The sequence below is a fragment of the Chiroxiphia lanceolata genome, chromosome 14, assembly GCF_009829145.1.
Source record: "Chiroxiphia lanceolata isolate bChiLan1 chromosome 14, bChiLan1.pri, whole genome shotgun sequence".
Classification (NCBI taxonomy): Eukaryota; Metazoa; Chordata; class Aves; order Passeriformes; family Pipridae; genus Chiroxiphia; species Chiroxiphia lanceolata.
This window is the reverse complement of record NC_045650.1, coordinates 15,993,669-16,065,439: the sequence shown is the minus strand read 5'-3', so window position 1 is coordinate 16,065,439 and position 71,771 is coordinate 15,993,669. Positions and strand designations below refer to the sequence as shown.

The 71,771-nt window shown below is 39.2% G+C and overlaps 2 protein-coding genes across 5 annotated transcripts; both read left to right on the top strand.

The window, feature by feature from the left end:
* Positions 1–21,916: 21,916 nt before the first annotated feature.
* Positions 21,917–50,029, top strand: FMR1 (FMRP translational regulator 1). Of its 3 annotated transcripts, none has more exons than XM_032701892.1 (15): positions 21,917–22,155; positions 29,896–29,948; positions 30,761–30,854; positions 31,902–31,973; positions 32,247–32,395; positions 33,397–33,490; positions 33,599–33,715; positions 37,179–37,349; positions 37,471–37,549; positions 38,455–38,564; positions 41,518–41,604; positions 42,936–43,131; positions 44,500–44,643; positions 45,646–45,728; positions 47,471–49,450. In XM_032701892.1, exons 1-15 carry the CDS (start codon positions 22,105–22,107, stop codon positions 47,630–47,632), a joined length of 1,662 nt encoding a protein of 553 aa, XP_032557783.1. In that variant the 5' UTR covers positions 21,917–22,104; the 3' UTR covers positions 47,633–49,450. The 3 variants fall into 3 exon arrangements, with proteins under 3 accessions (XP_032557783.1, XP_032557782.1, XP_032557784.1); XM_032701891.1 differs by having other exon boundaries at positions 21,919–22,155; positions 44,464–44,643; XM_032701893.1 differs by having other exon boundaries at positions 21,925–22,155; positions 44,464–44,643; positions 47,522–50,029.
* Positions 50,030–53,043: 3,014 nt separating this feature from the next.
* On the top strand, positions 53,044–62,674 carry FMR1NB (FMR1 neighbor). 2 transcript variants are annotated; one of them, XM_032701984.1, is made up of 7 exons: positions 53,044–53,169; positions 54,229–54,300; positions 56,253–56,366; positions 57,865–57,999; positions 59,447–59,543; positions 61,690–61,835; positions 62,513–62,674. In XM_032701984.1, the coding sequence occupies exons 2-6, from the start codon at positions 54,231–54,233 to the stop codon at positions 61,799–61,801; spliced, it is 528 nt and encodes a 175-aa protein (XP_032557875.1). In that variant the 5' UTR covers positions 53,044–53,169; positions 54,229–54,230; the 3' UTR covers positions 61,802–61,835; positions 62,513–62,674. The 2 variants fall into 2 exon arrangements, with proteins under 2 accessions (XP_032557875.1, XP_032557876.1); XM_032701985.1 differs by having other exon boundaries at positions 53,051–53,166.
* The last annotated feature ends 9,097 nt before the right edge of the window (positions 62,675–71,771 follow it).

Genomic DNA, 71,771 nt, shown 5'->3' with positions numbered 1-71,771 from the left:
GAAAGCCTGTCTGCTATTTCTGATTTAACAGTTGATTACCTGCGTTTGGAAACTTTCAAAGGTTCACTAATAGTAACAGGCTACATCAAGTTGTTGGTTTTCAACTGCTTAAAAGCAAAACTCATGGTTTAAGAACTCGTTCAAGCAATTATTTGGCGTGAGTTGGTCTGATAATAAGTAGCAATTACCCAAACCAAACTTTTCCACAGGGGAAAGAGGAGCTGCTTAGGAGCACATAGAGCAGCTGAAAGAAGTTGTGTGTTTTCTGTTAACAAAACCTGTCTCTGAAGAGAAGCAATGGTTGAACACTAAATACTAAAGTGCAAAATATTTCTCATTCTATGGATGTACTCCACAAGAAATATGATAGTATTTTTCAGGGAATGAAGAGATAGTGGATTAAGAAAAAGGAGATAAGGAATGAAAGAAGTAAACAACAAAATTCCCATGTTGAGCTTTTGCAGACAGATAAGAATCTAAGGGGTTTGAATGATACATATTTTCTATGGGCTGTGTTAAAAACACTAAATGTAGAGTCTCTTGTGGTTTATACCAACGTTTGGAAGAAGCACAAGATAATGTTTATGAATAACTGGATTTGAGAGGCTTGTGAACACTGCTGAGACACAAAGAAACACTGATGCATTTTCCCCAGACTTTATCAGCTTTATTGCAGAAGTGATGAACTTGCCATGGAGCAAAGGGAATTTTTTTCATTTCTAGGAAAAAAGGCATCTTTAATTTATAGCAGCGTTTCTCGAAAAGGTTGTCAATCTGCCCAGGTTAAATCCACATCCTTCAATGGAATTCTTCAGTGTTTCTGTGGTCTGGTATGTGATGTTTATACTTACGTTCACTCTTCTGCTTTTTTGAGAGACTAGTAACCACTGATCTAGGCTTATTAATATTCATTCCATTTTCAGGGTATCTTTTTCCTACTTCCACAACCCCCCTATTTGAATTCTGCTATGCAACAACAGTTTTTACATTGCTGGGAAGACCACTGAGGCCCAAAATGAAAAATCAGAGCATCAGGTGATATGGATTCCCCTATCCTTCACCCCTGTTCTAACAGTCTTGTATCCTTTGCACTTTAATTGCTTCTCTGTGGTGTTCTGCACCAATCAAATTTCCCATAGAACCAATTCCAAAGCACATGAGGGCTGATCCCTGTACTGAGCTCCTGTTGCACCACTGAATCATGCACTACATTAATGTACACAAACTGAATTAGCTCTGTTAGAGACTGGGAGGAGGACATACCAAACAAGCAACGTGTTTCATCATTCCAAAGAGCCTGAAACTCTCTTGTTCCATTAATGAGGGCTAATTCCATATAGTGATTTTTCCAAATGTGCCCTTATGCTCTTTCACATAACAAAAAAGAAGAGGAAGGATCCCATGGGGATGCTCATTAGCTCTCCTCAAAGAGAAATGCCTGTGTGGCAGGTGTTTGTGGAGGTGTTGCCATCTGCAGCTAAACAAGCACAGGTAGCTGGGGTTCCAGGTAATGTCAAGTTCTGGCAGGACAAAGTGCTGTAGTAGACTGAGAAACTGAATTTCAAGGTAGAAACCAACAGTTGCTGTTGTGTTACAATTCCTAATGCACGAAGCTGTAGTCCAAAAAACCCACACACTTGAAACTATAAAGGAAATGTCACACTAGGAGCAGCACCCAAGAGAATTATTTGGAGAAAATGAGGACTAGGATTTGGGGTAATATGAGATATATAGTGTGATGCCTTTAAGGGGACTCGGGCTCAACTGAAGGTAGATCATGGAAAAAGAAGATTTATTCCTCAAAGCCCTAAGTTTGTCTTACAGGTAAGATGCATTCTGTTGCTTTTGCAAGCTGTTTACCATTCCAGTGGTAATAATACCTTTTTAATAAATCTGCTGTTATACAGCAAAAGTAGCACCAATTGTCTGGGGGAAAAAAAAACATGGCCAGGTCTTGTCTTTAATTCCTGGAGCATTTCAGAAAGCAAGGAACTTATTTTCTCCAATTAATGTACATTTCATTAAATTACAAGTTACAGGCACTCAAAATCCGGTAAGTTTAAAGCCTGAGAAGGAGAAAGTTTGAGAGGGTACAGGTAATACTTTCCTAAACAAAGTCTGATTTTCAGGCTAAATGTTTAAACTTTGTTTAACTGCTCAATTTGCTTCTGAGTTTCTGGGAGAACAGAAACCCTAATTTTTATTGTGTTGGCTACCTGGACTTCTGTTCATAGACCAGACCTGCACACAGCAGAAATGATTGGAAGGCTCTAAGTGGGGTTGTATCTGCTTTGTTGCCACTTATCAGTTCTCAGGTAAAGCACTGCAGACACTGTGACTTGCCCTTTGACACCCGAAGCAATGACCTGCACCCACAAGGGCCATCCCAGAGACCATCTGAAGCCCTGGTGTTTTCAGACAGAAGACACTGGATAACACAAGCCCCTAGACAGATCACAAAACCAAATATTTTTTTTTCAGGATGGAGGTGCTGGGTGTTTTTTTCACATGCACATCAACCACTTCAAGTCCTCGTCCTAATCAGGTCTTCTTCTTATTTTCCAGGTGCTTGACCAAGGCCTGTCATGATAATCTACCTTTGAAAAATGATCATCAAAATGCCACCTGATTGCCAACCTTTAAGTCTCAGCTGGGCCAAGGTGGGCAGACATAGCTGTGGGTGGGGTGATCCTTTCTCTGACAGGAAGATCTCTCCAAACTCCAGGTGGGTCACTGCATGATCACTTTATTTCCACCCTGTGATCAGTGTTGTTTTTCACTGTACTCTTCCTCACTGGGCACACAGTCATGGGACCTGTCTCTGCTGAGACAGATGACTCCTTATTTTTAGTCTGAATGTCTGTTTTCACTAAAAATTCGGTGCAAGTGTATTTACACAAATAAAATTTCTCACTATATTTGCTGGTTATGACAGTAACAAAGCTTTTCAGAATGTGCTGATAGCTACACATCACACACTAGGAATAATAAAAGCCCAGAGCTAACACAGTCCATGGCCCAGCCTGGTCTGTAGTGAGGAGCCTATAACCCAGCACAGAGAAAAGACACCAGAGAGGTGAGAACTGGTTGCACAACATGGGTTAAATTCAGTGTTTTGCCTCAGAATTGCTCTTTGACACAGCTCCCCATCCACAGGCTCTTTAACTTATATATGTTGAGAATTTAGACCCAAAGTTCAATGGTGTCAGGTAGATTCAGATTAGTTTTGTTTTTTTCTTGACAAACAATAAATCTATTGAAATTGGGGAATCTGAGCTCAGGTTTTCCTGGTTTTGGTTTGCCCTGAGCAGCATGGTCTGACCTTACAACTGACCCTGCTTTCAGCTAGAGGCTGGACTAGATGAGTTCCAGAGATCCCTTCCAACCTGAAATACCTTGTGATCCCATGGTATTGGGCTTTGAGGGATCAAAAGTATTTATGAATTCCAATTGAACTCAGTAAATAATTCTGCCTGGAAAATGGACAAAAGCATTTTCCAGTTTCTGTTAATACTGCATTTTCAAATTATGTGTTTGAAAAGCTTAAATTGCTTCACTCCTATATTTTCTAAATTACGGTTCTTATCAAAAACATGTTCTTTCTATTTGCATGTTTTTCTCTGTGAAGTTGAGGAATTTCTTCATGACTTTGCCTTGTTCCTTTGAGTAAGGTCTTTACCTGTCACAGTAGCAGCCTGAAACCAGCAGCTTTTCTCTCTCAGGCTGCTGAGGGAGAATGTAAAGGAAGCCCTTGTGACATGACAGAAGCAGCAAGATATTATTTTCTGTTTAAAATCTTAGGAAGCGCTTTGAATGAAACATAAATTTCTCTTCCTAATTTCAAAGAGCAATTCTTAACTACACATCAGCCCTGGAATGTTTTTTCCTCACTCAGTCAGAGGTGAGCAGCAAACAACAAAAAATGAGTGACAGTTGTACAAAGACCTATACAATCTCATTTTCCTCTAAATATAAACCCAGTTTTCTGTTTGTTTGTTTTTTTTATTCTGAAGTATCTAAGTTATTTTTTGAGACTTCTAATGAATTCACCCTGGGAATTGAAAGTTCAGACTCAAATGGTAAGATTTTCAGAAAACTAGAAGGATTCAAGTGAAAGAATAGACCAAGCCTTTACTGCAGATTTCTTGAAGCAAAAAAATATAGTTCCCAATCTATAGAGCTCTCCAGCTTTGAGCACGAGTACACTGCTGATTGGCACATATATTAAAACCAGATAAATATTGTCATTGATGTATCTGCTTGTAGGTTTAAGGTCCAGAGCATACTTGCACCTTTTCCTTCTAATGGGAGGCAAACCTGTAACTTACACAGGTATTCTTAGTCTCTTTCTGGTGCTTTGAAGATTTAAAATGTCTTAAGAATTGTTACTGTGACTTACTTCTTATGAATTATCACAAAAACAGAAGAAAACTATGGGTCACTTGGGAAAAGATGGGAAAATACTTCAAATAATGTGCTAAATAGGTACAATCAAAGCCAGTTTTGGCTTCCTATTTTGTGAAGCTGGATGCTAATCACAAAAGAGACATAAATCTTTATTAACTTCTCTGAAATCTGCTAAAACTATTTACCTTGGTATAATTTAGAAAAGATCATTTATTGAAGCATGCATTTGTCTTTGACCTGAGGAAGCTTTTCACCTATATGTAGAAAGGTGCTGCTTTATTCTGAAAGAAAAAAAAATCTATTTTTTATTTGAAGATTTCTTTGGCAGGAGAGAAACTCGGTTGTAGAGTTGCTCTTAGAATCCTGTGGGAAATAAAGGAACAGGGTATGTTGAAGAGGGCTGGGGGGAAGGAAAGGAAATGTCTTCAAATATGTGCCACTATATTATTCTGATCTATAGAGCCCTTTCACAGTGTAATGCAGTGCAATTTATTTTAGGTAGGACAGCACCCCCACAAGGCACAATTTTGAACTGAGAGACGTCAGAATTGGGAGAGGAAGCACGACGAGCCTAGCAGGGAAGTGCTGCTTCCTTCTGGCACGTGTTTATATAAAAATCCATTTGCTGTGAATAATAGTGGCTTTGGAAGCAAGGTAGAGTGAAGTGTGCAATAAAGGGTGAAACCGTGCAGTGATTTTTGCTGCTCTCTTCACATATCTGTGTGTGTAGTCATGTCAGGAGAAGATTGTAATTCAGGTAAATAAGTGTTTTAATGAAGATAAGGATTAATGCTATTAAATTGAGAGTTTTTCCGAATTCCAGGGGTGTGTGAATACCAAAGCCTGCTCATATTAGGAAGGGAATTAAGAAGAGTTTTTTTCAATGATCACCTAGCCCTTCAGTGAATAATCAGTAAGGAGCAATGCACACTGATTAAAATTAACAGCTTTAGCTCTCTTTCCTAAGATGAAACTAAAACCCAGCAGCAGGAAACTCAGGATGATATGCAATTTCTATGCATAAAGCCATGTACATAAAGGCTAGGGATAAACATCCCTAGCTTGGATCACCCTGAAGTCCACAATGCCCCTACTGCCTTGGAAAAGAGCTGCACATTTGTTCCACATAGCGTGGCAGTCAGTCACTGAGACCTATTTAACTTTATACTTCTGAACATGTTGCTACTTTCTGCCTTCCAGGACGTGCCCAACATTTCATGTAGTAGAAGATATTTTGGATTTGCAGATAAGCAAGGCATTTAGTGCCTGAAACATCTCTGCATTATAGGTCAATAGGAACTCTTTAGTCAGCTTTTTCCATTTTCTGTGTACGGAGGAAATTTCAAAACATGTCACTCAGCCCAAGAAACAAGCTGATGCTCAGACTAGTTATTTTTAAATTTGGATCTTCACAAACAGAATATCTAACAGACTTCTTAATTTGTTATGCCACTCACTGGCTTTAAATCTACAGCACCACTTAGCAGCAAGCCCAGTTTTGCTGTCAGTCTTGCTACCTGCTCTGTTGTACCACCCTAATACCTGCAACCTGCACTACTTGGTGACAGACTGTATGTTTTAACTAGAAGCAGCTCCAATTATAGCTTATGCAAATTCAGGGGGTTGTGATCTAGTGGATTAGAATGCTTACACTGCATTCTGTTTTCCTACCTACCACATACGAGCTGAGGAGTTCTTGGTTTTGGTACTGCTCTAGTTTGATTCCACACAAACATGAGGTCCTCTCTCTCTATTACAGGGGAGATGTAGGACTTACAGCTACGTGGCAAAACAGTAACAGTAGATGAGTTCTAGCCCTCACTTTCCAGTACATATCTTGGGTTACCCATTGGAAATTCTCTATTATGCTCAAAAGGGGCTCCTTAAGTCTTGAACTGCTCAGATGAATATGCCAGTACTGTAATCTTTGTGACACTGCCAATAACTATCTGAAGTGGAGCCTAAGGTATTGAGACCGCCTTAAAACTTTGACTCCATGTGCCTCAAACTTGGCCTCAGTATTTATTACAAACTTCAAGGCAGACATTAGCCTAACAATGCCTCTGTCTGCCTATGTCCTCCTGTTGAGAAAACACCAAATACTGCCTTGGTGAATGCTGACAACGATGTGGAAAGCATTAAGGTGGATTCTAGTTTTTGTTCTTTTCCATCTGCCTTTTCTGATGAAATATCCTGCTTCTACTCAATGATTTCCACAAGTACCATACTCAGCCTCAAGGTCTTTTCATGCATGCCTTGCTCTCTGTAAAACACTTTAACTGTGAAAAGTGATAAAAAGGTTTTCTATTATCTGCCTCCATTAGCAGCTCCTTTTTTTTCTCCACTTTCTATTTAATTTAACTTAACAGACTCAGAACTCCTTTTTTTCAAGTGATGGTTTAAATTTAATAGATACTGAAATCATGTGCATGTGTCCTACACCCTGTCTCTGAAACCATTTTACCTACTCACACTGTCAATGGTTTGGAGCAAGGACAAACCTACTATTCTAACTTTACTACACCAACCAAGTGAGCTCTTGCTCCAGGCTCTGTTCTGTGCAATAAGGCAGCAAATGTAGTGAGAGGAAACTGCAGGGAATGTCACTGAGAAGCTGGTTCAGAAAGAATGTAAAGGAAAATAAAGGCAGTATATTTTGCAGAGAAATTTTAAAGTCTGAAATAGGGAGTAGAAATATGAAATAAAAATACAAATAGAAAATCTAATAGAAAAGTAAATTTGGAATGGTAGACCAAAGAAAACACCAGAAATCAAGAACCTGAAGAAGACATCTGGGAAGTCAGCATGTTAAACCAGATGTATTTGCTAAAATACAGATGTATTTTAGACTCAGTCCAGTACTGATTATTTCTGTTTCTTTGATTTTATTGATAATTTTATTTCTTTGGCTTTTACATTCCTTCTAGCAAGAAGTGCTTGTTGTTTTATCCTGAGGTCATCTTTCTCTTTTCTAAGCCACAACCTCAAACATGCACTCTGAAAACTAAGTTGGTACCTGGTAAAATGAATTATTTTGGTGTTATCAGCACAGCAAAGGACCACCACACATACCCACCTATCTCCCATGTATTCCACAGGAATGACAGCAGACTCAAGCCTTCAGGTGAGATCAAAGAGGTCAACCAACACTGCCCTTAAACCAAAAGAATTTTAGCTATGGATGGAGTTGGCAAAGAGAAATCTCAAACTTTGTGTCTCTCAAAAAGTACCTGCAATGCAAACTTAGGATAAAAAGGGAAGAAATCTTGATTATTTCTTCCAATGGCAAAATCTAAATATAAGTAGTTTAAAAGAGCTGGGCTTTTTCAGTGTATGTCAAATCCCAACAATACAGGCTGCCTGCAACAATGCTATTAATATAACCATTCTTATTAGCACATTTTTACCACAGGAAACATGTTATTGTTTCTAATCTCTAACATATTGAATAATATTTTCAACAAGATAATTCCAAACATGTTTCCTCTTGTAGCTATTTTATTACATTTCCTACAGATAATGCTTACAAAATTATCTCACTTCTTGATATTACTGGAGCCTCTGGCTCAGGAGCCAAATTCTAATAAAAAGAAAAATTCTATTTTACATTTCTTAGTCCTAACAGGGATAAAATCTTCCTGTGTTTAGCCTCTATTATCAAAGCTCACAGTGGAAAATGACCAAAAATCCATAAATTAATCCAACTTCTAAAAAATCCCCAAACCTCCAAGTGTCTATCACCTCTAGCCTACCAACAGGGACAAAATGCCTTCAGCAATGCTTCTAAAGAAGTTATAATTATTCTGTTTCATGTGAGTGAAAGATTAGAAGGCTCATGCCATATTTTAGGGGAAAAAAAGGAAAAGTAAATTGAATAATCATTTGTTAATGACAGGCTTTCACACTGAGATAGGAAAACCAATGTTTTTATACTGTGGTGCACCTGAAACTATGGTGAGATAAGGGGAAAAGGAAACTAATGTAAGCTGTTCTGTTTCATGGTACTGACCAAAAAGAAAATCTAATCCTATTTTCTAGCTGAAAAGCTTTTCTTCTCTTTGCACAAAAATAGCTGGACAAGCAAGCAGTTCTAGGAGATAGCAAACAACTGTAATGCAAATGGTTTCCTGGGAAATTTGAATTTTTAACCTTCTGTATAGTAGCTAGAGAGTTTAAAATGAGTACCTATTATTCTTCCATTAAGAATGTCACGTGATAAGCACCCATTTTCCAAGAGACCAAGAATACGAGTTAGGAACCAAGGCTTCATGTTTTGACAGACACACTGCTGCAATTACTCAGTTTGGATAAATTCTAAACGGTCATTAATTTGACATAGGCCAAGGAGAGTAAAGTTTTCAGGGAGCCCAGATTTTTATTAATACATCTCACTAGTAATAGCTATTGAAGAATATCATACTGATTTTCTTCTATCTACATAGATTTGGATCCTGAAAAAAAAAAAATCCCCCCAAAACCCTTACAGGTGAAGTTCTGGTTTTTTATGTGGTAAAGTTTGAGTATTTTTCTACCTTTTCTCTCAGAGTCTTTCTAGTTTCCACCAAAACCACTGGGAAACTTGTCTTCATGTCTGTAGAAACCAAAGATCTTTAGTTGTTGAAAGTGTTGAAGGGCTTGCACAGCGTGTGCTTCAGGCTCTGAGAGAGCTGGGAAATGTCCCTCCCTGATGGACGGACCAAGAAGGATGCTACTCTGATCACTGTTTACTTAGTTTAGGCTGAAAACAGACTTAAAAAGAGATATCTCAGTTGTGGTTCCTTATTTTTCTTCCTAACACCCTATATAATTTTATTTACACTTTTCTCCTCAGAAAATTCTTGATCTGTTCTGATGTACAGTTTTGTTACCCACAGGGGAACATACAGCTCCTCACCTTTTATTCATTAAATAGAATCTCTGAATGACTTATTTTAGTAACTCCTTTTCATGCTGGGAAGCTGCCAAAGTTAAGACCAAATCACGTGAACATACCAGCAATAACTAATTGCTCCATACCCAAGGAGTGCTGGGCTTTGACAGACCTGTTTCACACACATTGTTGGGTCTGCCCTGCTCCTATTCAGGCAAAAAACAAAACTTGTTCTTGACTTTACTAGGAATCATTCTTACTTGATATTTGTCTTACTGGAGTGATAGACCTGAGAGACAAATGAGGAAGATGCTGTGCCACACAGCCTGCCCACGTCCTTCTGTCCTCCATCAGGACCACACTTGGTGCCTTCTCCTCCTGTCTTCTCCCACAGTCTTGCAGGACATGGGGCAGGAAGAAGGAGGAAACAGGCTTTATGCCAATGTTTTTTTCAGTGAGTATCTTGGCTTTTTCAGTTCATACAACTTCACCATCCACAAACTGTTGGCTCACAGAGCTGCTTGCTCACCAGTGTGTAATTCTCTTCACACTCAGGATCAGATTTTCATCTGTTTCAGTGACATCTCCTCTTTGGCCTTTCGTTCTCCTCTCAACTGCAACATCCAGAGATTTCTTCCTGTCTTCTCTATAAAACTCTTACTATCATATTGGTAATAGAGTCATCTTACCTAATGCTTTAGCCCTGGGGTTGAGACTTATTTATTCTTTGTCCAGTCAGTAACAAATAGTTGAGAAACTACCTGATGAGCAATACTGTTTCATATCCTCTCAAGGAACCACAGTCCTGCTGCTCTTCCTCGGGCTATTGTAAAGCACATAATGGGTTTCCAATGGACCAAAAGCTTTGACTACCTTAATTTTATTCTCTTTTATAAGTGACATAACTAAAGCCTTTGGAAGAATTTACAGTTTACTATAGAAGGATTTCTGTTCACAGAGATTGGTAAAATAATTTGTGTTTATACTGTTTAGAACCTGCTTTACACAAAACTGCCACACTACTTCATTATGATAAATTCCTTCAGGGATTAAGATGCCTATCATCATGATGACATATAAGAACAATTGGTCCCTTGTGATTCTGACTGATAATGCTTGTCTCTTCCCGGGAAATGTTAGACAGCTATCTCAGAGACATTTTTCTTCTCTTCAGAGATATTTTTCTCAGCTGTTGGTTAACTGTGTCTTCTGTTATTTCATCCTTCTAAGTTCATCAGCTACCTTTTGGCAACATCTGACATCCCTCTAAATCCTGGTTAGCAGAACCTGTACCCACATTACAACCTTTCTGTGGTATAGTTTCCAACTCAGACATCTGCTACAATGTCCTTAGCAGGTGAGCTTTAACAAGGCACTGAAAGAGTTAATAAAGGAGAAAAATATTGCCTCTTAAGGTTTATTTTTAACCACAGATGTGACATTTTAATATTTAATGAAAACCGGACATGGACATCACTTCTTGTTCCATCAAATAGCATGAACATCTGAACATGACTGAAATGCAGAATTACTGCACCATTACAGAATCAGAGAATAATTTATGTTGGAAAGCATGTCTGAAGGTCATGCAGTGCAACTCTGTTCATAGCTGGGCAGCTTAGATCCTGAAGACTGAAGCAGTAGATGACAGGAGGAATCTTGACCTCCCTGGAACAGTAGCACAGCTCTGGGGTACTTCTGCTCAGCAGAGCACTGCACCACAGTGAATCTTATCATAGGACCTCAATATTTATGGTGTGGTTTAGTTGGTGGCACAGAGGCAGAAGAATAACCTGTGATTTCTACTGATGACTTTTTGCATGTCACCAACCCAGGCTGTTGTTTTGCAGCCCAGGTGATGCCGAGCAGTCTGTGCTCTCAGGCAGCCAACAGAAAAACAGCTACTGCAGCTGTTTGGTTTTTTCTCTGCAACAGGAACCGTGTCTTTCACTCACTGAAATCTCCACTTCTCCTTCCACAGTTGTAACATTTCTTCCACCATCTCCCAAGTTCAGCGACGTCTTTTATTCCAAGAGATTCAGAGAGCACTCATAAAATAAACATGCTTTGCCTTTTTCCCACCTCTTCTGAAAAATGTTATGTGTACAAAAGGAAAACTGATGCCTTGAGTGAATGACACCTCTTCAAAATACAAATCAATAATCACAACTGACATCAAAACATTGGAGTTCTGCCAAATCTTTTGTAAAGGTGTGAATTGCTAATCTAACTACTACTAACATCTAGTACAGGACTAGATGTTTTGACAATAATGTGAACAAAAGCAGAAGATGTATACAGTGGGGAGACAAACGAGTTCTGCCACAATTCTACAAAAATTTGTGATGGTAATCACAAGCTAAAAGACTACAAAATCATCTATTTAGTCTCATGATTTTTCAATTATTTTTTTTTTTTAGGATAGGAGGTGGGTGTGGGAACAAACACCATGTTGTGTCCGTGGCATTGAATACCTGTCACACAATTTGTGATGCAAGAGCCTTTCAAACTGTATTTTCAAAACCAGAACAAAACATTTGCAGGTTTTCACCTCTGTAGAATATGTAAATAGAGAGATGAGTTAGAAGTTAACTTATATTTTCTTATTGGTGAATATATCATATAAAATTGAGGCTGAATTCCCTTCAGGTACAATACCATCATTTATAAAGGAAATAATTTTAATTACATTAAATTTGGTCCAGCAGTGTTTCTGCTGGCTGTCTGCTACTTTCATTGTGGCAAAGAAAAGACCAGTCAATGGAGTCAAATACTTTATTGACATTTACACATACAAGAACCTGGCTTCCTAATAACACAATGATACATCTGCACAAGATTTATGCTAAGCTTCCAGGTACTTTACTATTGACGAAGTACTGATTAGTACTGGATAATCTATCCAGATGTATCTTTGTGAATAAAAGCAGACTGATTACAGTACTAATAATTAAACTAAACTCAAGCTTATTCAAGTCTAAAGCCAAAGATATGTGATCAATATTTTCATACACAGATTAAGAGATCTGAAGAAAACGTTCCCTATAGCACTTCAGTAAAACTAGTTTCTTACTGGTTTTAAGAAAATCTAAGTGTTGCTTTTCTTGGACATGGGCCTGGAGCCTTTGTTACATGATCTGAAGTGATTGTACAACTTGATGCAGAATGGTAGGAATATTTGTGGCAATTAATTGCCATTGTAAGTAGAATATCACCTTCTTCTACAGTAGCAATATGTGTCTTACTTTCTGTGAAACTATATTTGGTTGAACCATCATAAACTATTTGCACTTTTTGGTTTTTTCTAAAAAGTCATGGGGAAACTTTCTGGTTGTCTGTCTATAAAGACAGGGTCTTGACTTTTACCGTATAACTTGACTTTTATAACAGAGACTCACCTCTTCTGTAGTCAAAATTAGACCATTCTAAGGGTTTACTGACTTTATTTTCTACACGTGTATCCATTTATCTAAGTATTCTGATTTAAAATTTTCTGAACACTACATTTCTAAAGTTGTGACCTTAATTTTTCTGTTGTTTTGTAAAGATAGGCTATTCTAACTTGCCATTAAGAACTTAAAAATTATTAATAACTTTCCATTCCTTCTTTGATACTCCCTGTTTTGGGGGGGGGGGGGTTGAGATTTAATTAGAGGCTATGTTCCTTTAGCAACCTTCCTTTTAATATTGTGACGGTTTTGCTGAAAATCTCATTTTGATTTGGTTCAGCAATACATTATTGAAGTGGAGCTTTTTAAAGAGTAAAGAGTATAGCACCAAAATCCTTCCTGTAGAATGAGAACATTTAGCTGACTTTTCATTACAACCCAAGAGAGCACAACCTCACTCTCCACTTTCAGTAAATACGATTTTCTTTGAAAGGCTGTGAAAATGAAAAAGAACCCTAAGCTGTAAGGAACAGGACCATTAGAGTAGAAGTATAGTCCAGTTAAATGGTTCATAAGGGAACTTCAGGATTCAACACATGTGCTGCACAAATGTTTGATAGTCTTCTGACTGCATGAAAGTAATGGAAGAACATTCTAGATCATGGTATACAAGACAGTTCTCAAAATTAAAATACATTAAGCAATAGTAAAAATAATCCTTTATAAGAGTCTAACTTTACTACTAACAAAAATAAAACAAAAGGCATTGTAAGTTCTTAGTGTTTAATTCGGTTCAAGCATGTTTCCTGGGCTATATGAAATATTTTGAGTCCAAATGCAGCCCGGAGTCAGCATTTAAGAAGCTAATATTATGTCTTCTTTCCAAATTACAGTCAAATGCACGAGCTATCATTGAATACACGGCACACTCAGCATTCCCGACCCAAACTTGGACCATCGCCTGCTCCGCACCGCAGGACACGTTGTCTTTGGGGGCCCTCTTGTGCTGAGACTTTATTACTGCGCCTGAAATCTGTGGGTGGTCAGGAAACTTCGACGCCGGGCTGTCTTCAAACTGTATTTTCTGAAGGTTTTGAAGCCACAGAAAATGCAAGTTCGTATGAAGTGATTTTTTTAAAAGACACAGGGGGGAAAAAAAGGTAAAAGCATAGCTATGTCCAGTATATAAACCTATGAATGGTATGTCAAAGACTGGGTTTCAAACTAGTAAAGGATAAAATATTAGCTATTGGGACAAAAATGTCAGCTACGTTAGCTGGGAAAAAAAAAAAAAACACTAACAGAACAGAAAGTAGAACTAAAAGACTATTATTACTGATTATTATTACAGACTAACTGCCTCTTTTGCTTTTTTTTCCACACTATTCACCTGTTGCTACAGCATAAGACTACAGCTTTGGTTTCTATAATAATTTAGTGGAGAAAATACAAATCATTTAAGTTATATATGCTTCCAATAGGAAGTTAAATATCACAGTCTGGCAGGAGAATGACATTTTATATAGTACTTCCATAGCAGTCCCCATCAGGGTCAATACAAATAATGTTAAGGCCATATAAAAGTACTGGCATATACAGCCTTTGAAATACAGACCCATTGCTGCCTGACATCACTGGGAATTCTGCTATGGATTGAGAAGAGTCATGTGATCTTTTCAGATTAATCTCAACTAGAAGTGCCCTAAGTTCAAGAGAGGCAGTAATCAACCTCCATAGATCTCTGTACCAGCCTCAGGACTGAAGTGTCCTGCTCGTGCTCACAACAAAACAAAGGCACTGCCAGCATCAGTGCCTGATGGTCACTCAATTGATTTACCATGGGTGGTAGAAAAACATGCCTGTGTTCTTAAGTCTTACAGACTTAGATGAGGATTCTAGAAATGTCTATCCATTGTACAAATAACTTTCTGGTTTAGATGGACTAGAAATGTAGACACGATAAGCTCACGAGTTCCAACTTTATCATTGATGCTAATTGTGGTGGTTTGACCCTGACAGGACTTCAGGTCCATCAGTCACTCTATCTCTCCCTTCCTCAGCTGGACAGGGGAGAGAAAATATAGCAAAAGGCACATGGGATAAGGACAAGGAGGGATCACTCAGCAGTTACCATCACAGGCAAAACAGGCTTGACTTAGGGAAATTAGCTAAATGTGTTACCAATCAAAATCAGAGCAGGATAATGAGAAGCAAACAAATCCTAAAAACACCTTTGCCCCACCCTTCCTCCTTCCCAGGCTTAACTTCATTCTTAAATCTCCACCTCCTCCCTCTCAGTATCACAGGGAATGGGGATTATGGTCAGTTTGTGTTTTGTTGTTTCTGCTGCTGCTCTTTCCTCAGAGGCAGAACTTCTTCCCCTGCTCCAGTGTGGAGTCCCTGCCATGAGAGACAGCCCTCCATGAACTTCTCTAAGGTGAGTCCTTCTCACAGGCTACAGTTCCTCAGAAACTGCTCCCTCTCACAGGATACAGTCCTTCAGGAACAAGCTGCTCCAGCGTGGGCTCCTCAGTTCCCTGCCAGGAGTCTGCTCCAGAGTGGGCTTCCCACAGGGTCACAACCTTCTTTTGGGCATCCACCTGCTCCAGCATGGTATCTTCCATGGAGTGCAAGGGGATGGATTTGAGCTGCAGAGGCAGAGCTGCCTCACCTTGGGCTGCACCAGTGCCTGGAGCACCTCCTGCCCCTTCTCCTGCACTGACCTGAGTGTCACAGGGTTGTTTCTCTCACATATTCTCACTCCTCTCCTCTCTGTCTGCAGTTACTTCTGCCCAATAATTTTTTTCCCTTCCAAATCTGTTATCCCAGGAGCGTTACTGTCACTCCTGATGGGCTCAGCCTTGGCCAGTGGCAGGTCCATCCTGGAGGCAGCTGGCATTGGCTCTGTGGGACATAGGGGAAGCTTCTGGAAACTTCTCACGGAAGCCACTCCTGTAGTTCCCTCCCCACACACTCTACCAAAACCTGGCCATGCAAACCCAATACCCTGATGAATATACTGCACTTGAACATATGTACAGGGGCTGGTTGAAAGCTTAGCAAAGACTTATGTAGAATTATCTAAGCACAGCTGCCTACAGTGTAGCTCTCTTCATTTGAATTGCTAAGGTTCTACTTATGGCCACTGAAATGCAGGGCTGCACTTGCCTCCAATACTTAATTCTATGAACCAAAGCCATCCCTGGTAGGTTCCTTTTCTAAATTAATGCCTCCATTCATGATGATAATAGAATATTAAGGTTTATAGTTTCCAGAGATACACATAGTTCAGGGAATCTTTTCACTTTCATCTCATGTGTTAGTTGGTTAGTGATTAAAAATGAAAAGAATTAGCTGAATAAACTAACATGCAGTTTTACACATGAATGTGAGTGTTGTCTACTCACACAGATGGTTGACAGTACCAATATGCTTCTGCAGAGGAAACAACATGTAGGCTTAACATACTAATAAATGCATTTGTGGGGTTACAAGAGAAGTGGATGGAAACTCCTGAGTGGGAGATGAAACTGAGAATTAAGCAGCAAAATGCTACATGGTATGTTTTCAAATAGACTGATGATTTTCAAAAGGATAAAAGGAAATCAGTTACTGAGAGTTGTAGACCAACAACATTGCTCTAGAAGAATGCAGAGATTACTATTAATTTTAAATGAGACCTGTTATTACAACAAATAACACAGCATGGAGCAAATAAGAAAGAGATTACCCACCAAGACAATTATTTCACAGGTGCACTGAATGACAGTGTTGTATTCTCAATGACCAAACTGAGCTAGAGCTTGATAGTTAACAGGAAGTATTTTAAAAACACATATTTTTAGAAAATTATATTTTTGACAGTTAAACATTTTAATAACCTCCTGAAGTTTAGATCCCAGTATTTACTTCTTTGACTCTTCTCTCTGAAACTGGGAAGCTTCCATACTGCAGGCAAAAGGAGTCTTAAATCTCTCAGGTTTCCTTCTATATTCAGGTCAAGAAGACACAGTATACTGTAGAAAATGAAAACCACTAGTGGAAACATATATCCACAGGGAAGTAGAATCTGTGACAGAATGAACCTTGGATGCCCATCTATTCTCAGCTTACTACACAGAAAACTATATATTTGGAGACAGAGAAGGTGAACTAATGACTTATAAAAAGAAACAGAGTAACAGTCAAGTTTCATTGGAGGTCATCTTAAGTAAATTAGATAGAAAATCAATAGAGATTAGTTAGCTCTTCTCACTAATATATTTTTACAAGACTAAAGACAATTACCCACCAGTCTAAGACATGTAATGAGAGGTTTTTTCAGTTTTAATCATTTTGCAATATCGGGTTTGTCTTTTTGCAGTTGTTATACTTTCCTTGCCTCTCTACATGAGTATTTTATTGGCAGTCTGAGATAAGGTTCACACTAACCATTCAAAGAACTGAATGGACAGGCATAGCATGATCTGATTTCTTGTGCACACACAGTAACATTTGCAAATCTGCCCTGGTTTAGTTCATCTTCTTTTCACAAGTTCTGGGAATACACACTACCCTACACCCTGATTTGGTTATCTGTCATTTCTGGGTCTCACTTCAGTCAAGGGCAGGCTAATAAAACTGCAACACTTTGGTTATATTCAACCTTCAGCTATTATTGATTAATCATAAAGCAATGTCTATATTCTTTTCATCTTTATATTCCTATTGATTGTAACTGCTGCTTCCAATTGCTGACGTGGTTATTATAACATCACCATTTCAGTCAGATTACTGAAAGGCCTTTATTAAGACTACTATGCAAACAGATAAGAAAAGAGCATGTTTAAATGAGTGTGTTAGTCTCCTGTCCTCTGAAGCTTTTGGCTACAGCTTTAACCTGACAGGACAACAGTCTGAACTGCTTAGTCTAATTGAAAAAACTCAAAATCCTGTGTATCTCACATGAATGCAAAATCCCTTCTTCTCATTATCAAACACAGTGTCAGAAACAAAATACATTTATTGGGGCTACAAGGCTTAGATGCAAATGCTGAGGTCTAAATATCACCTGCATGGTAGGCTGAAAACCATAATGTAGGGGACAAGCAGTCAGCTAGGAGGGGCTTTCACATGAAGTGATGCACGTGGAAAACCAGCAGATAGAAGTTTGAAAGGTTGAGTTAAAATCTCTACGAACCTCAGCAAGATTAAGCTGAAGCCCCAAATGGGTGTGTAAATAAGACCTGTATAAAATTCCATTAAGAGACTTCGATAGTTAATCGGATTATCATCCTTTAGAAATAATGTTTCATGTGTAACTCTTATCTGTAGTCCCTCACCAAGCCTCAAGGGTAATGTCCCCAGGTGAGGAAAACACTCAGTAGTTCCTGTCACTCTTACCCCAGGTCAATAGGAAGGGTCCTTCACAGACCAGGATGCTGGGGAAGACTGTTGCTGTTGTTCTGAAAGGTTGGCACTGGTGGTTACATTTTAAATTCCTGACCCCTTCAATGTATGGAATCAAAGCCAGCATTTCCTGGAAGATCAATGGAAAAGTAGAATACCTAAGATACAAATCCTAGGGAAATAGTATAAACTGGTACCAATGATCAAGGATGCAGGACTCTGATATGCCCAAGGAGTGACATTTTCCTGAGCTTTCTGTCCTCCAGCTTTCCTAAGGAGGATAAGATGGGAAGAGAACTTTTTCTTATATTCTCTATAAATATTTAAGAAAGCATTTGAGTGAATCTGTTAATGAATAACAGTCAAAGTTGTTTTGTTTTGTATTTCAATTATTTTCATGAGTAAAAGAGGTATTTTTAATTTTTAATCAGCAGATCAGCCCCCAAGTAGAGTAAATCTGAGTAAGAAATAGAAGCACTGGACACCCACAGGACCAGACCCAGGACTTGGAACAGGTGAGTTGGGATTGTTGGGAAATATGAAAGAATTCTGGGAAGGGGAGTAGGGAATTTTAGCTGAATTATAATCCCATAGCCACTGCACACATGGGGGTTGGAACCAGATGATCTTTCAAGTCCCTTCCAACCCTAAACATTCTGTGATTCTATGATTATATACAAGAAAAGTCTAACACGAATTAAATAACATTTTACCTTTGATATTAAAATACTTTAACGGAATTATTGAGATGTATTTTTACAGTGTCATTGCATTTGAAATAAAGACACATTTAAATGGATCTAGTTTACTGTTAGTCTACCTAAGAACTACTTAATTTGTGAACACATTTCAGAAGGGATGGACAATTCAGTCTGAAGATAGTTCAAAGTAAATTAGGAAAAACAATAAGTAATTTGAAAAATAAGAGGAAAGGTTAAGAGTCAATCAGCAGAAAAACTACAGAGTGTGCTCTGGAGATATGTACATGCTCTCATTAAGTAGACAAGGATTAGAACATCCACTACTCAGGACAAAATAAAAATGTTGAATTTGAGCAATGGCAAGGAAAAATTAAGTTAAGTATTAGGGAAGATTATACAATACAGCAGCTTTTAGCTTGCAGAGAGTGGTGAAATCATCAGTGGAAGTCAGAGATAAATGAGACACCTTTATTTTCTGTCTGCTCAGAGATAATCTGCCTGCATGACAGCAACCTTTTTGGTTAAAAAGAAAATAATTATGACAATGAATGCAAAAATGAATGCAAGGCATCATCTCTCCTGGCAGACTGTTGAAATGTTGAGTTGAACCATTTATATGGTTTCTAGTTTAAAAAAAAAAGTACTTCTAACATGAAGAAGTCACAAGAGTGGTCTATTGTACCTAAATTTCTTTATGGAGAGTCTGTAAGATCTAATTTTTGTCTGGTATGGTTTTATCCATACACAAATCTTGTCTCATTGCTCCTCATCTTTAAATTTTTCCTCCTTCAGTCCCTCTTGGACCCTCTGCCACCCCCAAGCAGGTCAATCCTGTGACTGCCTGTTTAACGAGCACAGCAGGATGCCAAACTGAACCATCAGACTGAACTGATCCCTCACGGTACTCAAGAACTTGCTGAGAAGAGTAAACCTGAGGAAAAGAGACCCAAACACTGTCCCCTCAGGGTACATTGCATAGTAATCACACCTTTACATTTACTTCAGTACCACAAAGGCACACAGTAAAAATCACAGCAAGCAGGTGAACACAGCACACAGGAATTGCTACAGACAACTCTCAGTCTCTCATACATTAACAAAAATAACAGAAAGGAAAAGCTTTTGTGGCTACAGTCCTTCACAGCTTTAATGCAAAAAGCAGCCTACTGAGAAACACCAATAAGCAAGGTTTGAAACACCAAAAAAAAAAAAAAAAAGGAGGAAAGATGAAATCATTGCTGATTTCAAGGGTTTTGAAAATTCATCAGTGGGTGCAGAATTTCACCACATTTAAGGAAAACATCACACAAATATTCAGAGAAATCACAGCCATAGTAATACATTGTGATTTTTGAACATAAAGGTATTACAGTTGGGTTTCTTCCTTCTGATTCTTTGTAGTTAGTAGGGGAAAAAAACATAAGAAGATCATGTTATTATTTGTGCAGGTCTAACGTAAGGCTGAACAAGCAGCTTTTGTGCCAGTGTACTTTCAGTTATAAATGTTCCATCATACAGGAACTCTTTATTCACCCCCAGGATCTGCAGTGAACTGCATGCACAGTGTCACACACTGAAGTATCTGTGAAGGTTTCAATGTAGCTAAAGGTTGGACTCTATGATCTTGGAGGTCATTTCCAACCTTAATGATTCTCTGATTCTAAAATAACAGTATGTGCTATGTGGAGAGCTTGTTAGTGTGTTGAACAAAGCGGGACTGCAGAGGGCCCAGCACTGCTCGTCTGGTGTTACACCCTGGGAGGTGATCAGGCCTTCAGCACAACCACCACAGCCAGACCATTCCTGTGCAGATCCACAGTTCACAGAATCACAGAATATCCCGAGTGGGAAAGGATCCACAAGGATCATCGAGTCTAACTCCTGGCTCTGCACAGGACCATCCCCAAGTCACACCACGTGCCCGAGAGTGTCGTCCAAACACTCCTTGAGCTCTGTCAGCCTTGGTGCCGTGACCACTGTCCCTGGGAACCTGTTCCAGTGCCCAACTGCCTTCTGCTGGAAGAACCTTTTTCTAATATCTAACCTAAACGTGCCCAGACACAACTTCAGGCCAGCCCCTCGGGTCCTGTCACTGGTCACCACAGAGATCAGTGTCTTCCCCTCCTCTGCCCCTCACAAGGAAGTTGTAGATCTAGTTGAGGTCTCCCTTCAGCCTCCTCCAGGCTGAACAGACCAAGTGATCTCAGGCATTCCTGGTTTCTTCTCCAGGCCCTTCCCCATCTTCACTGCCCTTCTCTGGACGCCAATAAGCTTTATATCTTCTTATAACGTGGTGCCCCAAACTGCACACAGTACACAAGGTGTATATCCCATTTACATTTTATTCTTCGCTCCTCACGGTGGCAGGGAGGCAGAGCCTTCCCCCGCCAGGGCAAACCCTGCGGGAGCAGACCCAAGCCCGCCAGGCCCGGCCGCCATCTCGTCCTCCATCCCAGCAGCCCCCGCGCTCCTCAGCCCGTCATTCCCTTCGCCTTCCCCGGGGCCCCGCACGACCATCGCTCCCCAGGGCCGTTACTCGGCGCCGTTTGTCCCTCCAGCTCCGCCCGCGCCGCCCCCGCCTCATCCGTGCCCCGGGCCGGGCTGGTGCGGGCACAGCACACTGCCCCCCCCCCCCCGCCCCGGGCCCGCCGGAGGGGCCGCGCGCCCCGGTCAGCGCCGCTCAGGCCGCGCCGTCTGATTGGCCAGCCGGGCCGCCACTCAGGCGCGCGGCGCCGCACCGCGCCACCCGATTGGCCAGGAGGGCCGTCACTCAGGCGCGCGACGGGCGCGGGTGTGCGAGCGGGGGGGCGGGGGGAGAGGGGGCAGAGGCGGGACCTTCAGCCCCGCAACCGCCGGGTCCGCGCGCGCCCCCCGCGCCCACTGCGGCTGCGCGCGCGGGGCCGTTACGGCGGCGGCGGCGGCGGCGGGTGGGCGAGCGAGCGGCGCGCGCCGGCCCCGGGCCCGCTCCCGCCCCGCCCCTCCCGCCCCGCGCGTCACGTGACGCGGGGCCCCCCGAGCGCTCGCGTGCGAACCGGGCCGGCCCCGCGCGCGCGCCCCCCCCCCGCCCCCGCCCCCCCCCCCCTCCCCGCGCGCCGCCGCCGCCGCCGCCGCCGTTTCGGTTTCATTTCCGGCGGCCCCGCGGCCCGGAGCGGCCGCGCCGAGCGCCCGCAACCCCCCCGCGCTGCCCCCTCCTCAGCCCCACGGGCGGCCACACCCCCCCGGGCTCGGCGTGAACCGAGCGCCCCCGCCCCGCACACACACGCCGCTCCTCCCCCGCCTCCTGCGCCGGCACAGAGAAAGGGAAGGGAGGCGGCGCCGCCGGGCCCGGGTCTCCCGCACCGCACACAACATGGAGGAGCTGGTGGTGGAGGTGCGGGGCTCCAACGGGGCCTTCTACAAGGTACCGGGGGCTCGCGGCCGGGCCGGGCCCCAGGGGAGGGAGCGCGGCCGGGCACGGGAGGAGGAGGAGGCGGCGGCGGCTCCTCCTCCCCGCGCTGAGGGAGCGCGGAGGCCCCGGGGCAGGAGGAGAAGGAGGAGGAGGGAGAGCGGGGCAGGGGCGAGGCCGCGACGGGTCCCTCGCGGTGTCCGCGGGGAGCGGACGGGGCCGAGGGGACGCGAGGCCCGTGAGGAGCCGGAGCGGGGAGGCCTCGGGCCTTCCCCCCTTTGTGGGAAGGGGAGCCCCGGGCCGCCCTGCCCCGGCGCTGGGCGAGGATCAGCGCCGGGATGGGGCATTAATTGCTAAATCCTCAGCTTTTGTCGCTACTTAAGGAAAGTCGCTCCGGCCGTCCGGGTTTGCAGGAGAAGCTGCACTGGTGGAGCACGGCCTGCACGGCGGGGAGGAGGGGGGACCTGGGCAATACACATTCCTGGTAAAACGCTGTGGAGGATTCCTGCTCCTGATGCCATGGCAGGGTTCGGTGACTGCTGATGTTAAAGAGACCGTTGCTTGGCCAAATATATCTGTGCTGAGTCGCTAAATACATTTAATTATCAAATGTGCTTCTTATTGAAGCTACTTAGAGGCATTCCGTGTTTATTTCCAAGCCCTTGTGCTTAATAAAGCCATCAGTGAGCCTTGAACATATATAACGAGCACTTAATATGTTTATTAATACCGTGTAGTGTTGTGTGGCTTTGCATGATTTGGGTTGTGTTAATCAGCTTGTTAATAGCGGTATAATTTGTGGTTTTACTCTAATCACAGGAAAATAAATTTCAAGCATGGTGGGTTTGGGCCTACAATCATTGCCTGTTATCAACACACCAGAAAGAGCCATGGATGGGATTCTGCAAGTCTCCCGTGGTTTAAATGTTCCTGGGACTTTAAAAATTGGGCCTAGTTATTGTGCGACATCCAATATTTATGTTAGCAATGAAGGAACAGGTAGAATTTCACACTCGGGTGTTCCTGTGGTGAGCCAGGTAGATATCCAAACGATACAGTTCCAACACCTCCCAGTGTTTCTAAGAGAAAAGACCTCTTAAAAGCTTGTTTTTAAAATATATGTGATACTATCTCTTTCTGAAAATAATACCTTTTTTAAAAAAGTATGTATGGTACAAGTCCAGTGAAGATGGTAAATAAGTATGCTGTGAGTTCACAGTGCTGTAGTTGAAGTTCTAGATCTGTGTATTGCTTCCTGGAATTAAATAATTTAGCATTTTCAAAAAATCAGGTTTACATTTTTAAAGGTACAGTATTCACTCAGAAAGAAAGATAAGGAATAAATTTGTTGCACAGGACAGCTTTTAATGAGGCTTTTATCAAATTCCATGAGAGTATTTACACAGTGATGTGAAAGAGATGATGGTAAAAATGACATGGTGCAATCTTTAGTGACAAATATGATTGAAGAAACTTGGGAGAATTGGAAGCTTCTATAACTTTTATTGTTTATGCTGGATTTTGACATCATAGGCCTCTGTCCTCCTCTTTTATAGGTGAAAGTTTTGTTTGAGCATATGTTCATGGAAGCCTATTTGTGATAGTGTATCCAGGTTATAGCACAGACTTTGCCTCCAAGTTGCATATCACATTTGCCTTTGAACTTTTAGAAATTTTGACATGGGAGGTTTTTTTTTCTCCTCTTAATCTCTGAGAGGACTTGGTAAAATTATCTGACGAGGCAAATGGGCACAGGGATTTATTGGTCTTCACCTGTACTACCTCCCTAGTTAGAGCATCACACTTAAGATAAATGCAATAGTTCTAAAAAAAAAAAATAAATAAAAGATGTTGAGTTTCTTTAAACTCATGCAGAAATGTTCAATGTACACCAGCAATTTTCCTCTAGTCATTCTAGCTAACAGGTTTTTTTTCTGTCATAATGTCTGAGTATGACTCTGTTATAAAGTAATTTATCTAATTTTTTTTCTTTTGAGTTTTATGCCCATTTTGCAGGTGGGGAATTTGGTTGTAAAAAAACAATGTTGACCCAGCATAGCAAGAAGTATGTGATAATGTCAAGTGTGAATTTAGTTGCAAGATGATTTTATTTATTTTCATTTAAAAAGTTTCTTTAGGGAGCCTCCTGAGAAGTATTTTAGAGCAGTAGCACTTCAAGCAAATCAAAAGCAAAACATTTATTTTAGTCAATATCATGGTTTACTGATAAGTTGTGAAGATTTCTTTGGCTTTGAATAATTCTGAAGGTCTTAAACAGAACATGTAAATGTTTTGGAAAAACACCCCTCTGTCTTGATGCTGAGGGGAGGAGTATGAGGCTGTTGGAGTCAGGAAGGGGCTAAGTGGCACAAGTAGGCACCTAACTGCTTCTTTGGGTTTTCATTTCTTTGGGTTTTCATTTCCTTGCAGGTCTCTTGGAGGACCTGAGCATTTTTGAGTGTACCCAGCAGCATTTTCATCTTGACAGTACAAAACTGGTGCCTAATGGTCACCTAAGCCCTGCTAAGGGTAGTAAACCAGTCTTGTCTAACGTCCACGTAGAGGGATCGTGTTCCACACAAAATGCAGGAGGCGGTTTGAGATGCATTCAGACCCAGATTTGAATTAAAATTTCATACCAGTCAGGTGCTCTGTGTTTCACAAGAGTACTGGGGTGTCTTGGTGTCACTGCTGTAGTGGAGACTGGTTCTTTCTGAATGGAATTAAAGTATTGCTTGGTGAATACTTCATACTTTGATGATTTTTTTTTTTTTTCTCCTTGCCTAAGATGAATTATTCCATGGAAAGTGCAGTGCAGTCAGTGGGTATGATTCAGGAATAATTGACAATCTGGTACCTAGAGATGCTTAGTCATGATTTGCTATGTGGTTGGGCCCAGAATCCTTGGAAAAAAAATGTTAGATTCCCTCACTTGTTTTGTGAAGTCTGATCCCACAAACCACCAGGACTGTGAATCCAGGGGGAGGGAATTGCCTTTTTGCAGCTCACAGCCAAGTAACTAAATCTCGAAGATGTGCACTGTTAGGGCATTTCTTTACAAGTCTTTTCTTATATAGGAGTAGTAAATGGGGTTTTGAAGTTCTTATCTCATTCACAGAGGACTATTAGACAGCCTTTGTCTAATCTTTTTGGAACTGGCTTTAGATATTTCCCTCTAAAAGGGGACATGCTGGATGCCTTTCCAACATGGAATTGATTTTTCTTTTCCAGTTTGGGAGTGATTCTCTTGTGTCCTCTGCTAAAGATGGAAAGTGTGCTGTTTATGAGGCAGACAGTTTTGGAATGGTGTTTGTTGTTAACATCTATCTGTTGTCTGTAACCCAATTTTTGCCACTTCTTGCTCTATAACCTTGTGAAAATTTTCCACTTTTTATCCCAGTAGTTTCAGCGCTTTGCTGTTGTTTGCTGGGGTTTATAGATAACTCCATTGAAGCTACAACTGATAAAATCATTCATCTTTATTACTCCTTTATTACTCCAGGTCTCACTATTAGCAACTGTTCCTTTGGCCTCCCATGGCCCTCTGTGTCCATTTTTTCTTTTCTCTCCTTTCACTGTTCATACAGACGTGTCCTCAGCCAGTGTCTCCAGTCTCTGTTTGTGAGCCTGTCTGCTCGGTCCTTCTGAGGACAACAGCCTCTACCCTTTTCCCTCTCCTGGTGACCATTTCTGTGACTATTATTCTTTCCCTATTCTGTTCCTTTGTATGTCCAGCCTTTCTCAGATTTGATTATCCACCGAGTTCCCTTTTGACATTCTCCTTCCAACAGGTATGACATGTTCAGAACCGTTATGCTAACAGTAGATGCACGTTTGTATCAACGTAGCTTTTCTTTATGTTAAAAAGTATATTTTCCCTACTTTCCCTCCTTACAGTTAATTATATTCCTTTATTAAAATGGTTGACAATGCTCACATCTGATGATGTGAGCAGACTTTAAAAAAAGCAGCAAAATTTCATGGCAGCTGGAGCCTTTATTTGTTCCTTTGAAGTGTCTGTTATTCCATTTAGTACAAAAATAACAAATATGTTAGTGTTTCCGATAATTATTACTTTTTTAACAAATAATTGTTAAAATTTAGTCTGTATTTTCAGCAGATAACCCTTCTTAGAATGTGAATGCCCATGTGTTTGAGAAATGCCACATTGTAAACTTTTTTACTTAGTTATGTCTGAAACATGGAGAGAAATGAAATCGTTGATGTGACTAAAAGTCAAATTTGGTGTAAAAAACTTATCACAGTTGATTTTTTTTTTTTTTTCCACATTAGAGAAGAAAGATCAACCTTTGCCATTGTAAAATGTGCTTCTGTTGACAGGTTGTTTTGTGTACTCTTATTTGATATTTCTGATATTAGCACTAGTGGTATCTCAGCTGTTGCATCCTTTCACTGTCCTGTTCTAAAACTATCATAACCACTGTTCTGTCCCTTCGTGGAGGTGCATGTCAAACTCAGGAATATGCACCTTTATGTTTGAATTTTCATGCTTAACTTATGTTCTTTATTTAGAAAAGGCTGATGAATGATTATTGTACTTTTTGTGATATTTGTGTGAGATCAGAGCCTCTTCTCTGCCTCTGCTGACATCTGGGGCTGGCCTGTCCTGTGTTTGTGAATTTGGCTTGTGGTGCTTGCATTTCTTTTTAGCATTCTGTATAACTTCACATGTATCACAGAACTGAGATAACCAAACAGTTCTGATAAGCATTCATTTTGGTTTTTCAAAGGCATTAATGTTTAAATATTAATTTTTTTTAAGAAAAATTTAGAAATGTTTCAGAACTTTCTTGTTTGTGCTTAGAAGCGTGAAAATACAGAGTGCTGGAGAGTCCAAATGCATTTTATGTGCTACAGATCTGTTTAAATATTTATATTGGAGGAAAACTGACATAATGCTGTGATACTTATCACATCAGTTTTTCATTGTCTGTATCTCTGATATTTTTCTGTGTCACAAGAAACTTAAAAACAAGGAAAACCACCTTTCTATGGGTAAATGAGATTAGACAACCAAATATGGATGACTATTAACAATCATTAATATGTTTTGTCTGGTTGTTTTTAAGCATAAATATCACATGGAGGTGCCCAGAAGTGTTGCATATATTGCATGTTTGAAATTAGATATTTGGCAAGGCATTGTTCACTTTGTAATTCATTAAAAATTTATTACAGTGAACTTTTTTAATTTTGCAAGACTGTAAATTAAAAGACAAGCCACAGGGTTATGACATCAACTTTTTTGGCCAGGATGGAGTTAAAAAACGGGTATTTGTGTGGCTGACTCTTCTGAACTTGATGTAAGAAATTGTCAGATTTGTGTTTTTCACTGGCAGTGTCTGTAGTGATGCTGTCTGGGTACAGTCAACAGTTATCCTGATGTTCCTGGTTCAGGATACTCCAGGTTCCTGGGTTGTGACCAAAGGAATGTAGAAGAACTTAAACAGGAGAGTGTAGTTCACTCTGCTTTCAGCCAGCTTTGTGTCTCAAATTTTTACTTTATCCAGATAACATCATTGCTGAACTGTTTAAAGGTCCAGGTTACTCTTCAGCTTAATTTATTTGCGGCACATGGTTTACTTATTAATGGTACATTTTAGCATTATCACCTCCATTCAGGTATATTGCTGCAGTCCCTGGAATTCTGCTCAAGATGGATCAGATGCTCTCAGTTCTGGATATGAGATGTAGTCTTGCTTTTAGCTGCTGTGCTTGTTTATTTTTCTGTCATTTCCTGGAATTTTTTGAGAGTACTGTTTAGAGCACCTTTTGGTGTTTTCATGACTTCTCCCAAAATGTCTTTCATACAAGGAAAGGGGATTTATTTGTTTTTTGACATTTTATGAATGTGAGAAAATTGTCACCAAATTCTTTCTCGGGGCATGGTTTAGTGTTTCTCTTACCTGTTTTCCTCAAGGCTATTAAGTGTTCCTGATATCATTTTTGTTGAATTTGCTCTGTGAAATAATCTCTGCTTTTGCATACTCAAGTATTACTAATAATGCTCAGCCCTATCCTTTTCCAGTCTGTGGCATGAAGGAGCCATACTTAATACTTGGTATTACACAGTTATATGAAACATTGCGTAAATGTTCAGTATTGGGGAGTTGTCTTGCCTCTTTATGTAAAAAGCATTTCTGTACTACTGTCAACATGATCTAGAGATGTGGTCCTAAATCTTCTTTATATCATGTCGTTGAAAAGTGTCAGCTGTGCTTGTAATCCCCTTTGAAGGAATATCTTAGAATTTTGAAATACGTAATTATGAATACTTTAGAGACTGTTCTAAGTATCCTTTGGTTACTAGCAATAATTAAGTCTTGTTCTTGAGAGTATTGAGAGGGGAGCAAGGTGTAAAATAACTTTTTGCTGTTGTCATTGTGGCTTTGCTTTGACTTCACTGTGGCATTAGTGCTGAATGTGTCTGAGTGATGACACTCATGCTCATGTACCACTTAATTTTAGTATAACCCATTCTTGGAATTCTCTGTCAGCCAACTTGCTGCAAGTTGGGAAATACTTTGGAATACTTTATAAAGCAAAAATACCAGAATTTTTTTTTTTTTAAAACTTTTTAGATTCCATATGAGAAAGAAACTTTTCCCTTCTTGTAAGAGATAAGGTCTGTTCTTGTCTTGGAAACGTGGAAGTGTGAGAGTAATAAAATGTTCCACACTTGATTTACTAATTCTTCTACACAAGTGGTATTTGCTGCTAAATTATTTTCAATTTACTGAGAATTGTTTGATCTCCTAGGATGGATTTCATTTGGTAGAACAAACTTTTATACTTACTTTTGCTCATGGGCTTTAATCTACCTACCATGCAAAGATATGTATACTAACAGAGGAATACTCAGCACTTCACCAGTTTGTTTCAGAAGTTCATGGAGATGCTTTAAAAAATAAAGAAAAAAACACACAATCTTTTCATCCCTGGTTGACCTGTGGCCTCCACCATTTGAGGCTAATAAAAATATTTTCATTGATAAATCCCAGAGTTCTTTGAGTATTGATCTTGCTGTTCTGTAGATGGGAGCAGGGGGGATGTTCAGAGTTTAAAGCTGAAAACTAATCAAACAAACATCAGTCAGATGGGTGTCTAAGGCAGGAGGAGCCCTGGCAGTGCTCGGTGGTAGTTTTATCCTCTGTTTGTGGTGCCATCGGGGACAACACCACTGTTATCTGTGCCCAGGAGAAAAAGGAAGGAAGGCTGAGGAGCATTTATCTAAAGTTTGTGCACTACAGAATTAGTGTGATGAAGTAAATGTGGGCAAAACTCTGCTGAAATGGATATAGATGAGTTTTCCTAATGCAATATTCAAATGTGTTTTGAGGTAAAAGAGAGAAGAGACAGAACTTAGAGGTTCTGTGGGGGTTTTTTAAGGAGTACAGGTGTTTAATTTCTTTAAACTTTCCTTATGAAACTATTCAGAATGCTCTTGTCGTTTCTTAGTAACCTCTCCTGTTACTTCTCAAAAGTAGAAAGAATGTATTCACAGCTTGGGCATTCTGTTTGTGTATCAATATGCTGGCAGTCACAAACCCAAGGAGGTTATCAGCTTTCAGGATGTGTTTTGTGTAAGTCTACTGCAAAATTAAAAGGGCTGATTTGAAAGCACACTTGCATTGTGAGTTTCAGTATTTGTGAAAGAAAAGTGTTATGGAGGTTTAAAATGATTTTTTAAAATGTCCACAAGCATACCATAATTATACCTTGTTTCCTCCACAGGCATTTGTAAAGGATGTGCATGAAGATTCAATAACAGTTTCTTTTGAAAACAAGTAAGTGTATTGCTGGTGTTATCCCTACAAATGATAGAGTATCAACCTTGCATTTGATTAACCTAAATATGACTTTGAGTAGCATTTTTTAGATACACTAAACTTGCTGTTTGGCTGTTTTAGAATTAGGTTCAGTATCTACTTTGTGACATTTCTGTATAAATGTTTTTAATGGTTTAAATACTTCTAAGTACAAAACTGGGAAAATAAGCATGTTCTTGAATTTACATGATGACAACCTATGTTTGAATAAGTCAGCAGTTGTCCCATAATTGTCTCTATCTCACGTGAATGTCTTATTTTAGTTTTGGCAGATTGCATTATTACAAAAATTGTTCTATAGATAAGTGAGGAATACCAGTTTTCTAATCTATAAATCAAATTTATCCAGTCTCTGTTAAAGAAACTGAAAATTAAAACTGTATTCAGACTGAATCCTGATCAAGTTTTCATAATCCGTGGTAGAAACAAAGAAAAAGAACATACAGACTTGTTTTGAAGGAAATGTCCAAATGTGTTGTGGAATGTTTAACCTATGTTTCTAATGGTGGTATTAAGACCTGTAATTGTAAATAGAGTAAAAACTGCTGCTGGATGATTTCAAAAGGCTGCAGGTGACATCAGGGGTTCATTTAAGATGCTTAATGGTCACTTAGATGTGGTTTTTTATTATGTGTATGTTGGATCACATTAGTATGCACAGAAGGTCCACAAAGTTTAAAAAGTAAAATTAATGGATTGCAAATGTTTCTGATTTCTGTTTATGAAGAAAATGAAAATGTTTAGGCCATTCACTGTGTTTTTATTTGTAGCTGGCAACCAGAGAGACAAATCCCATTCCATGATGTGAGGTTCCCACCACCTGCAGGCTATAACAAAGACATAAATGAAAGTGATGAAGTAGAGGTGGGTATGTGTGTGTGCTCCAGACACAACACTTGCTCTGAGAAGTGAGAGAACTTGGTGTGAAAAATGTCAGCCAGGCCACTGGAAGGTTTGCTTCCGTGTTATGTGCTGTCACCTCCTTTGATTCCAAGTACTACATGATACACAATGTCAAGCACATCATCAAAACCAGATTTTGACAGTTGTGAACCCCACAAATTCCATGTACCAGAAGAAACCCGTGTAAAATTCCATGTGGCTTGACCTCCATGCTGAGTTACAGACATGATCGCTGTTTCATTGGTTACAGATCAGTCCTTTATCAGAACTGAATTAATTTAGAAATAGATGCTGGACTGTAGTTCTTCAGCTGTAAGTTAATAATGTCTCTCTTAGTAAAATTTCATGCTGAATGAGATAATTTGCATTATATGTGTGTGTGCATAAAATATAGAAATATATGTGTATATGTAAATAATTACACGTATACATAGATTGGCTTTAAAGCAGCACATACCTAAAACCTCCTTATTTTATAAAATTATAAAATGTATAATTAATTCAAAGAGAACTTTCAAGATTTGCATGTTTTGTAAGTTTATTTTCATTTGAAAGATAAGAAAATGGCAAAACTTATTTGATATGAACATGGCTGTTATCATATATGTGCTAAAGAAGTGTAGCTGTGTGTCCTCTCTTTCACTCACTGGTCAGCAGACCTACACACAATTAAAAATACTGTTGATTAAATATTAACAGTTGTAGAAGCCTGAATTATCTCTCTTTGACTGTATGCAAGACTGAAGCAACTAATGCCAGTAGATTGGGTACAATATTATTTATCTGTACAATCTTGCATACATAACTTTATCCCTGCTTGTATTTTCAATAGATAGGTCAGCTGTTACCTGTTTGCTGTGTGGTGCTTAGAGACTTTCTGTACTAATGTACTGTGTACTTTTATGTGCTAATACATTCTACTGGATTTTGTTCCTGTAGAGTTCCTGATCATATTAGTGTCAGCTTTTGTGATGTCTTTTAAGAATGTAACGTATGTATTTTGTTTAGGTTTATTCCAGGGCAAATGAAAAAGAACCCTGCTGTTGGTGGTTGGCTAAAGTGAGAATGATAAAGGGTGAGGTAGGAATATGCATATATACATATATATTTTATATTTATTTATATTTTTATTTTCCCATTGTTTTCTATTTATATATTGATGTGCATGGTGTTTTTAACTAATCTCTCTTCATCTCCCATCAGAGATTGGGACAGTTGCAATTACCATTAACCTCAACCTAAAAAGTCAAATTTGACTTGTGCAGTTAACAAAAGTACCTTTTTCTTCATAGCATAATGCTCACTCTTGTTATATAATGTGTGGCTTGGATGATTTTATTATTTTTATATCAGTTCTACGTAATAGAATATGCAGCCTGTGATGCTACATACAACGAAATCGTCACAATTGAGCGCTTGAGATCTGTGAACCCCAATAAACCCGCAACAAAAGATACTTTTCATAAAATCAAACTGGCAGTTCCCGAAGATTTAAGGCAAATGTAAGTACAAATGTTTCTTAATAACTTTTTTCAAAATGTGGGTAACGTTTGGAACCTGAGACAAGAAGAAATAAAAATGCTTTTCACCACTCCAAATTAATTTTTTTGAATTTTCATGTAAGAATATAGAAAATACAAATGTTGACATGGTTATACTTCAGAAATAGATGATTGTTTTAAATTACAATTTAGTCTTGGAGGAGGAAATGCTTTCTTCAAGGTTTTAGGGTTTGTGTGTGGTATAAGTTAAGATTTTTATTCTTACAGCTGTTCAGTAATATGCACAGATTAATGTGAACTTTTGTTGTCCATGTCAAGTTAATATGTCAACTTTTGGTTCTGGGAATAGCTGTACAGTAATTAAACCTCCCAGAGTATGATACAGAACAGCTAGTTTTCTCCTAGAGTGTGGACATGCTGTTCTCATGTAGATACAGCTCTGAAAGTCAGATTAATATTGACTCCCCTTGTTTACCTTCAGATCACTTTCTGCTTTTTTTGAGATGCATGTTATTGCTTCAGTGTGGAATGAGCTATAAATTGAGGTTAGACTAAAAATTTCTGCAGTTGGTGTTGTAGTACAGAAGTTCACAAAGTACCAAGTGGACAGAGGAGGCCTGGAGAAACCAAATGCAGCATGAGATGAGCACAAGAATGCTGCAGTGGGTACAATGAAATCACATGTTGTACTGGTTTATGATGTGTTTGAAATTTTGGTCTTGCTGATTGTAATGACTGTAACTTTTTAATGTAGTTTTGTTTAACTTGTCATTTCATAGATGTACGTACAGAAGATTTCAGAAATATTTCTAATCCTACTTGCATGAAAACAAATGAAAGAACAATGAGTAAAATAAATGATAAAGAATAAAATAGCACCTAAAAGGGAGAGCTTGGAGAATCTTTATTTACATTCCTTGTTTTAAGGAATTAATCTTTTTGGCTGTTAACCAAAAATGCAGTGGTTATTATTTTTAACTCTGTAGCATTTTTATTCCTAGGTGTGCCAAAGAATCTGCACATAAGGACTTCAAAAAGGCAGTTGGAGCTTTTTCTGTAACATATGATTCTGAAAACCACCAGCTTATTATTTTGGTAAGTACAAATATCTTACTGTACCATTGGCAGTGGTTTCTTTCAAGAGTTCATAAGTAACCCACTTTGCTTTATTACTGATTACTGTTTCCTTTATTACTAATTTAGTCAATCAACGACGTCACAACAAAGCGGGCAAACATGCTGATTGATATGCACTTTCGAAGTCTTCGTACCAAGTTATCCCTGATACTGAGAAATGAAGAAGCCAGCAAACAGCTGGAGGTATGTTGGTGGTTCTCCCTGAAGTAATTTGAGTAAAACACGTGATAAAGAAAACCTTCATGCGTTTCTTAGCTGGTAGGACTTGCACTGGGGTGAAATAACGGTGATACTGGAGGTGTGAAACAAAAGGCAGGTGGAGGTGTCATCCAACAGACATTGACAGTTATAGGGCCTGTTCTTGCAAAGGCTCATTTCTATCAGCAGGATTTTGGGAGGGGGGGTTTAAATACAAATGCATAGACACATGTACCACATACATTTTTTTCATAGTTTGAAGCAGAAAATAATTAGCCATGATTGCATGAGTAGTGCCACCTATTTGATAGCTTTAAAAATAGATAGCAGTGAATATGTCATAATACTGACGTGGACTAGAACTGGATCTAGCAAAATAACATAGTGAGACTGGTGTTGGTAGAGTGTACGAAGGGGTAGGTTCATCTTTAGATAAAATGTTAGGAAATAATCTACGGCAGATACAGCTTCTGATATTCCTGTGACTGGAGAGTGGGTGTTGACTGGCAAGAAGTTTGAGTCATACTTGTCCATGGGTTAAAAAAAAAAAAAAGGAGTAGGCTAGGAAATAAGGGGTTCTTTATACATCAGAATTAACACTTCTTTATGATTTTTCTCCTATCTACAAATCAGATAAAATAACATTTCTGAAAACTTTTTAGATTCACTGTCAAGAACCAGAGGTACCACTCAAACTACTGTAATTCAGTTTTATATGAGTGTACAGCAGCAGTGTTACTGCAGACCCAGGTTTCATCCCTCCCCTCCATCCCAAGGGTTACATCTGTTTGGTTTTAGTGTGAAGTGGGATGTCACGTAGTAGTTCAGGCCTCTTGTATCCAGTGAGTACTCACTGTTACAAGAAGTTCTCAGTTCTGTTGTCCTCTTCTTAGTCTCCTGATTTCTGTGTTTCAGAGCTACAATCCAAGTTTGTTTGGGTCTTGATTTTTCTTAATACCAGGAAAGGTCCAATTTTTCCTCATTGGTGTTGCTTATTGAGCACCCCGCTGTAGCTCTTCAGTAATCATTCTTCTTTATCTTCCTGCAGAACTGACAATTGTGTGGGCAGTTTACCTCTTGAAGTGCAAAGTATTATTTTGGAGGTGGGAAGAACAACAGCCTCTTTAGAGCTAATTCTCTTTACATGCCCCCACAAGTGCATGCACCAACAACTGTTGTCATTGATTCCTTTCCCAAATTAATCTTGAATTCTTTTTGTCATTGTGACACTGAACCTTTCTGCTGCTGTGAAGGTCTCGAACTCTATTTGGTTCTCACTAGAAAACCATTATTGAACTTCAGCTTCTACCTAAGCAGTGCTTGAATGAAGGTTGTGAGACAAATATATACAGTTAAAATGTGTGTGACAAAAGTTGGCTGGTATTTTTTCATTTTGACATTTGTGTTTCTTGTAGATAGAATAAATATAAAACTAGTTTCATCCAAAGCTGAAAAGAAAAGCTTCAGATAGTAGAAATCATAGTCATGATTTCTATTGAGACACAGACATAAAAACAGACTGCACATGTCCATCTGCAGAAAAATATTTAGTGAACACTTTGGGTTTGCTGCATTATTAATAACAGTTCACTGTTTCCATCTAGTAGACCTTTTTCTGTGTCTCGTACTCACTGAACATTAAAAGTCTACCACTTTTTTTCTTCTGGCTGTTTTACCTTTCTTGCTTTCTGAGTCATTATCACTAGACCAGCTCCTTTTGTTCCATTGGTGATCTTTTTCTTTTTCTGTTGTACCTTTTTTCTGCGTATTGGCTTCTTGACTTGCACGGCTCTAATTCTCAAATGTGGCTTTTAGAGCATCAAATAAAATAACTGATTACTTTTTGTTTACATTCTTTCCCAGTGAGTCTGACTTAGTTCTTTTTGTTGTTTGGTTTGGGGTTTTTTTCACATACTAAAAAGCCTGAATTTAAAAGTGTTCTGCATTCTGGTTTGTATTTCATGATATCTAAATAGAATTCAGTCATGTCTGCTGTGTAGGTATTAATATGCTATATGCAGAGTTTTGTTTCTTATTAATGTGTTGGAAGAAACTAGAATACAGAATTTCCGATGTTTAAATAAAAGACCTAGTAATATATCACTTACAGAAAAGCTAATGATATTTTTAGTGCAAGCACTATAACTATGCTCTGACTGTCATAACCAAGGTCCCCAGTGATGATGCAGTTTCATCTTTTTTATGTATCATAGACAGTTGTGTTAACAACTGATCGTTGTCTTGATCATCCTGTTCTCTACTCTCATTTGACTGTCTGTAACAGATGTCAGCTAATAAATCAGCATTTGGATTATCTGTTAGAATGTAGAACTCTGAGCATTTAAAATAAGTTCAGCTTTACAGTTTGTCTGTAATGTAGTTACTAAAGTGCTTGATAGAGCTCTGAGTAGTATTTCATGATACTCGGATACTTACACCACTATCTCCTATAGCCAGTTCTTTGTGACAGTGGTTTAGCACAGGATATTTATCAGCAGCTTTAACAAGAGCAGGTCAGAAAGCAGAACCAGTTTAGTTGGGAGAGAGTAGGGCTTGCTGTGGGCACTTCTTGGTGTTTTCTCAACCTCTGTAGGGTCTCATATTGCTGAGGTTATACTGCTAATTTAAAGTGTGCTTGTGTATGTCTTCACAGTAGTTATAGCTTTGATTGTGATGCAGGCACATGTATAGGATTATATATTTTGGGTTTTATCTTTTTTTTCTTCCTTGCAAAACACTCTTTCCTTAATAGATTATCACAGTTGGAAATTCTCTATCTTCCCTCAATGCATTAAACTATTGTTCTTGTGTTCTGTTATGCTCACGCTTGTGAGTTCTCAGACTGACCCTTCTGTCTTTGTGGAAATGTGATTTCTGGATGAAATTCTAAAGTTTTTGTTCTCTGAATTCAGGCAATTCACATTATTCAATATAAAGATATAATTGCAGTTATACCTTAATTTTTGTCTTATCATATATAGGCATGGATTCTTTATTTTACTTTTTTTAAGTGCAGTAGATATGCACAGTTGCTCTGTTTTTTCTGTAGAATTTTTGTGTTAGTGATTGAGTTCTTGCTGTCTCCTGCCACCTGTTGAAATGGGTGCATTTTTTTAATCAGAAATCATAAAGTTTGCTTTGCTAAACAACACAGCACTTATTTTACTACCTTACATGAATGCTGTCTTACCTAGTAACACCTGATAGCTGTAGCTATTAAAGGGTAATTCAAAATACAGAGGTGTCAACACAGCTAGAGGCCAACCTTACATTAATATTTAAAAGACTCGTGAAGGAGACTCTTCAGTGTTTCTGAAGAATGCATTAAAAGGACTGATGGAATAAAAAGCAGGCTAAGTACCTGACTGAAAAATGGGCTCAAAATTTGTTGATGTGTCTGTCCAGTGTGCTAATAATCAAAGTGAGCTGGCATTCTGTTGTTCTTCAGAGTTCTAGGCAACTTGCATCACGGTTCCACGAACAGTTTGTTGTACGTGAAGACCTGATGGGTTTGGCCATTGGCACTCACGGTGCTAATATTCAACAAGCCAGAAAAGTCCCTGGAGTGACTGCCATTGACCTTGATGAAGATACTTGTACATTCCATATTTATGGAGAGGTAAGTTCCCTTCTTTAGCCTTTCAGAAAATACCCAAAATAAACAAAGAAAGAAACAAACAAGCAAAAAAAAAACCTGGGGAAAATGAATCTTATTCCTCTCATACATGTGTCTATTTTAGGATCAAGATGCGGTGAAAAAGGCAAGAAGTTACCTTGAATTTGCTGAAGATGTTATACAAGTTCCAAGAAATTTAGTAGGTATGTCAATTCTGGAGGCTAACTGTGTGATAGGAAGGAAAAATGCCTTCTGAGAACTGCCTTAAACTAGAAGCAGTGTGCTGAATGTTTAAATACAAGGTAGAATAGTTTCTGGATATGAATTTTTGTCACATGCGGAAAACATCTTTGACGTGGCTCTAAGCTTTTCTTGAAAGCTGTGATTGAAGGATATGGCCTTTCCTCATTACCTCCCAAGCTGCTTAGCTTTCCTACCATTTTTCAGACAGCAAGTTGTTGAGGTTGGAAAGAACTAAAGTTTTCATTTTCTTTGTCTCAGACTAGAACGTCTGCTTCGTAAGATAAATGTGTGCATTACTGCCATTGGAGTACCATTTATTTCCATTTTTATCTTTGATTTTTTAGTGAATTATAAACTACCGTCAAATATCTCTACAAAGCTCAGTTTCAGAGAAGAGAATTTTACATCTGGCTCATATGGTATCTTTGGCTGTGTCAGAAAACTTCCATCAACTAAAATTTTGTAAATGAACTTAGTTTTGCTCTCTGCTCTACATAAAAAATAGTTACAACAAGTGCTAGGGTATTGTAAAAGGATTCTTTGGCTTTGTTTGGGTATTTTGAATGCAAACAGCAATGTTTGTAAATCACTGAGGTTATTTTAAACCAACCAAAGCAAAACCAAATAAGCTGCAAGATAGTGAATATTTCTATAATCAATACATGTGACAAGTTAACACCCCAAGCTTACATAGACATTTTGGTTTATGCCTCATTAACTAAACCTGTGTTGTAGAGGATTTAAGTCATTTTGGACAAGTTCTTGCACTGATACTTAAATACTCTTGTCTAATTAGAGTATAGCAATACTCTGAGGATTGGGAGGAAACCCTAAAAGTGGAATGTTCTGTATGTTCTTTCTGTAGGAAAAGTAATAGGAAAAAATGGAAAACTGATTCAAGAGATAGTGGACAAATCTGGCGTTGTAAGAGTGAGAATTGAGGCTGAAAATGATAAAAATATTCCACAAGAAGAGGTATGTTTTCAGTTAATATGATTTCTCTATGTATTAATTGGTTGTATTCTACCCAGTGATAAATTAAATTCTTCCTTGTATCTTCATAGTGGTAAGATAAAGTTTTGATTAAAGTGTGTTTTCTGATGGAGTCCATCTTACACTATTAATGCTGAGAGGCGTTTTTATGTAAATTTGGCTTATCTGTGTTAGAAAAAATGTTTTTTGAAGATTTTTGGTGTTGCACCTTCTTAGAGATTTTATCTTACTCCTGTTGGAAGCAATGACACATTTTCCAGCATGTACTAGGCTGTAAATCAACATATATGAAACTTGTTTTCATTCACTAATCTGCTTTGTGTTTGATCTCTTATGTTTTCACCTGGTTTCATTTTTTTTTAGTAATTTATGTTGTAATGAAAAGCTTGTGCTTTTTCTTAAAACTCTATTTTAAAAAAATATTACCTAGGTTCACAATAACCTGTAAATTGTAACCTAGAGAAAAACAAGCATGAACAAGGTGAAAATCCAGGTTTGCCCAGGAAGGCTCTCAGCCTGTAAAGGGAGTTAATGACATCCTGAACTTTTTAATTTGAGGCACTTTTATGTGGGGCTGCATCGAGGGGCAAAGTTGCAGGTTTGCAAAAAAACTCAAAGCACGAAGATTTTAACATCTCAAGGCAAGAAAAGATTCCCTGCAATTTCAAATGTGAAATGTGCTTAAAGAAAACTGAACTGCCCTTAATTTACTTCAAAATCTAAATAGGTACCAGTTAAGAACCTTTGCTACATTGGATAAGATAGGGAATGTGTTTCTGGAGCCCTAATGTTCTTGCTTGAATAGTTCATCCTTTGTTTTATCGCTGTGAATCTGTTACTGGGGACTCACAATACAATTTCCATCTTTCTGTGAAGGGTGACTAAGCAATTAAGTGAGGGGTTTTTACTATTTCACTAGTTTTACATCTACCTGAAAAGGTATTGTATTTGTTTCTAATGATAAATTCCTGCATCATAAAATAGAACTAGTTTAATAAGCAAGAGGCTGCTGCTCTTGCTGCAGTCAGTAGATTCACAGAAGGGTAAAAGAGCAAATACTCATGGCTGCAATTAGTATGTCAGGCTTTCTTTTTTGTCTTCTGACTTGAAAAGGCTTATTTGCTTACCTTTTTCTATACAAAATGCAGCTTTTAAAGATTATCTTGAAAGCTTTTTTTTTACCTGCCAAGCTCTGCATTCATACTTCTGTTTTACCTGGTAATGACATTTCTAACACTGGCAATGCTTGCACTGCCTCGTGTGTTAGTTTTGTCATACCAGGAGCAAGGCAGAAATCTGGGATCACATCTTGGCAGGTAAGAGTTAGTTGCTGTAAGTTGAATGCAGGTTTATTTCAACTAAGAAATACACATAATCTCCCCATGTGTGAACTTGGATACTGGAGCCCTTCTTGTAGCAGAACAATAGTTCAGTTAAATTTTAATACAGCATTGGGCTTTTTTTATGTGACTGAGATGTTAGAATACTGCCCATTAATTTCAGGTACAGTTTTATGCATCTCATAATTTTATAACAGGATCTTTAGGTTTTTCGTATTCTTAAAATGAGATAGGTATTGTTTGAGATAGTAATATATGTTACTTTTATCTCTAAATTTATTATGCATATAAGATCTGCTCAGTATTCACCACTGCAGCCAAGCTGAAGATTGGTACTTTTGCTTTGAAGACAAAAATAAGGTTCAATAAATAAGTACTTTGATGCTTTTATATGGCTGAAATTGCTTGACATGGTTACCAGCTCATACTCTTAATAGCTGGCATTGCTATACCTTAAATCCACTGCTAAAAGCAACAGCAAACATTTTATCTTAAATGCCTCTTTAAATCATTTGACTTGTGATCTTTTAATAATTGATACTGTGAGCTAGTTAAGGCCAGTTTAGTAGAAATTTCACTGTTCTTTATCAGATTGTATGAAATATTTATGAAACTTAAAATACCCCAGATAATAAAAGATTTCAGTCAACGATGCCTGTGGCTAAAGGGCTTCTAATGAGTATGGAAGTTAGTATTGAGGTTTCTTAGGACTAGAGGACTGTGTATATATTGTTTTTTCTTGTTACTTAATGCAGATGTGTGAGGTCTAATGTAAGCCTTTTGTATGTAAAAGAAAGGAGGGGGGGAAAAAAACAAACAAGACCTAAAAAGCTGAGACAAAATTACAGACTTGCCACTCTTGGGGAACCTTGGCATATCATGCTGTAGTTATTTCTTAAAACAGTTGTGTCCCAAATCATTTCACTTCTTCAGAAAACCTCCCTTTGGAATGCAGTCCTGCTTGGGTTGCCTAAGTTAATCTTTAAGTATTTTATCTCCAAATATCATTTCAGACACTAAATTTCCAGCTTTACATTTTCCGTCTATTTGTTGAATTGTTTAATGTGCTTGAAAGGTGAAAGAAATGTAAGTTAGAAATTGTTACCTGAAGTACTTACTTTCTTGAATATGTTTTGGTTTGCCTTTCACAAATGTAGAGATCCTCAAGAAGGATCAAGTTCTGTTTCGTGACATGATATTAATTTGATTCACTTTTTTTAAAAGATCAAAGGTAGACTGAAAGGACCTGTTGTGAGAGTATAGATGTGATCAGCAAAGGTGGGATTAATTTTGAAGAGAGGACACATGGAGTGTTTTAAATTGACTATTTTTTACTTCTTCAGAAAAATAAAAGTTGGCATTGTGATGCAAATGGTCTAAATTTCCTTGTGTAAAAAAGCTCTTTGCCTAAAGAGAGTCAGACTACATGATCTAATCAGTATCAGAATTTAAATAAACTGTTCTCTGATTTACCTTTTGATTTATGCTTATCTGTGTTGTAAGACTTATTTTCAAATTTTACAGTAATATGTTGGGTTCTCTTCAGAATTTGATGCCTAATCAATAACCATAGGACTCCTGTTACTGTGTTTTAGGGCATGGTACCATTTGTGTTTGTGGGAACCAAGGATAGCATCACTAATGCAACTGTTCTTCTGGATTATCATCTTAATTATTTAAAGGTGAGGAAAATGATGCTGCTTTACCACTGATTTTTTTTTTTCTATCGATATTTAAGATGGCAGCAATGTGATAACTGAAGTCTGTTTGGGCTCTGAGGCTGTTGAAAAATTGCGTTTATAACAAGTTTTCCATCTAAAACCAATGTTTTATTAAAAGAATAATTTATCTGAAAGGTAGGATGAAAAATCTTTTTTTCAGAATGCAAATTCCAGATGAATAAGAAAATAATCTGTCTCAAAAGTACTGCCAGCTTTATATATGAGGAATAGCCCATCCCTCATGGGGCTGCAAAGCAGTGTTCTATGCAGGATCTTATAGACTGTGGGCATTTCATGCAAAATCCCTAAACTGCTTTTTCTGTAGTGGATTGACATTTCATACTTGAGTATGTTTTGTAGACAACTCAGCTTCATATGTCATGTTTGCCTCTTGGCTCTGGAGTTGAATATGGCAAGGGATGTGAAGGGAGACAGAACTTTTATGGGTTTATTGGCAGCAAAAGGAACACTACAGACAAAGTGGGCCTGCTGCTGGATGGAGTAGAGAACTTGCTCACAAAGGAAAAGGATGAGGTACTGAATGTCATCCTAAGTTAGGGGTTTTTTATTTGTAAGATTTGTCCAGGCCCCTGATACCAATGAAAAAGTCTGGAGCAATGAACACTTAGGTCTTCTGAAAGAAAGATCAGGTTAGGGAACACCGTGGGGAGGAGGAGTAAGGGATGATACACACAAGTCAGTGGGAGCTGCAGAGGTCCTGGTATCACAATGAAACTTCTATCAATAGCTTTCTCCTCATGTCAAACTGGCAAAGATGCTCCACGAATGTGTTGCTGTATCTCTTTTACCCAGTTATATATGGTGAGAATGCTGTGTGCTGGCTGTCTCTATGCCAGAGTTACAACACTTTGCTCTCTGTGCTTTTATGCTTCCTCACATCCCTGGCAGTGTTCAGCATCATTACATAGGATTTAACAGCAGGGGAACCACTATCCCTTTCTATGAAACAATACTCTTACATCGTAATTGTTTAATAACTTTGATATTTGTTGTGTGCTATGCCGTAAGAAGCTTGTGTTGGGATCTGAGTGCTTTTTCTCAATATGTGTTTTAAACAAACCTAAATTTGTAAAGTGTGCCACTGGGAGAATTGTATTGGTAGCAAACAGATTAGAAAGTCTTTTTGGAAAACAATTTATTCTCAAAGCTGAGTTACTGTTTGAGTATTAAGTAGATGATTAGTTGCAATACTGAAGTGCTCTTTCTTCCTGAGAACACTCAGATGATTAAACAGTGGTTCCACATGACTTGCTGTGCTTGTGTTTGCGTAGGAAGTGGACCAGCTGCGTTTGGAAAGATTGCAAATTGATGAGCAGCTTCGGCAGATTGGAGCTACTTCCAGGCCACCCCCCAACCGCACGGACAAGGAGAAGGGGTACATGACCGACGACGGGCCCGGGCTCGGCCGAGGGAGTCGGCCCTACAGAAACCGGGGGCACAGCAGGCGTGGGCCAGGCTATGCTTCAGGTAGGTGACTAGGAGGGCACTTAAAATTTTAAAAGTGGCCTACTGCTCTCTAGGTTTCGTGAAAAAGACTGGACTTGAGAACATAGCTGTGACAACAAAAGTGTAGTTAATATTGAGTATTAATATTTGAAGATTAAATAAGGCTGTATGCTGTAGAAAACACTGAGAAGTGTAGTGCTCTCCTGTAATCTACACTTATGCACTTATGCAGTTCCTGTCTCTTACAGCATGCTTATGTCTTCTGTAGTATGGAGCATACGTAGTTATACCCTAACTCTTTAGGGCAAGGACTGTTATTTTACCTATATTTTGAACAATTCCAACAGTAAAGCCTCAGTTTTCACTTAAGCCTGCATGAGGTTGTCATAATATAAATATTTATAGGTGAAAATACTGTGTAGCTCAATTTAAAAAAAAACAAAAACTATTCTCATACTAAATTGAACTTTGATGTTTTTACTAGAAGACCATAGTCACCAAAATAGTGTGTTCCTCTTTGAAACCTTGTATAATTCATTAATGAATAGTTTTCCGGGTTGTGCTTCTTCAGAGCAGTCTGTTACTTCATTATCCATGATGTAGGTCAGCTGGTGTTTGTCCTGACTGAAAGGCCTTCAGTGTGAGCTTTGTAAGACAGTCTTAGCTCGCATTCTACATAATACAAAATTAATGTTTTTGTGCTGTTGACTGTTTTTAGAAGATGTGAACTCACCTTGCTGATAATATTATGGGGGGAAAAAAACGGGGAAAAGAACCAACTTTTGTTAGTGAAGGTGATCTGCTAACTGTAAAGATTATAATGGTCATTTATTTTGGGTTTGATACATTTCTAGCATTCTAACTTTGTTCTCTGCTTTTGTAGTCTGTTACAGGCTGTTTCATGATGGAATTTTTTTTCTTTTCATAGATGAGTTGCAGTGGTGAGAGGAGACAGGACAGGTTATATTCATAACTTTCAGTTTCAGAAATATGAAGGAGTCTAGTCTATTAGACTTATGTTTTACTAGATTTATTACATTTTATAGTAGATTTAATAATCTATGGTAAGCTGATAACACCAAGTGACTGTGCGGCACACTTAACTATTTAGCCCTGAACACACAACTAACTTTTATTAGTGTATGTCTTGACTGTTTGAAGAAGTAACATGTATTATGCACCTTTCTGTGCTGTATATGTTATAGAGGTCGGGAGGCAAAAAAAATCCCAAACCTGTTTATTAACAAAAAAAAAAAAAAAGAAAAAATTTAATATATACATTTTTGATTCTGCTATAGTAATTTCATGCTAAGCTACACTGGCGTGTTTGGATTTTTTTCACCCTCTTAATAGGAACTAATTCTGAAGCATCAAATGCTTCTGAAACAGAATCTGATCACAGAGATGAACTGAGCGACTGGTCGGCGGCCCCGGCAGAGGAGGAGCGGGACAACTACCTGCGCAGGGGGGACGGGCGGAGACGTGGAGGGGGTGCACGAGGCCAAGGAGGGAGGGGGCGTGGAGGATTCAAAGGTAAATGGAGACTTCATTTTGGAAAAGGTGTCACTGTTGGAATCCTTAAACAAACTCACTTCTGTCAGCCTCTTCTTTTGTCACCTGCTCCAACCTCCTGGGCATCCTGGTGGCCCTCTCCTGAGTATTTTGTTTCAGATGTGTCGAATGTTAACAGGGGAATAATCCTTTTTGACCTCCTTTTTTTGGTATAGTTTTCTCCATCATTTGTTTTCCTAATATGCCTCTTGCCTCAAGTTAGTAGGCTGTGCCTTCACGCATGGACATCAAGGAATCGAGTTCTAGTTTATCACTAGATACAGAAAAGTATTTTATAATCTGTATTAGTCATTCAGCTGTCCATATTCATATCTTCCTGTATTTTATTTGCAGGCAATAGGATAAGATTGTAATGTATGTGTTCAGTGGAAAGGACCAGGCAAAACTAAGATGGAAGAACTTAAAAAATTTTTCTTGAATATAAATATATACATTAAGGTTATAAAACTTGATCATGTGATGTTTCATTATATTTGTTTGTTGAAATACTTTAGCCTACAGCTCTGCTTTTTTCTTGAAATTTTTTTCAAAGTAGGGGTGTTCCTTAATTTAATAAGATCTTTTGAAAGAAGGTAGTGTGTAATTTAAGGAAGCTCGTAAGCCATTAGAAAAAATGTGATGATGTTAAATCTTACTGAGGTTGATTGTGTACTTCTCTTCAATGGTTAATCATTTTGAGAAGTAGTTTTTCTTCAGTAGACAATCTCTTTTAAACTGTGGTGGTTTTAAACACGGCAGTTTTGTCTATTTTATCACTTGAGAACATTTTCTTTAGCGATTTTTTGGCCCATCATTTAAGACCTGTTATATGCAAGTGATAATGTTCAGTATAGTAATATGTTAGTTTAATGTTCATGAGACAGAACATTTTGAAGTAATTCCCTACTGTGCTTGTGTAAAATTTAAGTGAAAGGAGATCATGTGTCCTTGTTGAACAACTTAGTTGATTAATTCTTCTTACAGGAAACGATGAACAGTCACGAACAGATAACCGTCAGCGTAACTCAAGAGAGGCAAAAGGGAGAACAGCAGACGGATCTCTTGAGGTAATTTTGCTCATATGGGAAGTCTGTACTGTTTAAAATTGCACAAGTGTCATATAGTAACGTTAGAGTCTTCAAGGCTGCGGGTGACACAGTAGCCTTGTGATTCCTTGTTCCTTAATTCCCTAGTCAGATATACAAGAGTTATGTTACAAAATGACACAGATGCACAGGGATCTCAATATTTCAGGTTGTGTAAAGATGCAACTTTGCTATGTTCACTTGGCTCTCTGTGTGGAGAAAAACTGTCCCAAATCACAAGTCCCAAGGATTTACTAACCAGCTTGATTTCAGTCTTTGTTCTTGGTAGCTTTTTGTTTTTACCTTTTATTTCTTGCTGCATTGTGTATTGCTGTCTGTCTTCTATGTACCTGCAGGAAGAGAATCTTTAACACTTTTTATAAAGTGTTGTAGCCAGAATCTTCAGAGTAAGAAAGATTAAACTTAGAAACTACCTTACTACTAAACAAAACATTTGCTATTGAAACTAGAAAGTAAGTTAAAAACACACATCAAGAAACCTTTCAAGTAATAGATTAAAATACCTTAAAACTTTAAATATTTTACAGCCTTTTACAAAGAGATTTCTACATTTTTTTCAAATGTTTTCTTTCAAAAAGTTATCAGGCTCATACTTTAGGTGTATATGTTATATTTCCCCACATGGAAACAGTTTGTGTCAAATGATAACATGAAAACTTTCTACTGTCTCTTGCTGCTTAGGATGAGTTATGTTGGGAGGAAGAAATAATGAGCAGCTGCAAGCTGCTGCCTGCTCTGTGGTGTTACCAGGAGTCATGGTTCCAGTGGGAGATGGAGATGACTCTTGGTTTGGTTTTAGAAAGTCTCTTTAGGAAAGGGACAAAATGGAACAAGTGAGCAGAAGCTTTGTTTTCCGAGTGGGAGTGCTGAACCTTAAAGGTGTATTAGTTGAATATGCACCTGAAATGCAAACAATTAACATGGCAAAAAAATTATGGCCATACAAGTTTTGTAGTTAATCAATAATTGACCTACAAAGTTTGCAGTAGACAATGAGGAACTGTGGTGCTGAAAAAAAAAACCCTGAGGCACTTAAATTAAGGGGTTTTTTTCTCCTGTTACTCTGAGATTTGGATGAGATTATATTTTATAAGAAAATAAGCACTTGCATATTGTTGAAACCTGGCTAATCAAGTTGTAAAAGTCTTATTTCAAGGAATAAGTATTTACCCCCTTTACAAGCATAAAAATTTGCTTTCAACATGCTTTCTTGAAATTTTTTATGACCATTTAAAAAGGCTGCAGAAGTTTTTTGAATGTATTAACTGGAACTTTTTTCAGATCCAAAAAGGGATGGAGTAGATTTTTTTTTTTTGAGTGTTAGAAAAGCTGCCATGAAATGATACTATGTTTTTTGAGAGGCTTTTTGCATACCAGGAGTAGAAAGTTGAATTGTTCGAAGTCGAATGATGTTTCAAAGATGTATCTGATATTAGTCCTTCAACTTTTTCTTGCACAAGCACACTGGAATTTTTTTTTTTTTTTTAGCTTTCAAGGCTGGGTAGATTGAGATTTTTTGTTTCAGGTGATTTTTTTTTTTAAGTCACAAGTATGTGGCATTTTTTAAGAGAAAAGAAGTTACACACTCCACTTGAGCTGGAGACATGTAACAAAGCCATGAGCGTATGGCACTCTTTGCTCCTCCCGGATGGCCAAAGGGTGGAAGAGAGGAGAATGCTTTATATAACTCTGAATTGTTCCAGATCAGAATTGACTGCAATAATGAAAGGAGTGTCCACACTAAAACATTACAGAATACCTCCAGTGAAGGCAGCCGGCTGCGCACGGGTAAAGAACGGAGCCAGAAGAAGGAGAAGACGGACAGCGCGGACGCTCAACAGCCGCTGGTGAACGGAGTCCCCTAAACTGCATAACTCTGAAGTCATATTTCCTATACTGTTTCAGTAATTCCTATTCCATGTTAGAGAAACTTGTTAGGCCAAAGACAAATAGTAGGCAAGATGGCGCAGGGCATGAAATGAACATATGTTCTCTGTTAGCCTTTTTTAACATCGACAGTATGCAGTTGTTTTCAGAAATAAGAAGTTATTCAAATATTTGCATAAAAATACCTGAACTTCCGAAAATCGCTTCCAAGTACATATTGCAGTTCAAACGATGAAAGATTCCTTTTTTTTTTTGTTTGTTTGTTTTAAAAATACTGAGCTGTGCATTGGTAAACTTTCTGTTCAGTTGTACCATTTTAACACATCGGGTCAAATTCACTGCTCAATTTCAATTTTCAGAATAAATAGTGTTTGCAGTAATCAAATTGGCTTCTGTTTTCAATCTAACTTACCAGTTCTTCATGAAATGCTATGTCGTTTTATGTCCTGTGTCAGTTCACATTCTGGTTCACCTTTTTCAATATTTTGGTGGACCCTGAAATATGTGTGATGTAACAATTGTCATTTTCATTAGCAAAAAAGTTGTATGATCTGTGCCTTTTTTATATCTTGGCAGGTAGGAATATTATATTTGGATGCAGAAATCAGGGAAGATGAGTTGGTAACACTAAATGTAAAATATATGTAGCAATCCTTGTCAGACGTTAGTACTTTATAGACAAGTGCATGCTTTCCATAATTTTTTCCTTACATAAACATTCAGTTAGGCAGTTATAAGAATAGGAAATTTATTTTGCACTGAAGATTTGGCAAATAGTGTTATTGACAAAGGGGTGTAATTTTTTTCTTTGTAGGCAGTACAGAAGCTTTTTTTTAAAAAAAAAAATTTAAAAAAAAAAAAACCTTTCCATTGTGGAAAACTAAAAAATTCATTGTTACTGAGGGAACAAGTGTAACATGTTCACAAGCTAGTAATGTGTGCCTGCTGTTTGGCCAGATGACCAGCCTAAAGCATTGATGGTTTTCATCCTCCTAAAATTTTTGAATTGCTTATTTTGATTTGGGGGCTATTTCAGGAGAGGTAGGAAAAAAGTCACCACGTGTAATGCCCTGGAAGGTACAGATACAGGAGTCGGAGATGTCGGAGTTAGAAGGAAAGTTCATCGTATTTTGAGGTACAAGGTCCTAATTACCAGCCAATTTGAAAGTGTCACAGAATTTGATCCAAAGTACAGCTGTACACCAGGGAAGGGTGGGAAGTGGTGGGAGGAGCTGTGCTTTCCTTCATTTCTGATCACACGTGAAACTTACTGGGCACAACTGCATAAGGACCTTCATTTTAATCCATTTTTATTCAGATTACTCCAGAAGGAGAGCCACTGTTTATGTACAGAATTGTACAAACTTGACCTTGCCTCTGATGTATTTTGTGAGTTTTTTGTTTCTTTGCTTTCTTCATTCTTTTTTTTTCCTTGCATACAGGTGAGCATACTAAAACTGGCAACGAACTGCACATGATTTAACAAATATAAAAATGTCTTAAAAAGTATTGCCAAACATTAATGTTGATTTCTAGTTATTTATTTTGGGAATGTATAGTATTTGAAAACAGAAATTGGTACCTTGCACACATCATCTGTAAGCTGTTTGGTTTAAAATACTGTAGATAATTAACCAAGGTAGACTGACCTTGTAATGTAACTGCTCTTGGGCAATATTCTCTGTACATATTAGCTACAACAGATTGGATTTTATGTTGACATTTGTTTGGTTATAGTGCAATATATTTTGTATGCAAGCAGTTTCAATAAAGTTTGATCTTCCTCTGCTAACTGATGTTGATGCAATCCTTATGAATGATTGCTTTTAAAAATCTCAACTTACAAAAAGTAGAAAGAAGTATTTCTTTGTTTAGACTTTAACTGTAGCCATTGTTTATTTACACATTTTAGAAAAGTCTCAAGTATTACCAGTTTGCAAAAATACAGCACATAATGCTCAAGAAGACACAGTTTCTGGAATGGTACAGTACCTGTTAAATGGTTACACTACACACACTCTATTGCTCACATTCAGTGGTTGAGTTCACTAAGGTGCTAACTAGGTTAAATGTGAAATTACTACACTACAGTCTGACTAATTGGCTGCATTCCATTTTCAAGTGGATTTTGGGGTTATGACCTTTTTCAGTATTTGTGTGCTTGACATATATCCCTTTCAATTCATATTCCAGTGGTTTTAAATGTTATTAAATTTCAACAAATTAAACTGTGAATCTAAATGTACACTTTAATTTTGAGAAGTCATGTTGTTACAAAACTTGAAAGTGCAACAAATGTCTGATGCTGGAGTTCAGGTCCGTCCTATTGGTAACTATTATAAAGTATGGTCTAATAAATTAAAATATTTTTAAAATAAAGTTCTTTAAAAAGAGTGAGAGGTATTTGTGAATCATACCAAAGTCTAAATTCAGTAGGGTTAAGCTCAAAGCCTATGAATTAACAATGCTTATAAAAGTAGGAAGTTGATGTTTCCTTTCTTTACTGAATTCATTTTAATGATGGTGGGGAGTTGATATTTTCAGTTATTAAAACTCTATCAAGGAAAAAAATCTCTGTGCAGCTTTTTTTGAAACAGATAATCTTTCTGAGCACTCATGACTTCAAGAAGCAGCTAGGGTTAGTTTCTTGAATACAGAAATTATTTCAGTTAGTTACTGGGGAGTTATTCAGTCCTTTGTGTCTCAAATACCAAATATTGTGTATTGTGCTTTATTTCCACAATCCAGAAAGGCCATCAAGTAGTGTGGGTATGATACTGAGTGTAGGTTCTACTTCTTCATGGGGGCACTTACTGTGAAAAGAGAGATTATTTTCCTGAACTGCAGCACATCTCTCTGCAAAACCCTTCGGTATTGAGCAGTAAAAGGGAATATCAGCTTCCAGTGGGTATTCCTCAGTCACTTCAGGAACCCTGCTGTATGGTTCTGCTAAGTGGAATTCTGTACTAATCTTCAAGAGAAAAGATGGATCTCAAATATTTTTATCCTCTGTGTTGTTGAAGTTTTTGTCTCTTTCCAAGAAGAGCAAGACTTGCAGTTAAAACCCGTGTTAAGGGGTGGGGGGAAATGTGTTACTGCTTCTGGTGGCTACTATTTGTTAAAAAGTGACAAGGCTGAACGTGTTTCCACAATAGTGTGTCATAAGCTTGTTTTTGGCCAGTTGAACTTAAAAGTACTTAGATTTTCATCCTGAAAGATGCTTCTCAAAGAATCTTTTCCAGACGTATTTGCATCCATGAAAATGGGGGCCACCAGGACTTCTAATACCTTAACAGTGTAAGGCAACTTTATGCTAAGAACAGTGAGGTTAGACCTGCTGAGTTTAGCGTTCTGAATAGATTCCAGCTTGATCAAAAGTTTTCTTCCTGTCAGAGTTTCATAATTAGACTTAAGCACGGTGTGGGTTTCACATCACATTTTTATGCTGTGATTTACAGCAACAGCTCTTTGCTCTTTGACACAGAGCTGTGGATCTTTTGCCTGCATCGGGGGATGAATCTGTTTCTCTACTTCTAACAATTGTTTTAAATGTATCACACATCTGTGCTTTGACAGTTGTGAAGGTCATTCATCTCGAGGAGTTCAAGGTAGAGATAAATAATTGTTGCTCAACCACGACTCAGTTGCCATAATTACTTTTTTTTATATTGTTTAAAAATTTCTTTACAATAGACTTCAAAGCAGTAAGTTTTGTGTGCTTTGAGTACTGTATGGAAGTGGATAATAAGAAAGAGCAACAATCATAGGTAATTTTGGAATCGTAGGAATCTGGTGAGGATTTAATAGGACAAGATGTTTTCTTATATTTTTACACTGATTATAAGAAAGTGGTTTGCAATAAAAACGGGTTATTTAAAGCAAAGATGAAGTCTGTACAAATGCTTAGAACTGACTGTTGCAGAAATGGGATAGCAAAGAATCACTTGGGGTGGTTTTTGGTTTGGTTATGCTTTTTCAGCCAGTGGACTCGGGTTGAGCCTCAGGTGTAACAGCAAGGAGGGCCAGTAGTCCTAAATTTAATAAAATCAGTCGAGTGTTCAGCTTAAAATGGTGGGACAATTTTCTCTAATTCTTTGCAGTCTGAGAAGTCCCACATTGCTGTATCAGCAGTGCACCTCACTGTCTGCAGTGTTCAATGAGATAAATCAGCGTGGTAAATCTCAATTGCATGTAAATCATATGCTTCAGAAAATGAAGACTGACTGTTGTGTGTTAGATATTTCAAAGTATCTCCTCTTTGGTACTACTGAGAGTGGCTGTGTCTGGTTTGGGTATAGAATGAAACAATGAGCACATTGTTGCTTATTTTAATAAGCTAATGCTGCACACACTTTAGGTTAAAGAGAGTCACTCTTTAACAACCAAAGGTCCCTCAGCCTCTCTTTGCAGCAGAGCTGTTTATCTCTGATCATCTTCATGACCCTTCTCTGGGCAAGCTCCCAAAGGTCCACATCCTTTAATTTGGGGGCTTGTGGTTTAACCCCATCTGGCAACTCAGTCCCCTCTTCCCCCTCTGCCCTCCCAATGGGGACGAGAATTGGAGGCAGGGAAGGGAGCAGTTGGCATCTCCTGACTACCTCCCAGTTTATACACAGAGCATGATGTTGTATGGTGTGGAATATCCCTTTGGCCAGAGTGAGCCAGCATTCCTGGCCTTGCTTTCTCCTGGTTCCTGGTGCACCTGCTCGCTGCCAGAGCTTGGGAACTGAAAAGTCCTTGGCTGAGAGCAAGCACTACTTAACAACTAAGCATCAGTGTGTTTTCAACGTTATTCCCATCCTAAATCCAAAACACAGCACTGTGCCAGCTACTAAGAAGAAATTGAACTATTCCCCGATGAAATGAGGACAGATCTCCAGAGCTGGCTGCACTATGCCCAGTGGGGTCTGATGAGAATGGAGCAGAGGGACAGAATCACCTCCCTCAGCCATGTTTCCTTTGATGCAACCCAGGATATGTTTGGTTTTCTGGGTCTAAGAAATGCATGTTTCAACTTTGTGCTTCAAGTGTGCAAATATTTGGTGAACCAATGGGATGATCCTGTTACCTAATTAATTCACCTTTCATGGATCAGTGAGAAGCTCTAAATAAGCACTCTGACCAAACATTTTCTGGTCTGAGAGGGATGTGTTTTAATCCGGTGCATCTGTTACCTGGTCTGCAGAATTAGGTGGTGTTTCTGTGTTGCACACTTAAGTGTGATTGTTAAAAGTACAAACTTGTTTTTAACTTAGTGAATTAGAAGACTGAGAGGCTTTCTAACAGTCTCTGGAGGGGCTTATTTTTCCCAAAACACATTCAGCTGTTTTGTGGCCCCTCTGTTGATCCATCCTGTTCCATCCATCTGAGCTGCTGGTGGTAACTGTGGGGAGCCCATTGTGATGTGCTTTGACTCCATGGTTGTCATGGTCCTGTGTAGCCAGTCTGCAGGTGCTGTACTCAGGAGAGCTGCAAGTGTCCTGCTCCAGCAAGAGTGGAGAAAACAGCAAAAGAAGTAAGTAATAGCAAGAACAAGAATTTTCTCTTCATCTCCCTTGTTTTCCTTCTCCCTAAAAGCATTTTCCCACTTTGTCCTAAATGGTATTGGATTTTAATAGGTATCCTGGAAAAATGATTCCTGTCCTCTTAAGAAATAATTTCATGTTTAACTACCAGATTAAAGTTTCTCCATGGGACAGAATTCCTCTCTATATGTGTGTATTCCTCTATAGCACAGGTATATCTGAGGGCAGGGAACCTCCTCACTGAGCAGCAGGAGTGCTGAGAGAGCTGACCCTTCAGAGGGCACTATCTGTGTGAAATACAGCCAGTCTTTTCCCTGTATAGCACTTCAGAAAATGGGATTCTCCCCTTATCAATACTTGCAAAATAGTCTCTAGATTTAAGGTGTCTTCACAACTAAGTTGTAATAATTGAAAAAAGACCTTTTGAGGTTAAAAGAGGAGCAGCAGGCAAAGTGAAATACAGCATCTGGCAAAGCAGTCATCAGGGGTTGGTTGGGGGTACAAAACACAGCTTAAACCTGCTGTTAAATTACTATGAATGACTTGGGGATTTCTTGAAATGTTTTTGTCCGTAATGTAGTCTTTTTAAAATTGTTATCCAAAGCATATGTTCCAATTTTAAAAAGACTGAAGAACTCAACGAGCTACACCAGAATTCAGTTTTAAGCTTTCGACAATTTTTCATTCTTCAGTCCTGATTCTGCTCATTGAACCTGGATTAAAATTTTTACCTAAAAATGATCTTTTTAAGTGCCAGGTGTCCAGCTCTAGGACACTTCAGAGAGATAATTTTTTTGCTAGTCTCCGTTAACGGGATGCCTTCCTTTAAACTCTCTTTAAGTGAGTAATTTCTTCAGAATCATTTCTTGCCAAAATATATATGTATTCACTAGGTTTGGCCTCCTTTCTTATAAAAAAAAAAAAAAGGCAGTTGTTCTCTGTGTAGCAATCAGCTGTCAGGTTTGTTCTAAGCCATAAATGCGAAGCTAAGACCAATAATTTTTTTATGCATGACCCTGTTCCTGTTGTTGCTGTTGGTTTTATTGCAGTAATGCTGCCCATTGACACCCATCGAGCGTGGGTCGTCATGGTCCTGATCCTGCTTTGTAGCATCCATTCACGTGAGTATTGCAAGGGGAAAAGCATTTTCAAAGAAGCAGCAATTACTTCTACTAGCAGGAAGTTGACAGTTTTGTTGCCTTGGGAATGATTGAAAAATACTGAGAAATATTACAAGCAGCTACTCCAGAGGGGATTGATCAGTCCTGAGACTTAAATAGAGCAAAAAAAAAATTTTCCTGCAACTTTCCCCTTTCCCTCTGTGCATCTGTACCAGAAATGCTGCTTGTTTCATCCCTGGCAGTGCATCTTGCTTTTATTTTAACTTTGGTTATAGATTCTTCTATTTTTTATGTCACTTTGACTTTTTTTGTTCTAGCATACTATTAAAGGTGTTCTTATAGTCTGTTGAGAATTGATGTATTTGCTTACTACAGCAAATGACTGAAAAGATTTTGTCTGATAACTTGCACCCACAACAAAAGTTAAATTTGTACATCTGACATGTATAAAGGATCAGGCCACAGGTTAAGCTTGAGTCTGATCCTTAATGCATTAAGAAATCAGACTTAGGGACTCCCTGTTCAGCTCTTGATGAAAGGCTCTCAATTGCTGTGTCGTTGTAAAAGGCTTCCAGAGTGGGAAGGTTGGAGTGTGAGCTCTAAGACAGATAAAATGTGATAAATACAGCAATGTCCATTAAACCTCTGTACGTGTATGGCTCCTGTCTCTTTAAACTCTGGCAGGAGGGAGTTGTGTATAATGCAGCCATGGCCGTGTTTTCAGATAATTCTTACCAAATTTATCGCTGTAAACCTCATCTCATGAAATTCCTGTGAAATTATTACAGAATCTTTAAAATTTTCTGCTCTTCTGTACTGTTCACTGGCAGGGAGAGGGGCCCCATGACATAGCTGTTGGTGTGAGCTTTGGTGGTCATGTTTCTGTTCTACATTAGTTTCAGATTCTCTATTTTGACAATACCTTCAATTCTCCCTTCACTGATGCTTCGTCTTCCCAAGGGAGTTTTGTATGGCACAGAAGGGGCAAGCTGTGCCCCAGGACAAGTAGGGAATTTGTGCTCTTGTTGCTGTTTGCTCAATAATTATCCAAAAGATTGTTGTTCAATACCTTAGTTTTTGGTTAGGCTGCAACCTCACTTCTGTTCTCAAGGAACTCTAAAACCATGAAATGGCTTTCAGCAAAGTCCATCACAGAAAGCTATTAAAGTTGTGATGGTGTAAGTTTCTCTCACGTAGAGAAAAAAAGGCAGGCAGGGGGGGAATCCTGGGTTTCTTTTTTCCCCCTCATTGGGGAGTGGTTGATTGCCAGTGGAGTCCCACTGTGATTTGCACTTTTGGTTTAATGAAAAAGAGATGTGGGGAGGCAGCAAGGTTTACTGACACCACATTTTTTAGAGTAGTGTAAATGAAAGGTGATTGAGAAGTCCCAGAGCAAGAAATCACTAGGGTTTGGGAAAATACTGCAGTACCTCTATATTCAGGATATTTTGCTCTTTCCTACACAACTGCAGTAGGTCACTGTGTGAAGCAAAATATTGGGATAGATGCATGTTTGTGTCTAATAAAGGTGCCTTTCACCACTTTTCTGTGTTTTGGCTGGGGTCTGATCTTTGTCCAAAAGGCTGAATGTTCTGCTTGTGTACATAAGAGAAATATAACTGTAGATACAATAAAACATTTTCATGTAACCTGAACCTTGTAGGTGAACAGCAGGGCTTTTTATCCTTGACAGTTTCCACCTGAATGGATACTTTAATTTAAATTTTACAGCTTTAGTTCTTTACTCATTGTGGTTCATGAAGCAATTTGAAGTAATATAAGTGAATACAACAGAAAGACATCTGTGCTTAACCTTGCTGGCCCTCAGTAGGCACAGTTCATAATGACTGTAAATGCCTTCATAATGAGTGATAATCAGCATGAAAATATAATTGCATTAAATTAATTATGGATATTTTGATAGTAATGAGCTAATCATTGTAAACTTTCAGTTCTTGCAGCGCCAGTGCAGCAAGGTTTAGGACAAAGTGAAGCAGCACCCAACAATCCCAACATGACACTGAAAGGTGTATTCGAATCTCTCTTAAGCTTCTTCAGGCCAATGAGTAAGTGGCACTTCACCATGGCAGCATTGTTTCTCTCTTCCCTTTCCACTTCTGCCTCACCTCCAGTCCATCCTCCCACCCCTGCCTGTCAGCATTTAATGTATTTTAAACCCTCAGACTAAAATTCACTAGATCTCTTGAAAATGGTATTGTTAAATGTGCCTTTGGAGCAATCACAAATTTGCTTCCCTCCTGCAAAACCCTCCCACCCTCAGGGATGTGATCATGCTGGAAATGCTGGAATTGTGCTGGAAAGTTTTGCACAGGATCCACCGTGCCTGGCTTTGCTGTATCTCATCTGAACTAGTTTTCTAGTCTTCCCATGCAGACATAAATTTGGCACGGCCTAAATGAGAGAAGGATTTCGCCCCACACTGGTGTTTCTGCCACTTCTACTGGCTGGGGAAGACTCCAGGGCTGTGAGAGTAGGCTGATCCACTCACCTTTGGACTGCTAAAGTTAAATGACAAGAACTACATTTTTTTCATAGATTTATTGAGACAGAAATCACAATGCTAATTTGCTAATATCAATAAGAAAGATAATATTTATGCATACAGAAAAGGTTTTTTATGTATAAAAATTGCAAGCCTGGTTCAACGTCTAGATCTCAGACCAATAGGACAAGCAGAAGTACTGCTTTTCAGCTCTATACATTTCTACATCACCTTCATAGCAGTATACCTCCCCCAGTATTACTCACACCTAGCCCTAAGGAAACACAGAGGACTGGTGAAAAGCCTGATCCCCTATTTAACAAACCGAATTTGGCTACAAGTCATGTCTGTGATAAATGTGAGACTGACAATGCAACCAGTCCTGGGAGTGTTGTTGGAACCAAATGATGCTTTGCAGCTGCTCTGTCACATAAGGGATGTTATATGATATTTTCCAGGAATTAAATGTACAGAGACATCTACTATTTATGACTATCTTATACATTTAAGCTGTTCCCAGAAAGGATCTCATGATTATCAATAAATCTGTTATTAAATAGAAAATTTTTTAAATTGTTTAAATATTTTGTTCAATAACAAAATAATGTGGGGTTTTTTTCAGCTGATTTTCAGCTGTTTATAGAAACATATAATTAGTGCCAAGCAGAAGTGGTTGGTTGCAACATAGTCCTTCAAAAAAAAAAATTTGCCTTAAATTTCTGTTTTCTTTTTTTAATTCAAAACAATCCAGTCAGAAAATTTAATTTGTTGTTTTTCCCTTACTTTACAAACCTAAGTACAAAAGAAGTGGCAGGATGGTGTTTAACTTCAGCTTTGTAATTGTTTCTTACAGAAACAACGCAAATTTTCTATGCCCTTCTGTTCATTTTAATGTAAAGATTGATTAGGTTTTGGGAAAGAACATACATGGAAGTCAATGATACTGTTTTTTGGCAGAGTTAACATACTAGAGACACCGAAGTGATGGCTTCCCTCTACTTGGGCATTTCTCCTAGGGTAGAAATCTTTCCTGATTTTTATTTTTTTTTCCCTTTATCAAGCATGCCGTCTCAGCAACGAGCAACCCTTAATTCCTTGTCGAGTAGAAAGCTTTAATAAATCTGAATGCTTGAAAAATCACTGTTGCCCTATGAAAATTGGCCAGGACCTGCAGTGTCACATGCCAGTTAAAGATGGTAAGTTTGGTGCTGTGGCTTTCAGCCTCACGGCCAAGTGTTCTGCTCAGACAACACAATTTTCATTGCCCTATATAACCTCAGTTCTTCAGGACACCCCTTCTCTTTAAAGGAAGTGTTAGCTTGCATTTATTTCTTCATATGTATTAATAAAGAAAACAATGCACTGATAGAGAGTTGTCTGGATGTCTTGTCCAGCCCAGCACGAGCAGAGAACAAGTGACATACAAAGAAACATAGTCACATATGTTCATATAAAAAGTGAAGTAAAAGCTTTGTTTGTGGAAAGGAGGTTTAATCCAAAGTAGTAGTGACTCCATGAAAGTGCTGTAAAGAAAAGGTGAAGGAACTGGATGTGGTTTACCTGGTTTGTTAGTTAGGGGCATACAACAGAAATTGAATGTTTTAATAATATTCATTCCCAGCCTGGGCCTTTATATTATGTATAGAAGACACTTCACTACGGCAAGAAGAAGAGCTGTACAGAGAAAATTATATCTCTTCTGCTCACTTTTAAGACACATACTCAAGCAAATGTCAAAATTAAATATGCTTATTCAGCTGTGACTGCTTGATTCCTCATTCCAGTTAAGCTTTTATTGTTTGGACATCAATATCAAAGGCTGATTATTTTACTGAATTATTTGTTCATAGATTAATCAGCTTCTTGAACGCTCCTGGATATTCAGCATATGTCCAAAGAAAACAGTTACTGTTTGCCTTGTAGCAATCTGTTGACAAAATAGAAGCACTTAGCAGATATTGGACTCATGGCAGTTTTGTTTGTAAGATGGTCACAAGCTGCATACTGAATCATTCCTCTCTGGGAGTTTTGTCTTCAATTTCACCAGGAATAAAATGAGGGCTTTTGAAAATGCTGCAAAAGTTATGAAGTAGACAAATAGCATTCATTTGAAAGATTTTGTCTCTATTCTTAAAGAAGCTTTCAAGGGACTTTATTTGGGTTTTATTATTATTATTTATTCCCCCCACTCAATCCTACCCCATGCCCTGGGCTCACTCAAACCCCAGTTACCTGTGAAACTAAACAAACACTTGTGCTATTTGAACTCAGGTGAAATTTGAGACCAATTCTTTCTCACCTGAGCTCATTTCTAACACTTAGTCTTTTGCCATTGTGTTGCTGCCTAAGATACATACATAGAATACTAGAATCATTTAGGCTGGAAAAGACCTTTGTGATCATTGAGTCCAATTCTAAATTCAGCTAAGAGATGGCAATTTTCCTCGGTATTTACTAAAGTCTTAAGGTATAAATGTTGTCAAGAGTTTTGCTGACCAAACCTCTGTCTAAGCGAAGTGGCAGCGTGGCTGTGACTTCGTGGCAGTAAAGATGTCTCTGTTAGAGGCTGATCTCTGTCACCTGTACCTCAGTGGATATATTAGAATATTTCAGAACTAATGCAAACTTCTGCTGACTCTACAGATGTGCAACTGGCAATTCGCCTGATTTTGCTCACCGGAGGAGGATTTTTGATTTTGGGGCTTCTACCAATCTGCTGCTGTGCCATTTTGCAGAGAAGGTAAATGTTAGAGCGTCACCAGAGCAAATTTAAGAAGTACTGCTTCTAAACAGTGAAAATATGGAAAACTGACATCTTTTAAGTAGGTGAGGGGAGAAAAGTTTGGAAAAAAAAGGCGAGGAACTAATGTGCAAACACAAAAGATGAGACCTTCTATTTTGAAGGTATATAAAACACAGAGTCAATTTGGCTTAAGGAAAAAAAGTGATTTAATGCCCTAGTACTATTTCTAAAGACCTGGTTATAAAGAACTTGGGCTTAATCTTAACTTCACTTGCTTGGGAAGTTGCACATAAAACAGGAAGGCCTCCAGGACAGACCTGGAGTTACACAGTAGGACACGGAAGGGAATAACAAAGTAGTAGGCCCGAAGAGAATAAGAAAGATGTGCTGTGAGTGTGCTTGGGAATTAATTATCTCTAAATATACTTCTAATGTGCAGCATGGGGTTTTTTAATGTATAGGGCACATTACAGCCTGTGAGTTCTATGCAAGCAGTTGAGTTTAGTTTGATACTGTGAAGATTTCAGCATGTGTATGTGTTCTTAATATAGTGGGGAAATGTAAGTTCCACAACATCAAAGTCATTACAATGGGATGGAAGGAATTAACATAGTTGTACTTTATTTTCTAAGATAGTAATTCATATTGAATGGCTAGTGCTACAGCTTGGTAAATATGACAGAATTGTCTTTTTAGTGGAGATTTTTTTCCCCCCAGCTGTTAAACTTTTGCACTACTAAGGTATAGTAGCCTGTGTGGGATCATATACATCCATGTATACACACACATAGACTTTACTAATGTGGCTGCTTAGCAGATGGCTATTGCTGTGGAGTTCCACATTTTGACAGAACCTGCTGTGAAAATCTCCACATTACATCTTACACTGTGCTCAGCAGCTGATGCTCAGCATACAGAGAGCTGCACTGAGTCATCCATGACTCTGAAAACAGGAGGCAAAGAATCAACATGAAATTACCATAAATTATCTGGAAAATGAATTAATATGTGTTCATTTTGAAGGAATTCACATTAATGTTTAAATGATTGTTTCTGTGTTTTTTCATAGCCAGTGAAATTAGGAATATTGCTCTTCTGCTATGACTTGGTTTTTTTTGCTTTGTTTTTTAATGTGGTGATTAACCAGATGCTAAATGGTTTAAATTTCCAACATCATATCTTTGAGTTCTAGGAAAGAAGCAATCCTATCAGACTTTGAGCTTTACTGATTTTAGAGACAGTTGATAGAGAATACTGCTTTAAAAAGCATTCCTTTAATGAGCCAAAAACCTTCTCTCTGTGTGGAAATTCTATTGTTTTCAGCATTGTACAGTCATTTTTGAGAGGACCCCATGTACAATGCCAAGTCTGTACTGCAAAGGATGTGCAGAAAAGTAAAAGTGGTTCTCCAGAGTTATCAAAAAGATAAGAGGGCTTTTGCTGTTGAAATTTGGGATAATTGTTGAACTCCACTGTGTGTTTCCATAGGAGTCTATATTGACAAGAAAAAAAAGAGAGAGAGAGCAAACCTGGGCAACTAGGGAAAGCCCTGGAAAGGTTTGGCAGGTCCCTGTGCTACGTGGCAAGGGGTGGCTGTTTGACAAGAGGTGCCCAAGTGAGGGTCAGTCTCTTCTCTAAAGTAACAAGCAACAGGACAAGAGGAAATAGCCTCAGGCTGTGCCAGGGGAGATCTAGATTGGATTTTAGGAAAAATGCCTTCACAGCAAGGGTTGTCAAGCATTGGAATAGGAAGGGAAGTAGTTGAGTCCAGCCCTGGAGGCATTTAAAAGCCATGTAGATGTAACACTTGGGGACATGGTTTAGTGGTGGACTGGTTTAGTGCTGAGTTAACGGTTGGATTTAATACCTTAAATACCTTAAGGTATTTTCCAACTTATATGAATCCGAAGGTGAGGTGAAATTCATGAAGGAAGTGTAAGAGGTGGGAAAAGCATATTGAAATGCTTTTCCTCACTTTAACCTATTGTCTAGAGATGAACCTTGTGATGGTTCCTGAAATCAGCTGCAGCTTTGGGAGGTTTCTCACTGGAGCTAGGATTTCATGGCTGAAGTCTATGTGACCTTCTCTAAATTCCTGCTTTGGCAGTCAGCCAATTTCAGCTGTTGTTTTAATGTGTTGCAGTCCCTGTATCAATCCTGTACAAGGGATAAGCAAAAAAGTTCGGCAGATTGCACGAGAGAGAAGAGAACGTCGTGAAGAGACTAATGATGAAGAGGTTCATTTACTGGATTGACTTAAGAAAGAGCCATGAGGACAAAAAGAAGAAGGTAAGCTAACCTTGAGATATTGATCTGTTCCTTCATTTTAGGACAGTTTTATTAATTCTGTGTAGAATACTAAAGATATGCATTACTAAACACCTGCTGCCTCCCAGTCCAGCAGACATTGTCAAAAGGCACTTTTTATCAGGGATCACCTTCAGTTTCTGCTGTGGGAGAAGTAATGAGTTTGCAAGAATTTGGTTGCTGTTGCTAACTGACAGCAGAGCCATGGGCAGTGTTACAGCCCTGGGTTAAAGCCCTGTGCCATTTCAGTGTTCCTTATCCCATGTGCAGACTGTGTTGCCTGGGAAAGTGGAAAAGCAATGGGTTTGCAGCTTTCAGGAGATGCAGATCCATTTACAGACACTGAAAAAACTGTCCTTCTGTATGGAGAGGGGTGTTTTTCAGCTGATGCATCCACACAGCTCCGTATCCTGGCATTCTTCCTCAATGCTAAAGAGCAATTGGGTGCTGAAACAAATGTGATCTGAGAGAGAAATGCTATTTACTTCACATGAACATGCCAAACTACAGCCTACTAAAGGTGTCACAATGAAATAAAACAATGTCAATGAGGTCATTAGACAACAAGGAAATATTTCAGGGTGAGTATTGATTTGGCAGAAACGTAAAGATGTCCCTAAATCTGATCATACTCATGGTTGGGGATTTTTTCTCTTTAGTGTATAGGAGCATCCACCTCCTCTTGAAGACCAAGCTGAAGACACCAGGATTATTTGCCTACCTCCTAGAAAATGACACGTTTGGTTTTAGTATTGAAGTAATACAGTGTCGTTAACCCTTGATAATACTATTGATTTTGCAATAAAAGTTCTTCATTCACAGTTCCTTGTGCTCATTCCATACCTCCTGTACAAAAAAACTGGTAAAGCTGAAAGGCAAACTGCTCATGGCAACCCCTGAATAATAAAGTCAGTGTTCTTTTAGCCCTGTAGCATCCTTGTGGAGGGATATAAAGATACCAGTTATGTGCCCATTTCAGTTTAGGGGTCAGTCTTATAATAAGATTAAGAGAGTGTTGTCCCTCATTAAATTGGTAGTGAGGGAAACTCACTCTCAGTATTGGATGGCCCCACAGCACAGCAGTGCTACTCTGGCTGAGGAGAAGGACTAATTCCTTACCAGGGTACAGAAGATTTGGGAAATCTCTTGTTGGGCAATTGCTTTGAAGATCTGCTTGGCAAAAATACAGAGTATTCAAGGAAACTGTGGGAGTGTTATCTCTGGCACTGTTTCTCTCTGTGCTATATGGCTGCACCACAGAACTTTTTTTGGTCTTCAGATGGCCCATCTCCCAAGGTAGGTGATTCCAAAATGCAATTTCTTTCTGTTTCTCTCTAGTGCAACAAAAATAGAAGAAACAAACTTTTAGCAGTTTCCAACAGCTGAGTGCAAAGTAGGATTAAGTACCTAAAAGAGTGTCAGTAGAAATCAATGTCACCCATAATAATGCAAACAATTGTCATTTTTCTTTGGGGTTGCAAGGTCCATGTAGCAGAATTTCCAAGAGCTACGACTGGCAGGAAGGGAGCTTTGCTCCTAGGCTGGAGAGTAAATATTATGAGGATTCTTAGAAACTGTACTTTCAGAATTCCCCACTTAATAATTATTTTAGTTTCATCAGTCCTAAAAAAAAAAGCATATCTTAAAATCCAAGTGTAATGGGGCTGGAATATGCATATGGGCAGTCTCATGAAGTTGTTGAAGTGCTTACTGATGGTCAGACATAATTATATGCAGGAGCTTTAAAGCCTGACATTGTAACCATTGCCAGAAGCATTTTATTACAGATGGTTTGGTTATAATTTTGTAAGCAAAAGTATTGCAGTATTTTTGATGTGGAGCAGCAGAATGATGGAGACTGAACAGAGCTCTGTTTGCCTTCCAAATCTGTTGTGTGTTTGCTCTTTCTTCATATTATTTTTATGAGTGGTGGAATATGTCTATAGACATTTTGACAAAGTCAAAAACGGTTTCCTGCTCCATGAATTTAGAGGCACTGTCACAGCTGAACTGTGCATGTGACAAACCACAGAGATCCTCATGGCTGGTGACTGTGGAGAGAGCAAGAAAAGGTAGGCTTTCCTATGGTGCTTCATGATTTTGATTTGAAGGGCAGTAAATCCCTTCTGTTTCCATGTCTTTGACAGCACAACTGCTCTCAGTGTCACATAACGTCCTGACAAGGGGACACACACCCATAAAACAACTGTGTTTAACAGTGAGCAATCAATGGGCCTGCAGGAACTGTGTCTGGCAGCACCAGAACAAGATGAGCATAAGCAAAATGCATGTGCTGTAAGAGGAGGAGGAGGTGAGATGAAGAAGTCACAGCCAGGGTTATGCTCCTCTTAGTGGGACAGCAGTCAGGAGCACAGAGCATGGACTTGGGCCGTGTCCTTTGCCATGTAGCAATTTTGTTGTAAAAATGTTCTGAAAAGCTGGAAGTTTGCTTTTCATTTGAAGAAGGCAAAAGCTCTGATTTTGCATTTTAATTTCTTTATTAGCTTGAGAATTCATTGAATCAATAGCTGTCAAGCCGTGGGTATTGCATAAATAACTGCCATCTGTATCTAAAATGCCATAATAGCTGTTTTATTATTATTGAAGGTCAATATTGCCACCTTAGGGTCAAATCACAGATATTCATTCACAGGCCTGCATGTGATGTGAACTGTACTGACATTGTCACACAGAGGTGGATGTTTTGATCAGCTGATCTGCTGCTTACTTCCACTAGTGAATATTCAGATCCTCTGGCATTTTTACCAGGCTCTTCACAGTGCCTCTGTGGCTTGCAAAGAAGCTGATGATGGCTGGGTGTGGTCCCCAAATCTGCAGAAAAAGACCTTCCACCTTCCCGGCCCAGGGAGAGGGAGGGACAAGTTCAGTACTAAAACCAGGGACCACAAGATGGTGCTGCAGGAAAACGTTTTTCCCTCAGTGGTTTTGGCTTCTAGAGAACTTTATTGATTTCTGCCTTTTACAGTGTGGTTCATCAAGTCCCAAAAAGGCAGATGGTGTACAATAGAGCAATGGTCACTTGGTAAAAAAAGACAACATAATACAGCATATGATGACAAGGCTTTAGAAGACTTACCAGATATACAAACCATTGCTTGTGGCTTTAGCTCTGCTCTCTCTCCCATTGAACTGATACAGAGTGAAACAAAAGAGCTCTCAGTGGAACATCCCTCTTTATCTTCACACAGATTAAATAAATACAAGGCTAAACACCTTGTGCCAATGCACAATAGCTGTGTCCAGGAGTGGATGCTGCTGCCCTAGAGATGGGAGCTACGAGAGGGCTTCAACAGCCAGCCAGCCGTTCATCACATCACCCAGAGCCTGCATCATGGCTAATGGCAAAGGGTTTGGCTCACTTTCTGTTCCCTCTGACACCAAACCCACACCTTTCACCACGTTCTGTGAGATGAAGAGAAAGGGTTGCAATAAATTTTTTAGAAAGCTTTAAAGCAATATGAAATGGCTGCATGACACTGTGGGTGGTTGTGGCAATATCTGGTAGTTCTGTGCGTTTGACCTTTAGAAAGCTTTCAAAGTCACGAGAACTTTAAAAAATAAATACAATGGAATGAAACCCAAGTTTCACACTACAGAGTTAGAGTGAGAGAATAGATAAAATCCTAAGCCAAATACAAATTTGTATTAAAGGAAAATCTCAGTGACGGGGGAACTTGTCTTATATGTTTGAAGGCTTGGGGTTCAGTTCTGAGGCCTATTTTACCCAGCTGAAATTCATGCAATGCCAGAGAGTGCAGATATAGGAGGAGAATGTGCTTTGTTGCTCAACAAACATTTTCTGAGCTTGTCTCCATGTAAGGGATGTAATTTTAAAATGTTATGGTTCCTCTGATCCTTGCTGACCTAGGGTTGGATGCACAGCTAAAATGAAGTGTAAAGGTCTCTCTGGAAAAGTGTTCTATGTTCTCTTGCAAGGTCCCAGTGGAGTGACTGGTTCTGTCCAACTCAACTTTGCTTCTGATGTTTGTGCCTCAAACCTTTTTTGTTCCTACAAAACGCTGGAAGAAAAAAAAATTTAAAAAATGGTTTCTGCCAGATCAAAGGGAAAAACTGTCCACAGCTGTACTGTTCTGGCCTTCTGAGTTTCACTGAGGTGCTTCCAAGTGCCTTCACAAAAGGCACGTTTCTTCCTGCACTGCTTCCTCCCAGAGCCCTCTATCCTATGTGTATCTCCCATCCAAGCAGATAACTCTTTGAGCACATGTGTGTGTTCTGTGTACAGGTAAGTGGAGCAGAGCCTCACCCTGCAGCAGCTGTTCCTCTGTGGTACCCACCACCATCTCTGGCTCTGCAGGGGTGGTTGTGTCAGCTGCCATTCAGGCAACGTGGGAGGGGTGATGGCAATTCTGCAAAGAGCTGCCCTGTGTAGAGAGCGTGGCCGTGGATGCTGTAGTCCTGCTGCATCAGTCTCCCTGGTTTCCAGGTATGGGATTTTTCAGTCTGTAAGACTAGAGCTGTTCAATATTCCACCTATGGTCATGAAGTGAAATGATCAGAACAACTTGCCTTTAGAAAAGGAATTTTCTAACACAAGTGCTTGGCCTGCCATTTAGTACTACACCCTTGCCCAGGCTCCTGTTCAGGTTTTTACTGACTCTCCAAGTTTTAAATATTTCCCTATTGAAGACACTTGATCCAGCACTTGATTTAAATGTGTGGATGGAGAAACTATGCCAACAAAAAGGACAGAAAACATCCTTTGCTTAGGACTTATGGCACAAGTAGGAGATCCAGGGAGATAATACACAGCTATAAAATACTCTTGCATACATTTCCTTATGGGGAAATCCTGTTTCAGTTAAATGCACCAGGTAGGTACCAGCATTGCCAAAATGCAATTTCTTCAATTAAACATGGCCTTATGAATTACAGTAGTTCATTGTGGTTGGCTGTGTGATGAGTCTTTTCCCATCAGCTTCAAGGAAGGACAGGGAAAAGTTCATTCCCCGTTCCTAACACTGGGTGCATTGATAGCTGATATTTCAAGTTATATTTCTCAGATACCAAACTGATAACTTTAAAGAATGACAGAGCTCAGTTTGAAGGAAGGAGCTCTTATGGTCTCTGTGAACAACTGTGGGAAGCAAGGAAACCTGAAAGCCTGGGGGAAAACTGTTATTGGGGTGGTGTTGTTTTGATGTCACAGTAGGGGATCCATATCAAGCTTTTGAGTAGTGGCTAAGCAGGGCAAATTACTGTTATGGTGGTTGCCATTCATAGCAGTCCTAGAATGCCATAAAATGACTATGGTTAAACTGTGAAACATCTGGGGTTAGGGCACATCAGCTAAAGACCAGGCTGTGCAAACTGGAAGGGAAGAGAAGGAAGTGAAAAATGACATGGAAAATTTTACCAGAATGCAACAGAATGTTATTTCTATTTTGCTTTTGCAATTTGTTTTTCTTATATGTGAACACACTAAAAATCTGTCACAGCAACTGCTAAAAGCACTCATCTTATATTTTTTTATCTATAATATTGGTTAGTTGTTGGTTTTGGGTCTTGTTTGTTGGTTTTTTTTAAACAGAACTACAATTAATCATAACTCATCAGTGCAGCTAGCTAGAAAACAAAAGGTTAACAGCAAATTCTGTTTTACTGGTTAAAGATGCTACTGTAGCAGCATTTGCTCAAATGGTTGTTTTACACATGCAGTGGCATCATCCAGTTTAAATCCTGCTGTGTTTCTTTGCCAACAACTGCTAGTGAACATTTGCCCACCTTCCCTGCTGCTGAGTAGTATCAGGATTAGATGCAGGGAGGCGAACAGGCTTACAACTTCATCTGTTGGCACCACAGGAATGCAGGAGCAGAACAGCATGGCAATAGGGAAAACTTTCAAAATCATCAATTTTAAGGTCTTGTCTCAAAATGACTATTTCCTAGCTGGGGGGAGGTGGGAGCAGGGGAGGGGGATAGCTTTCTCCAGTTGTGCAAGGAGAAGGAAAAAAGCAGCAAGAAGAAAATCTTTCTCAAATAAAGACATGATGGGCATTTATTTATTATCCAACCTAGCAGGCAGGTGAATGTCTGCAAAACTGTATTGGGAAGTAGGTTTTGACATGGGAGGAGTGCCCGTCAAGGAAACACTGATCTTATCCTGTGCTGTTGGGAATAAAAATTTAGGGAGCTTTAGTACATCTTGAACTTTTTTAAGATGATGGATGGCTTGCAGCAACAGGCATTTTCCTCCCCTCACCAAAGGAAGCCACTTTTCCCTCAGTACTTAGCAAAAGTCTCTTTGAATGACATGATTATAGAGAATCACATTCTGAGCAAAGAGCCTGGTAGAGACAGACAGCTGGGCTTTCTGAGCATTTATATTAGCCTTTGCCTGGGCTTAAAATCAGCTGAACCCCACGCATTTCTTGCCTTTAAAGCTGTATGCCTCTCTGACCCTCACAACCACTTGTCTGTGCTTGTGGGCAGAGGAGGAATATAATGTGCCAAATGGCCAAAAGACAGGAAAAGGTGGCATTGTTCTTTCCACTGAGTTCCTCTGCTGGAAGCTCTCGATGTGCTGGTTACATCCAAACATGTTTCTACAATGGATGGGCTGGGCTGAACCCCCTTTCCCAGCAGAGCTTTCCCAGCTGGCTGGCAGCAGGCAGTTGAGCTGAGAAGTGGGGGAGCAAGCAGATATTGCTTTTTAACTATAAACATAGCTTTAATGGTTCCTCATAGGTTTTTAAAGTAGCAGAGCACAGAGTTAAACAAAACACATCCTCCCTTTTCTCATTGTTTGTTCTCTGTAAACATGTGGCAGGCGTCTCTGTTATTAACTCTGAATTTGAGTCCCCTGTGATTTGTCTGATGGTAGCAATACCTGTTCTTTATAGTTGCTGTAGTATTTCAACTCCCCTGCTCAGACAATGCTCAGCTATGGCACCAAACAATCAGCTTAAATTGTGCGTCAGCAACTACAAAGTAATTAGGATTTTTTTTGTTGTTGTTTTTCAGATTAAAATAGATTGTCACAAGCTAGGCTGACAGCTCCAAAGCAGCTCTTATGGTCTGCAGTAACAGCAGTGTACATTAAAGACCTCTTGACCACATGTTTATGCAATAGACCTAATAGCTCTAAATGAGCTGTTATGATCTATCAGTTAATATATATACTGTTAAGAATTCCAGGATAAACCCAAAGGAATTATTGTTACCTACTACAGCAATGTTCATGTTCTTATACTTCAATAAACTTTTTTTTCTCAGAACAATTGCTTTTCTATTTGCTTAATGCCATTAATAAGCAGCATACACCCAATACTGAACAACATGCTTTGAGTTAGGGAAGTCTGCAAAAAATACTGTGGTAGGTTTAAAACATCGTCTGTAGACAGATTAGAGTTGTTACAGCATGAATCTCACATTTATGCAATTATTTAGAAGAGCAGCAAAAGATGTAACAATTGAGTTTTCCTTGGTTTGTGATTATAACTTTACCATCCGGAGAGTTGTTCACTTTACTGTGATTTCCTTCTGGTCTGATGCTCAGGGCAGGATATTCTGGTCCTAGCACTAGTGTCAGTGAGTACTGTAGCTGCTCTTGACATTTACCTGCTCTGGCTGTTCTGCTGTTTCAGCACTGCTTCTGGTTTTAGAGCTGATCTGGTGCTACCTGCAAAACCAGTCCTTTGGGTTTCCAAACTTCTTGATCATGTGCCCCTATCAGTAAAATATTTTTGAGCATGTACCCTCACTACTGTACTAATATATTATGTGCCTTATAAAACATACATACAAAATTAAAAAGGGTGAAATAAAGATGGAATAAACACTAGGGTGTTTTTTTTCCTTTTCCTTTTAATTTTTAATCCATTCCAGTGTATTGTCTTGTGTACCCCTTTGAGTGCACACACCCCACTAATGAGACCATTGCTTTGGCATAGTACAAGGACAGACCTCACTCTCCCTTATTTAAATATAATCTTCTGTGCTTTAATTCTCTCTCCACTACTCAGTTCCCCTCACACAGACATCCCAGTCATACAGGAAATAATGACCAATGAAACAGGTAAATGATTTTTTTCTTCCCCATTCCCTCTTCACCTTGTTATTAAGCCTGTTACAGATACAGCAACTTAATGACTACTATGAACAAGATGGGTAGATCATAATTATTCTTAGTACATCATGTAGTCAGACTGCTTTAGTAAGCCACTGTAATCTGCAATGAAATTTGGGGTTACTCATCATTATGGGGTAGGGAAGGTGTTCTCTAGTCCTGGCCTGAAGCTGCATATGCAGTCAGCTGCAGAATCTCACCATTTGCTTCTCCACTTCCTTATTTTAAGGAGAATTTGTTCATGGTTCCCAGTTACTGGGAAGGGCATGTGCCTGAGCCAGGTGATCCCTGAGCGGGGATCACCCATCCCTCCAACCAGTGCCTTTCACACCCACACCTGGCTGATAATTTGTCTTCCAGGGTGTGAACTAGATCATCACCAAACATTAGCCTCCTCCCAGCTGTCACCTCCCCGAGCTCAATGACCCCAGTGAAATAAAAGTACTCAGGCACTTCACAGGCCAGTGGTTTATGTCACAGGCTAAAGAGAGGTAGAGCTTCCTCTATAGCCAAGACCCTGAACTGGCAAAGCAGCTCAGACCTGTTTTACTCATATTTACTTCCATTGAGCAAGGGGAGAATTCTGCCAATCTGCCTGAATTTAGCTTCAGAGGAAAGAGTAATTATTTCTTTATTCATTCAGACAACCAGCTGAAAAGGGTTTTGTGTCCTTTCAGATCTGATTGTCCCCTTACAAATGCTATGGACTTGTTGGCAGCAGTGTAGGCAAACCTACTATTAGTAGATTTCTCCGGGTTTGTGATGGGCTCCTCCTTGTCTTTGAAGGTGTGTTGGTTATGTAAAAGTATTCTTGGAAGAAGAGGTTTTAAGAAATAGCTTGGAGGAAGAGATTGAGATTGCTGCTGCCTGGAAAATGTTAGCCAGCAGCCTCATCTGATCCAGGTGAAGATGATGAGCCTGATGATTAGGCCACTGCACCTCAGTGAAAAGAAGGTGAAGAACAAGATAGGAGAGCAGGAACAGCATGGATTGTGCAGGGGTGGTAAGGTAAGACTAGTAACATAAAGTGATGGTGCTGAGAGATGCATTTAGTGCAGGTAGCTCAGCATGAGCTGGTTTTGTGTTACTGCACCATGAATACTTTGCTTTGTGGAATGAGACATCTGAGACTGCTCTGGGAAACCTGGGGTTGAGCTGGGGAGGAAACCTGGGGTTGAGCTGGTGGGGAAACCTGGTGTGACTGTGAGTGTGGGGTGTGCAGGAGCCAAGTGGGGACCCATCGGGTCACTGGAGCTGCTGCTGTGAAGGGGCTTCTGTCCCAGCTGAGATGGCATGAGTGTGACCAGTGTGAATGGTCACACTGGGAAGTCTCCTTACCAATGGTCAAGATAAAAGAAGGAATTGCTCTAGGGAGTTGATAGGAAGATGTTCTTCTCCACCCCCTATAGTTTGAAACCTGTGTTTAGTACCTGTAGGAGTGGGCTGATGAAGAGGGGAGGGAACGGGGCTGGTTCTTCTGCTCGGTGATCAGACTGGGAGGAGGAGAGTAAACTGAAGGAGGTTATATCACCTGGCATAGCCATGTACTTCCCTGTGATGCCTTTATTATTTGTGGTGTAGCTTGTTATTTGCTTTATCCCCTTGACCCTTTCACAGAGAGGAAAGAGCAGCTTGGTTGGTGTCAGCTGGTTTGTGTGGCCTCCTTGGCAGAGCAAGTCACAGTGGGAAGGAGATTAACCCTTGGTGGGAAGAGTGAGAGAACTCCCCCCCTCACAGAAAGATGTGTCCAGGGAAGAGATGAAGCAGGAAAACAAAGGATGGGTTGCTGTGGGGTTGGCTCTTGTGCAGGG

Bases quoted from the DNA above. Each gene is read 5' to 3' on its own strand.
- FMR1 (XM_032701891.1), top strand. From the start codon at position 22,105: ATGGAGGAGCTGGTGGTGGAGGTGCGGGGCTCCAACGGGGCCTTCTAC. The intron at 32,396-33,396 runs GTAAGTACAAAT...TTTTATTCCTAG, and splicing joins CCCGAAGATTTAAGGCAAAT to GTGTGCCAAAGAATCTGCAC. The intron at 37,350-37,470 runs GTAAGTTCCCTT...TGTCTATTTTAG, and splicing joins CATTCCATATTTATGGAGAG to GATCAAGATGCGGTGAAAAA.
- FMR1NB (XM_032701984.1), top strand. From the start codon at position 54,231: ATGCTGCCCATTGACACCCATCGAGCGTGGGTCGTCATGGTCCTGATC. The intron at 56,367-57,864 runs GTAAGTGGCACT...CCCTTTATCAAG, and splicing joins AAGCTTCTTCAGGCCAATGA to CATGCCGTCTCAGCAACGAG. The intron at 59,544-61,689 runs GTAAATGTTAGA...AATGTGTTGCAG, and splicing joins TGTGCCATTTTGCAGAGAAG to TCCCTGTATCAATCCTGTAC.